Source organism: Musa acuminata, chromosome BXJ1-4, assembly GCF_036884655.1.
Source record: "Musa acuminata AAA Group cultivar baxijiao chromosome BXJ1-4, Cavendish_Baxijiao_AAA, whole genome shotgun sequence".
Taxonomy (NCBI): domain Eukaryota; kingdom Viridiplantae; phylum Streptophyta; class Magnoliopsida; order Zingiberales; family Musaceae; genus Musa; species Musa acuminata.
In genome coordinates, this window is record NC_088330.1 from 8,838,393 (window position 1) to 8,909,705 (window position 71,313).

Genomic DNA, 71,313 nt, shown 5'->3' on the forward strand with positions numbered 1-71,313 from the left:
ATGACATATGTTGCTATGTACATGCATCCATATCACAGGAACACAACAGGGCTATAACATCATATTAGTTTACCAGGGCATCAAACATGGCTAAACCACCTAAGCCATGTTAACATGCACAAATGAGCTAAGCCAAAATCAACCTTAATCAAAAGCAAAACAAACAAAGTAATTCAATAAAACAAATGGTAGATTCTGCATACCAGTTTGGATGATGATTTCTGTAAGATCATGGTACACTAGTTTAATCGGATCCGATATGATTGGATCTGATCACTTGACTGAAAAATAAGAGTCCAAATATAAATGTAAGTAATTGATCAATAAAAAGAATGTATTCAGTGCATTAGAACCCACAAATTTGAGATTTGTGGAGGGTCAATATCACAACGAGATGTTTGTATGACTTAAACCCTAGTCTCCAAGTTATAAAGGAGAAACCTTATTGTTTACATAGGCAAAAATCTCCATCCCAAAATTGTCCCTTCCTTGATCATCTAGCCTCATTGAAAAATCTAGCTCCAGTAATTTCATACAAGTAATTTCCTTTTCTAACTTGAAAATATTGCTAAAGCACATACCAAACAACATTAAATATGCTCTGGTAGATTATTCATATGGGATGAAGAAAATCAATATTGTCGATTTTGTGCGGGTCGAAGATGATATTATATATATATATTAGGTACTGATGGAGTAGGGTTTTGGGGTGATAGAGCATGAATAGTTAGAGATTAAACCTGAACTTTTGATCTCTCTCTAGTTTGAATATCTTTTGTACATACAAACATTATCATGTTTACTTTCTGTAATAGGCTTAAATTAGTTATTCAATTTCTTAGGTGATTTTTATGAAAACTGGCACCTTAGATTAGTCATAAAGCAATCTGTGCTTGATGACAGCAACCTTCAAAAGATGGATGGCAAGCAAAGGATGAAAGTTTCCCTTCTCACAGTATCTCTGTTCTTTTTTCTCTTGTGGTGCCATCTCTATTTGCTTAATGTTAATGTTACTAAGAAATCACATGCCTCATCAACTATAAATCACATGTCAAGCAGAATCCTCTGTCTTCACTGTTGAGCATAGTCTTGACTGATAATAAATTGAACTTTTACTTTCCAACTTAATCTGGTTCTTCTAAACCATTAAGTCTACAATGATGTGTTAAAAGTTACTGTATAGAAGAGATCTCATATCTCTTGATATGATCATCATATATTTTTCTTGATTTCTATCAAATAAGATGAATATCCCTTCATTTCTTAGTTTTTGAGATTCATTAGATTCTCTTTCACCTTATAAATTAAGTTATGATGAGGCATGTGATTTCTTAATATTAACAAAGTTTTTCTTAGTCGATAACCTTCCAAGTGCTGGTTTCATCCATCTTTTATTGGAAGGCTTCTTTTGCTCAGATTGGTCCTCTTGAGTTGATGCCCAGAGATCTCCACAATGCTTTTCCTGTATCAACTTCTATCCTCATGCAAAAAAAAAAGTGATGTCATGATCCAGGTAAAGACAACTTTTGCAGTTGCTGAACATTCTTTGATGGATTAAACTGCATGGCTATAACATGCTGGAACATGAGCTGGATCGAAAACTTTCTTTTATGTTTTGCATGTCATGATGGCATGGAATATTCACGAGTCAATTGAAGAAGAGTTGGTCATTATTTGTGAGAAATGTCTGCATCCGGCAGGAACTTTTTGGGTGTGGTATGAGATGCATACCGGAAGCTTTGCTTGCTGCAGTTTTCTTTTGCGGATTCTAATGGGTTTTTCTGATGTCATTACAGTTTCGGAGACACCACGAGATCATCACTCGTGACTGTGTTTCGGATTTACTGTTCCTGGTGCAGGAAGCTTGCTAGTTCCGGCAACCAGAGCGACGGCGGAAGTCACGGCTGCCCCGGGAACACATTGGCGTCTTCCCAGCGTCGTCGGCGCGGCCGACGTGGGAGTGCTACGCATGAGATTCGAGGCGTGAGTCGTGGCCCAAGTCGCGACACGTGGGAGCAGGATGTGTCAGATTGGATGGATGGATGGATGGACATGCATGCCATGGCGCATCGATGCCGCTGCAGCGTATCCAATGGGGTTGTCCTCCACCTCTGACAACCACCCGTCGCTTGTCGGAATACAGTAGCGCGCGAGCGCGAGCGCGCGCACTGCAGCTGGCCTCCTCCCCACCCACCAACTTCGCTGCTCCATGAAAACCTCTTTCCTCCTCTTTTACCTCGTTCCAACACAAAGTAAACTTGCATTTAAATCTCGCCTTCCGAAACTAATGTAGCATCTTTGAGCGAGAAGGTCAAATCCACTGCCCCCCTCACCTTCCGAAACTGTCGCCTGCATCTTTGTTCAGGAGCGCGGGAGATCCAGAAGCTGCCCAAACCGTGGAATGGCCAAGACGAAGCCCGGGAAGAAGGAACTCGATTCCTACACCATCAAGGGCGCCAACAAGGTCGTTAGAGGTACTAGTACTCGATTTGTGTCGCCAAAAGTTCGTCTTTTCTTTTTCCTTTCTTCTTTCTTTATTCCGATGGTGTGATCGCGGAGGAAGAGATGGTGATGATGTCTTTTGGATGGGATGGGATGGGATGGGACGGGAGGGCGGGTGCAGTGGGCGACTGTGTGCTGATGCGGCCGTCGGACGCGGAGAAGCCACCGTACGTGGCGCGGGTGGAGCGGATCGAGGCGGAACACCGCGGCAGCGCGCGGGTGCGGGTCCGGTGGTACTACCGCCCCGAGGAATCCGCTGGCGGCCGCCGCCAGTTCCACGGGGCCAAGGAGCTCTTCCTCTCGGACCACTACGACGTGCAGAGCGCCCGCACCATCGAGGGTACGTGCGTCGTCCACTCCTTCAAGAGCTACACCAAGCTCGAGGACGTCGGCCCCGAGGACTACTTCTGCCGGTTCGAGTACAAGGCCGCCACCGGCGGCTTCACCCCCGACCGCGTCGCTGTGTACCGCCCCCCTTTCCCCTCTTTTCATGCTTCTTCTTCCTCTTTCTTCCATGGACTTCTACATGATCTTCTTATGCTTTTGGACTGAAGGTATTGCAAGTGCGAGATGCCATACAACCCGGACGATCTCATGGTCCAGTGCGAGGGATGCAAGGACTGGTACATCTCCCTAGAATTCCATTCTTAATGCTCCTCTCCCTCTTTGTCTGTAACTTGCTCAGTACCAAAGTAATAACCTGGTCATCAACGATATCAACTTTGCTCGTTTACCATTATTACCTGCGTCTTTGCTACATTTTCAAGCTTTACCAAAGTTAAACCCTTGTCCTCTTGACTGCGCACAGAGTCTCCTGCCATGTATGACATCGTTCATAAGTATTCGTGCAGCAATTTATTATGTGACTTCTAAAGCTCTTAGAAGTTGCACCAGGCCATCCAAACATGTGAAAATTTTGGATTTTTCCCATATTTGTAGAGTTTGCCCTATTTAGTACATATGTTCAAGTAATTCCAATCTTACTTATTCTACTTCTTGCAAAAAGGCCTTTTCTTTTCTTGGCCTGTGGTTATCTATGATGGCAATACTCTGGGATTCTTATAATAAAACCAATAATTCACACATAAAAAGCCTCACTACGCCATCTATTATTTCTAGGTGATACGCAATCTGCATCTGAGCTTTATGCCTTTATGGTATAGTCCTTGGGTAGGATGGCTGCAAGCTTTCCCTTTTCTTTTAGTAGTTTGAGGTCCTATTTAAGTAATATTTTATGGCCTACATGCCCTACCTACTTTGCTCATCCAAGCAAACCTTGATATCATACGTGTGCATATATTACTGCTAAATTGCATTTCGTGGATTTAAGAGAGCTCTCCTATCTTATTTGATGCGAATTTTAGTTTATTTCTTTCCCATAGTACATGGGATTTATAAGTTCTTTTGTACTGTTATTTTCTTGTTGTATTGTATTACACATCTTGCATAATCTACACCTGCTCAATAATAGACTCCTGATTGATCATGAAGCAAGGGATTTTGTTACTTATCAATTGGGTTAATATATTGGAAAAATATTCATGTACGAGATGAACATTGAGACGTATTAGAGATTAGTCCCATGTTATTAAGGATTGAAAAAGTTGAATAACATCTATTGAGCTTAAAGACTCATTGGTTGATCACAATAGATGTTGGAGACAAATAAAAGTTCAGTGTTTGTGCAGTATTGTTCGCATTGAATGATATGCTGCAACTTCTACGATGTATTTACTTTTGACTTTTTGTTACTCTTTGTGGCATGAGGAAAGATTTATTGTACAGGCCATGACCCTGCTTTATTTAACTTTTTTTGGGTGTTGTGACATTTTGTTTGTTCGGGACAGATTTGTAACATTGCTCACTTAGATTAGTTTCTTTCGCACTCCATATATTCTTTGAAGATAAAACCAGGTGGCTGTTTTGTCATGTTTGTTTCCCAAAGTATATCATGGGATGCTACAAATTTTGGATAGGAAGCATGACTTGTTTAGTTATGTCTTGCCTTACATTTCTCATTTCATTCTTGTATGAGGATCATGTACTTATTTGTGGTTGAGATTAGTAATATTCATGCTTTAAGAAGTCGCTAATTAATTGATATTTATTTGTATGCTCAAAAATTGGGTGGGCAAAAATATTTGAGTGGTTCGCTCTTGTATATAGCCAGTAAATTTTTTGACCAACAAAAAATGGATGCTCAATGAATTTAAGTGCTTATGATTAACCTTGTAATGTGTAAGTATGGTGTACAAGTCATGCTATGTTTTCCAATCCTGTTCAAAGGTAAGTAGAAGAAAGAGTAGTATGAGTGTATGACATTATTTATATGTTTGAAATTTTGATTCTTTTTCTTCTCTGTGTCAACATACTGTATCTTTTGTAAACTGTAGTCCTCTGACCTGGTGATTGGGCCTAGTTAGGAATCTTATGATACTTATCCATCAACAATTAGAATGTCTCTTTTATTGTAACCCTTGGACTGGTGTATCTCTCTTAAACTCTCTCATTAACATTTTTGTCATTTTATGGTGGATATCATGTGCAAAAATTATCTTGGGATTCTTCACTCAAAGTATTAGCAATGCCTAAAAGTGAGTTTTTAGTCAAGTTGGGAGTGATGAGGTCATATTTTTCTTGAAGAGTAATGAAGTCTCTCTTCAGCAGAGTAATAAGTTCAATATGAAGTTTTAGAAGAGATAAAGCTATAAGATAGTTTTGAATTTTGTCTGATAATATAGAAAACCCAATTTGATTAAATAGATGATGCTTTTTTCAGTAATTAGATGTTTCAGTGCATGTAAATCTATTAGGGAAAATTTTTGGTATCTAATTGCTATACTTTTGGGATCTTCTTGTTATGCTCATGGGTTGTCTTCTGCTTCATCAAACTCTGCTTTTGTATGCGGTGTACAATAGCCTCATTGGCCATTTTAGTTGATGATTTTGTTACGGTTGCTCTTGTTTAATTTCTACTTGAGATCCTCATATTTGGTATGAAATTTTGTATTTCTTGCATGCACACCCAAATTCATAAAACATACTTGTTCAAAAATTTTCTATGTATTATTGCGAGAACCCTTTTGAATAGATGTTCTATTCATATAGCGATTTTTCTTTCTTACGGTACAATCTCTGTTTGCTTAAATTAGTCAGCATGTATTGTCTTATGTGCATCCTTACGAAGTGCAGGTTTCATCCAACTTGTATGGGTATGACGATTGAACAAGCAAAAAAGTTGGAACACTTTATCTGCTCTGATTGTTCAGCTGAAGATGCTGCTGAGAAATCTTTGAAACCTTTTCCTGTATCACCAGATTCTGAACTTAAGGTGAGAAAATGGCTTTAGCTCTCATAATGTTTCCTTTAATGTATTATCTTAAGAAAAAGGAAAATATCCAATTTAAGAATCGTTCATTTTATCTTTTGTTGAAAAGTACTTAATTGGAGTTGTTGGTTATGTTATTCTTGATAGAGCTTTGTCGAGGTTGTTCTTGTATTTATTTGATGTCCAGTCATACATCGATCAAAATGAATGTGGATGCATCTAATGTTCTTGTATTTAATTTCATTTGATGCATAGCTATAGTCTGATCTAGATAGATACGAATGCATCTGGACTGAAGTTTCCATTTTCACAAATCAGAGATCAAGAAGATTTGAGTACTGCTCATTCTTTTTCCCCAAAAATCATGAACATGAATTTGCTTTCCTTGGCATGTTGCATTTCATAAATCAGAGATCAAGAAGGAACATGTTATTGATTACACATCATAGTATTGATTGTCAGTGTAAGGAACGTGCTAAGGGCTTACCTTAGCATGTTGCATTTCATAAATCAGAGATCAAGAATTATGTTCATTAGTTCCTTCTTATACAATGTTGCATTCCATTAATCAGAGATCAAGAATTAGCATGTTGCTTTCCTTAGTATGTTGCATTTTCCCTTGAAGTGTATGCTTGGTTTGAGGAAAGCTGTTTGAACATAATTTCCTTCATATCATCTCGATACTTTTCTCAAGATTTTGTGCTAATCTATAATCTTTTCAACTATTTGATGTTAAACACCACGAGAAATTGATTTCTTATACATCTCTCTCTGTCTCTCTAGTGCCCCTGAGAACATCATGGGAGAGAAAGATGTTCAAGTAGTGCTTTACTTTTTAGTTGATTCTCTATGTTTGGCCGGTGTATGCTGTGTAATATGTGAATGACATCCATGTGTGATATATTCAGCAAGACCATGTCCATCAAGCGGAGCCATCATCAAGCATGCTTAGCAATTGTACAACCTTTAAAGCTAGCTACACTTGAAATATTCATAGAAGGTCAAAAGAAAGAAAGGGTATTCAACCAAGCAAAACTGATAACCTTCATGCTTTCTCTTTTCACTGCCTAGTCTGATATCCTAAAGAATGTTTAAGGCCTTTTAGAATCTGGACTGCCTTTGTCACTATTGCCTCGAATTCGCATCAATAATTCCTATATTTAAATTCCTGATGCTTCATGTTTTGATTGGGCAGGTTGAAGCCAAGAGGCGCAAGAAGTAATTGTCGATTACGGAAGTGGCTCATGGAAGGTTTCACTAATATGAAATTGTAGTCCTGGATCTGCTTGCACAGTGGGAGTCAGTTCTCTAACTTGTTCGTCTAGTTTGGTAACACATTGGTTCTTCTTTGGCTAATTGGATGATTTGAGCTCTCTGCCTGTCGTTTGTGCAATCACTTGTTCAATTGCACTATTCTTTTTGGACCCAAAGAAGGGCTGTGTGTGACCACCATCTTGTTTTGCTTGTATGATCCCCACACACTAGTTGGTTCTACCCCTAGTGTTAATTGAATTGCTTCTGCTTGGTTTCTTCTGAGCTAGAATTAGATCTCTGGTATTATGGACTGGATTCTTTTTCTGCACTCTCTAGTTTAGTGTAGTGATTCTTTTGTCTTTTAATTAGCAGAAATCTCCATTACATCAAATGGATTGCTTTTGCTTGGTTTGGTCTGAGCTAGAATTAGTTCTCTTGGATCATGGACTGTTGGATTCTTTCTCTGTGTTCTCTTTAGTGTAGTGTTTTCTTTTTAGTTAGAAGAAAATTCCATTACATCAAATGGATTGCTAATCTTGGCTTCTCAAACATAGCTTTATGCAATAGAATCAGAATCAGATCATACTTAAGATTAGGCATAAGCCCAAAGTACCCAAAGGCATTATTACATCCTGGTTTGTACTAAAAGTTCATTGGCCAAATACAAATTATAGACTGCATGTGAAGAAAGCCGAGCTGCATCGCTTGTTTTCATTATGCTTTACACAAGTTAAGACATCCATGGAGAACAGCAGATGGCTTCATTTAACACCATATTTTACTATATTAAACCTATACACATCAAAATTTTTATGGTCTCCTTGATGTCAAGGACTTCGTAACACAATCCACGATACCTTCACAGCCGGCTTCCTCCGAGACCGTGCATTCAGAAGCATCCTCCATAGGTTTCGGATCCGAGTGAGGGGAGCGCAGATTTCCATGGGTTTGGCAGGTTGCCATCGTTTTGCAATGCTCGGCCTCATCGTCACGAATGTTCATGAAAACATCATAAAGATTTTCTGGATAGAAAACAATGTGTTATAGAGCTGTTTACAGCAAGTAGATTGCAACTAAATAGGAAAGTAATACAATGATCAAGAAAATTAAAGATCACTAGTACATGGAAGCAGTCGAGGAAACATACCTATCCTCGGCCTCCTAGATTTAGGAGTTCTAGCAGTTTGGAATTCGTCTGGAAATTTGAATAGTTAAAAATAAAATTATTTCAGGTCAAATTCTAGAAATAAACATTAATGTTTAACTAACTGTAGGTAATAAGTCTCCAAGAAACTTACCAAACAAGTACAAATCCTCATTCATGTAGTAATTGATAGCTGCCTCTGGGGCAGGGAACTTCTTTAACTCTTCTGCATCAAGAGAATAAATAGAAAAAATTGTAAGGAATCGGAAAAATCATATAGAATTAAAGAAATAATTTGGAATTCTAAAAAACCAACTAATACATATTTTAAAGTCTACATGATATGTGTATACTATGATCCAATGTGATCTTTTTTTTTTTGGTCATCGATTCTTATAAACTAGACAGTTATAAGACTCAGAAATGAGAGGCCAATAATCAACTAGTGCTTCTTTCATCGAGAAACTAGGCTTTTCGAGCCAATAAAATGATCCAGTCCACAGTAATATTTATCCAAAATCTGAACAAAGCATACTCATAAATGTTTCTTTTCAAATTAACCATGCACATTATGGACGACGGCTCAGCATTCTATTGTGTTGCAACAGATAAAAAAGAACCAAAAATGAAAAAGGTCTGAAATAATTTCTGAAACATAATAACTATGTGATGCTACTAATTGCAACATAAAGGTTCTAAGATCACCTGTCATTCTACTAATATGGGACAAATGCAGTTATATCAATGAGATACCTACTCCTAACCATGAGCTAAATTCTGAAGCATGTTGTGATCTTTATCACAGTGTCCATCATGTTGACACATTATCAGCACTTAGCATAGTGTATATTGTTGTCGTGCCATTAAATATAAAACTACTATTTTCATAATCTTATTTTAGAAGAATAAATAAGGAAATTATTTAATGCAAAAATGACCTCTCTGTTTGCAGAGTACAGTCACTTCTCAGATCCTGCATTAGCAGAAACCTTATAAATTGTGTGGCCCTTTTAAAGTCTGTTTGGTGCATGGCTTTCACAAGCATAAATCAACTCGATCCTGTTTCATACTTCTTACTCCTTGATTTGCAAACATGAAAGCATGCACACCCCTCACAAGATATTAGACAGACTGTCATGCGCATTATAAGCTTAATTCTTGATCATGACTACACCATTTGCAACGAGTAAAAGCATCGCGCTCAATCATTCACAAACATGTTACAAAAAGAGACCTACAGAATTAATATTGAAAATAACGAATGAAAAGAGTCCCTATGATCAAGAACAGAATTTGCTAAAACAAAGAAAGAAATTGTTCAGCATGTATAAATTGTTTGCATGTTTGTATTCTTAGCCAATTCTCCATGCTTTCAACTAGTACAAAAATCATCATCAGACTTATGCACCTTCGCTGACATGGAAGTAGAAAAAAATGCTAAATTCTAATCAAGTATTTCACTATCATGTCCTTAATGTATTCTTCATTTGGTGCCAAGGAATTGGAGGATTCATCTTTCCAGTGGCAATGTGATCAAGACCAGTTTGCCTGTGTAGTGATGTTTTGCCTTAAAATTCCTCTCCTGCAAGAGGACTCGTCTTCCAAGTAACATTTAACTTTCACCAACCTTAACATATAAGTCACCAAACTTCTCAATTCTATTGCAGATCATAGAACTTAAAGAACAGAGAAAGTCTCCCATTCATCTCCAAAGCCTCAGATTTCTAGGTTGTCCAAGCAAGCCACCTTACATTTTCTGAACATCTCCAAATCTTTTCACCTGTGACATTAATCCTTAAAGCAATGTATCCTATACGTACAAACAAGGGCCTTTCATAATCAACAAATTGTGATAGAATTAATGGAATGGTGAAAAAATTGTGTAAAATGAGCACTTTGCATCAAATGTGTAATTGATTAATACAAACAAAAACAATAACTTTCTATAATTTCCAATAATTGAAATGATCCTCCAACCATGTACAATAGCAATGAGAAAACTCACTGTTAGAAGGATCATATAGTTAAACTATTTTTAGCTTTGGTTTAACTATACTTTTTTTTTTTCTGTCAGTAACTTTCTGTAAAGAAATGAAATAGGAAGACAAAGCATGCACCTTCATGGAGCTTTATAAACTTGTCATAAGTTGAGTATGCATGTCGCTCAACACATTCTGAAAAATGGTCTGCAGGAAAACAATAATAAAGTTCAAGTATCAGGAATATCTAATTCATTTAACGAGTATTTTGCTTTTTCTTTTTCTTTGTGACGATCTGGAAAACAAAAGAGAAACTGCTAAGAATGTGATTTGGCTAAAAGAAGTTCAAAAACCAACTTCAAAATGTTATGGTGTTGGATTGTCTTTCAAAAATAATGAATAGATTTTAGAAAACAGTAGTCCTGAAAATTGTAGCTTATACTGTTACCAGATCGTGCAGCATCTTACAAAACTGGTCTCTTATGAACATCACAGTTCGAGATTTAAATTATCAAGAAAATCACTAAATGTGACAAAGTATGCAGAAAATAGTATTGATATAAAAAGATAAATATCATAATAGACCATACAGTTACAAAAGAAAACTGTCTTACCATCTTAAGAGAAGTGGTTGTGGAAGTAGAACGCAAGAAATGAAACTTTAGACAATTATAACTCCTTAGTTCCTAGAGGACAAGATTGCTTTATTTTTCTTTTTTGCGAATTTAGGTTTGAGCCAAAAGTTGTCTTCACGGTAAAATGTTCACAACTTATACTATGAGCTGATAGCACTAATATTAAAAAAATGTATTTCCAAATCCAAATATAGCTTACTGTTTTTCCATTGTTTCCTGATAATTAAATTGAATAATTTCACTGAACAGAACAAATTACAAGTGAAACCATCTCCTGGCACAAGGCCAAGTCCTCAAGACAATCTATAAAACCGAAAAATAATCAGGCAATGCTCTAGCAATATTTTCACAAAATGCTGATCGAACAACCTTATATTTTGGTAACAATCGATCCAATAAAATACCAGACAAACATGCAGGTGAAAGGACAAAATAATGTTGTACTCACATGCCATTCTGGGGCTCATGATGTACATTCCAACTGTCATGAAGTAGTAAAAGAATGCAACAAACTGAGCAAGAAGACGATCTAACCAGAAAGCATTACCCCCTAGTTCCTGCAGAAGAAAAAGCAATAATGCCAAAAAAATTCAGCATGTTAAAGGTAACAATTCAATCATAAAGAAGCTCAACTAGCTAGATGAATCTTAAACTATTACAATCTGTATGTGCACAGAAGAAATTCTCAATCAGAAAACATAAAATAAAGAAACTGAGAAGATAAGAATGAGTAATCAAAATAATTCAATATACAGAGTTTCTTGTCACAGAAGGACAAACTTCTTATTAAAATTCTGTGCATCAAAATGATATTACTATATTTATCTCTGATCAACATCACAGAAGAAAGCACGCCATAAATTAGACATTTAGCTCTGATCAGTGATAATAAATAACACAAAGATTATGGCCAATACTACATTCATTGGAGAGTAAAGAAATCAAATAGTGTGGCAAACCCCTTGGACAAAACTCCTAACCAAGTGCTCGTTGTGCAATTCATACATTACGAACTTTGAGTGGCAAACATCAGTTTCGTGGTGTAAAATCTAGCAAGTTTCCAAGGAACAGATTTGCTTCATGAGGTTTTATGAAGAATTAACAGTGATATAATACTGTGATTTGGCCAATCAACATAGATTCTTGAAACTACAGAAGCAACTTTCTATCAAGAGATACCAGTGCTTGTAGCCTAAATATCTTCATGAGATAATGTCTTATTCCCTTTCATTAACATAAATAATGATGAACTAATACCCTAATTTACACCATTTATTACCACAATTTCAAAAATGTAAGCTAAATCCAAACACAATTAGCACAACGCAGCAAAACATGGCAAGATATGATGGCACTTAGATCCAAGGGAGGATGTGGCCCTTGATAATCCATAAATCTGACCTCTCACTGATAATATTCCAATAAGTCCAAGCTTTCTCAAATAAAGTTACAGTAGAATCAAAAGGAGACCAAGAAGACTTAATCAGAAGCTGCAATTGATTCTGTGATGACATTTAACAAAGCACATGGTAGCTCCCATTGAGATATCATCAGAACTTGTGGAAGAAGAGTAAGTATACACAAAGTTGTTTAATTTCCACAAGACTTCTAGAACATCCATAAACAAGGGGAAGAAGGCTAAAATTCATGTAACGCAATATAAATATAACAGGAAAAGTTGTACCTCCATGATAAGTAGATGGTGAAACTCATTCCAGCTTTGAGCAAAATGTACTTTCAGATAATCAGATCTTCTCCACCAACCAAAGCTCTCATACATGTGCAATACAGATATAAAAGCTAACAGATAATTTGAGTTAATAACTGTGAGTGGAATGCAAAACCAATTGATGCTTATAGCTCACAATAAGGCAAAAGGTAGTATGATAGACTGTAAGGTTCAAATCTGCAAAATAAATCAGAAAACTCACCGAAGTAGGGGACTCTAGCTATGGTTTCCAAGACAAAGAATCGTGCATAGTGACGATCATGGTAAAATGTATCAAGTATCCTGATTGTTGTATCCTACAGAAATTAATACATTATGTGTTAGCTAATTAACCCATAGAAAATAATGATATGCATAGCTCTAACCGAAATGTGATAGAACACTAATTAGGCAAGAATACCCATCATATAACATAACTTTTTTTTTATTCTTATTCCAATTTCTGTTAATTATTTAAAAAGAAGAAAAATTAAGCATATCTTCTCCACAAATTACTAAGAAGAGTCGGTCCTGCTGGAAAGAATTTGTGAGGAAACAAACTATCAGAAAAGAATTGCAGTTTGTGATATTACTGACCACTGATACTATCAATCTGGCTGTGATCAGATCTTATAAATAGCGATTTTTGAAAATTATCAGTAACACGAAAATAAAAGGGTTTGACCATTAGAGAATGATCCAACCTAAGAGAACAACAATTACTATCAAATTGATATAACACTGACATCTGTTAGAATGCGAAATTGTTACTGTTCGAGAATCATGAGAAAAATTTTCATCAGAATACTCATATTCTACTACTTGAACTGGATTCCTTGTGCTATATTAAACAATGAAAGAGACTCCAACAAACCAGTGATCAAAAGCACAAGAAAACAAACTGGTACCAGATTATGTGGTAGCAAACTTCATCTAACGATAAGCTATCTGACTAACGGAGCAAATTTCATAAGAAATAAGAAAACTTACTGTTAGAAAAATATTAATGGTCTGCTCAAGCTTAACATTCCATGGTGCCACAACAGAAGCTTCACCGGTTGCGGAACTGGTACCAGCAGCTCCCGTCTTCACAGGGAAAGCCTCCTCCACGGTCACCTTTTCATCTTTCTCTTGCAAAGTCGTGGCCTTTACCTGATGCAACCTCCTATACAGACAACACAAGCGTTCTTCTTCTAAGGCCTTATTGCATGATAGAATCAAAGCTTTCGGCCATGTATGGGTGGAAACAAATACAAAAGTACCAAAAACCAACATCCAAACCAGAAATTAGAATTCAACATGTAACGAATCTTTTTATGTCCCTCGGTAGCACTTGAACGAAATTATTGTGATCATCCATCCTGAACCATATCTTATTACAATAAAAGATCGAAATATTTTGCTAAAAAGATATAGATAAACAATATGTATTATCACGGACCAGAAATTTAAACTTTAAAGAGCAGATTGCAGAAACGAATGAACAAAAGGTGCCAATTTAAAACATCCAAAAGAAGTACAACGAAACCATAGCTTGATTTGGTAGTGATTGGCGGCTACCTTTCAAACCTTACCAAAAAATCGTCTTAATTCAAACAAAATGATTAATTTTCACGGCAAAAGAATCCCAAAGTTTGGGCTTTTCCTCAGAATCAATTAAAACTTCCCCAAAGAAAAGAAAGAGAAAGATACCTAGAAAAATATCCACGACTATAACGAACGGAAGCAGAACCGGACCCGGAGATGGGGTTAGATACGAAAGCTGAGGCGGTGGAGGGCGGGATGCTTCTCGTAATCTTTGGACTGGGAGCAGAGGCGAAGAAGGAAGGAGAGGAGAGCGCCGCGGCGGCCATAGGCTTCCACCTCGACAACCGCCCCAGAAAATCGCTTCCTCACTTCTCCTCCTTTTCCTCCTTGTCGGTATCGAACGGAGAGCACTTCCAAGTCCAATTTGGCTTCCCACGAGCGCTTACCCCATCGTTCGCTCGACTTCGAACACCGTTGGATCACAAGAGACAAAGAAAGAGGAGATAGAACCGAAGAGGGACTTGTCACAAGTAAAATGGCATCTATATCCCTCTGCATTTTAATGCATCACTTATATTTATATATGCCTTCAAATCTTAGAAATATATAAATTAATTTTCATTCATCAAATTATATATATATATATATATATATATATATATATATTTAAAAGACATCCTCGGCCAATAACTTTGAGCTAATTACATGTAATTAGCGAATAATATCTTAATCTCTATATTTTTAAAAATTATATTAGATCTTTGTACTTGAAATATTTAATCTTATTTCTTCTTATATCTTCGATTTTCCTAACGAAAATACCACAAATGTTATCACGAGAAATGATGTTAAAAGAAAATTAAAAGATAATTTTATATGATTAAAATTTAAAAGAGAGAAGTTTTATTGAGAAACGAAATGAGATAATGTTATTCAATTATTTTATTTTTTTTTATCTTCAATATTTTGTTGGGAAATATAGTGAGACACTGGATAGAAAGGATCTCACTCTTGTGATTCTAATTCCTTCTAATTGGAAAGGACGAAGTGGAGAAAGAAAGAGTTTTTATAAAAATTACATAAAGAAAAATTAATATATATATATATGAGAATAGTACTATAAAATTATCATTTTAATTATATTTTAATATTATTTTTTACACGTACAATATTTTCATTAGTAAAATTGACGATAACATGAAGAGATACGAGATTAAATATTTTATTTTTGTAAGTATATGGATCATAATATAATTTTTTAAAATATAAGGATCTAAATACTAAATGTAACTAATTACAATAAATAATATACAATTTAAGTCATATAATTTATTATTATTATTTTATCTCAAACTTTGATTTAAGCTTCTCTAGGCACATTCTCGATAATTCATATACGATCTTGATAGGATGGAACTGTGGGAGCGGAACACTTGAGATTCCAGGCGCTGTGGTACACGGATTCATCATTTTGTATCATCAAATTGGCGAACAGGCATTTGAGCAAACAGGTGGCGTGGGAGCTCGCAGTTTGGAGAAACGAAGCCCTTCATGAAACCAAGTACGTTGACTGATGCAACTCAAAGCTGCATCACATGGAAATTCCACATGAGAACGAGGGTAAAGTCAAAACTCAAGTGCTCAGTCCGCAAGACACTCTTGCCGTTGACAAATGTGCTTCGCTTTCGTGCAGCCATGTCCGCGGAGCTTCTGAGATGATCGCCTCAAAGAGGAGAAAAGAGGCAAGCAAGATGATCGCTTCCATGAAGCATTTGCCGAGCTTCTAACTCCAAATAAACTGGTGCCTATAGCATGGTTAGTGCCCTGTGCACAGATAATACAATGCAGATGGTCAAATATATCAAACGTGAAGAAAACAATCATGCATATGGTTTCAGTCAAAAATCATAACAACTCATATGCACTGATATGGATATAGTACGCGAAAGATTATTATCATTATCATGTATGTGATGCACACCTCATCCCTATATAATCCACACCTCACCTCATAGGGTCAGTTACTTATTATCACTTGACCAATACCTTATTATCGAATTGATGATTCTTTATCACTCTTATATATATGATCACATATTTAGCAGGAGGAAATATATAATTGTTATGGACATGTAATCACGACTTCGAGTATAATGATATGCTCTTGATATAATTTTTTTTGGAGGATCTCTTATCGAACCTGCTCGTTTTTTGGTACCACGTTTATGATAATTTTGGATTCGAGCCAAAGCTGACTCTGAAACCTATCTATATGTTGGGCAATCATATTTTGCTCTAATATAACAGTGCTAGAAGTAGGGCCCAACAAAATAATATTAGGACTGTACTATCAACATGTTTGAGTTACAATTGCATCATACCAACAATACTATTAAATCGCATGAACCAACATTGTCAACTCGCTTAAAAAAGGCAATTCTTGATAACAATGTGATCGAACTACCTAAAAAGATAATTTCAGACACCAATATAGTTGAATTGTCTGAAGAGGTAGCTCCTAAAATCAATACAATTTGTCTATACGAAGAGGTGATTCTTAACACCAACACACGATTGGACTACTTTAAGAGGTGATTTATGATGTTAACATGATCAAATCTCTTGAAGAGATGTCCCTAAACACTAACACGATTGAATCGTCGAAAAGAGATGGCTCTTAATACTAATATGATTGAATTGCTCAAAGAGTATCTCTCAATATTAATACAATTGAACAACTTGAAGAGGTAATTTCTAATACCAACATGACTGAATCATCTAAAGAGGTGGCTTCCGATACTAATACGATTGAATCGTTTGAAGAGATTACTCCTAACACTAATATGGCCAAATTGTCTAAAGTGACAATTCCTGACACTAACATGGTTGAACTGCCTAAAGAAGTGGCTCCTAATACTAACACAATCGAGTCACCTAAAGAGATTGCTATGAGTCATTCACCAATCACATGAGTGATAACACGTGTGACATGACACGCGGTTTTTATTATTATTATTTCTCACTTTATATTGGTTGTTGCATAAATATATTGTGATATTCATAAATATGTATAATGGGAATCGGATTGTGATGAGATCACGATAATGAGACCGATTCACTTTTAAACATAAACCCTAGATAATCCTGGTTATAGGTTACTCGAGAGGGACATCAAGATAATCGGACAGAATAGTGTATTGTATACACATCCATATGATGGAGATGGTTGATCTCATAGCTGCTAGTGTGAGAATATTATGAATACAATACGGGTGCTCATTGGAGAATGAGTTTATTGATTGATCCGCTCACGGAATGCTGGATGGTTAATGATACCTCATTATCAGAGAACGATTTTGTTGTCCCAGTGGTGTACCTGGTCATTAAACTTAGATACCAAGGATGTCATGTATGAGTACTCTATTCTTTGATACCGGACTTATAGATTTGAAAGTTCCAGATTTAGCATAATCAATCATCAGGAGTGGCAGCCAATTTTACGAGGACTATTGAGTATCGATAGAGGATCATCCACTCTCGATATTATGAGAGGAATATCTCATATATTCTTGGTCAAACAAATCCCTAGCTATGGTCATTTGAATTGAGAGAGAAAGAGTTCTCTACTATAATCTGATTAGAGTGAGACTCGAGTAGAAACCATATGGGTCTGACAGCACTATGCCAGTATACTATCTCTGGAATATTAGATGGATGAAGGACTACATGTACATGGTAATTGAGGACAGATAGGTCTAAAGGATTGGATTCTCCTATATCATTTGGGAACTGTATTATAGAAATCTAATATGATTGTAGTCGATGAGTCGAGTGAATTATTATAGAGATAATAATTCATTGAGCTAGAAGGAGTTCTGACATATATGACTCACGATCAGCTCGATATTGGGCATAAAGAGTCACACACATATAGTAGGTATTGCAATAAGTAGAGGTTCAAATATGAGATATCCGTTGGAGCCTCTATCTTATTGGATATCCAATAAACCATAGAATTATTGAATCCTATGGATGAGATCTAATAAGAGTTAATGAGAGATTATTAGATAGAGATCGACTAATCTAAACGGCTTGGGTAGTTGGATGGAGATCCAATACCCAGAAGGATCCATTAGGGTTAAGTTGACAAGAGGCATCTATAAATAGGAGGGAACCAAAAGCCCATATGTTAGAGGTTTCTTGGTTGCCACATCCTATTCTCTTCTTCCCTCCTCCCTCTCAAATAGCAAGCATTGAGATTTGAGGAGCGTCATCGTAGCTCTGTTGTATGGATCAACACTAGAGAGGAGAATACCTGACCTCCTTTATCATCTTCTATAGATCTACAGGGATTTAGAGATGTACGATTTTCCTATGCAAAACATTATATCATACGTGGATTTAAGTTTTACGAGTTTTTGTGTACCAATCTTTGCACGATAACGAATATATTTTTGAAAAATTTAAGATTTATGTTTTCTATTCTTCCATTGTGCATGCGATGTCACCCCTAGATTTCTCTACAGTTGCTCCTAACATCAATATGACCATACTAGCTGAAGAGGTAATTCTCATCACCAACATGGTCGAACCATCCAAAGATGTGGTTCTTAACACTAACACGATCTAATTATCAGGTCATTCCCAAAACCAACATAGTCGAACCAACTGATGAGGTGGCTTCTAACACACATTGATGAATAGCTCAAAGAGGTGACTCAATAACAACATGACTAAAATATCTTAAGAAGCAATTCTACACGAATAAAGTACTTGAAGAGGTAACTCCTAACATTAACGTATAATATAGCTAAACCCGATAATAAAATATCCTTTTATAATAATTTAGTCAAATCAGTAAAAAAATATCATTATATTAGGATGCAATCAAAATCAATCATAAAGCATCATTTGACAACAATAGGGATAAACCTGGCCATGAAGTATCCCTCTACGATGACATGACCAAATCGACCAAGAAGCATTCTTCTACGATAATGTGATTGAATTCAATCATAAAGCATTCTTCGATGATGATACGACCAAATCGATCCAAAAAAAAACATTCCTCGATAGTGAGCATATTGAATCATCCTATGTCTTATGTTAGTATCACATTCTGAATTAGCCTAGAAACGTCTCCCCTAATGATAATGTGGCCAAAATGATATAAAGATATTATTCTGATAAAAATATAGTCGAAATAACCCAATAAACTGTTTTGACAATAGTATTATCAAAACAACCCAAGGTGTTATTACTATGACAGTATAAAAGAAACAACCTATAACACTATTTGGATGATAACATTATCTAAATGGTTCGATATGTCATTTCATTGATAGCATGATCAAATCGACCTAAGATGCTATTTTGATGATAATACGACTAAATTAGCTCAAGGTGCTTTTTCAACGATAGTACAATTAATCAACGATAGTACAATTAATTCGGTCCAAAATGTTATGTTAATGATAATGCTGTCAAATTAAGCCAAGACATTTCTTTGATGATAGTGTAATCAAATTAGCTAAAGATATGTTTTCAACGATAATATGATCAAATCGATCCAAAGTACTTTTCTGATGATAGCATGACTATATCAACTTAAGATATTATTTTGATAATATAAGATCAATAGTGTAATCGAATCTGACCCAATATGCTAATTTGATAACAACACAAGTGAATAAGCCAATCAGCTCTTTTAACAATAGAAAAATAATTAATCTAAAAAACTTTATTCAAACAACCAAATAGTTAAACTATTAGCTCAAAGGAGTAACTTCGGTGTAAATTTCAAAATACTGAGACCCAAATCAATAATATGTCCATCAAAATTCTATGAATAAATTCAAGTCTACACATATATTCAAACTTTAATATAGTACATATCAAGTATAATAGAATGGTGGCTTTTAAGTTGTGATATTTATTAATTATAATTCTATAATAGTTATTTTCTATTTAAAATATTATTTTTTAAAAGAATAAATGATGAAGATGAAATAAAAATATATGAAATGAGACTTTGAACCCTTAATCTTTAGTAAATTAATTCAGTAAATCACCGTTAAACCAATATTTTGGATGTATTAAATTTATCAATTAAGATTTTAAACTTTTAAAGAAAGTATGATACATCATCATCAAATCAATATTTAAGAGATAAAAATATATCAGTTGAGATTTTAAATCCTTAATATTGATCACATTTAAAACTAGTTTGACCATAATACAATTTATAATGATACAATCTGATACGATAAGTTGTTCACTAACATAAATTGTTCGATCTAGTGAACTTATAGGACACTGATTATTTCTGTATGGAGCTTGGGGGCATGTCAGTCTCATAGGTACCATTATTAAGATTTGATCTTAGTACTATCAAAGTTTAGATTAATGATTTATGTTAATTAAATATATATAATTAATTATATCCATAACTAGTATTTATACCATTCATTTTAATCCAAAATCCATCAGTAGGCATTTACGATTAAAAGCAGTCAAACGCCACTTTTTTCGAGACAGGAATGAGTTAAAAATATAATGTAATTGGAAAAGTAGAAAAAAGTTTGATGTGGAATGGATCCATTGCTTCGTGTTCTGCGCAGGAGTGGTCAGAGTCAGGCTGTCAACATCGGACCGTGAACCGGCCGGTCTCTACTCGGCCCCACGAGAAAGGAGCAAGCCGAGCGCGACAAGCTCCACGTGTCGAACCAATGGCCCCATGGTCAGGGCGGGGCCCGCGCGGGAGCCACTCCCTGCCCGCTTCGTCACCCCAATCCCGCCCAAAGTCCTGCACGCGTCAAAGATTGCAATTCCAGTTGACAGTCGACACATGGACACCAAGGTCGGCACGGGAGCTGCTCTCGAGGGGAGGAGCATTTTGACGCCGTCCGCACGTCCTTTGGGGGCCGGGAAAGGCGCCGTGCGTGTGGGCCCCGCAGGATGGCACGGTACTCTGAGAGGATCCGCTGTATGTCGTCAAACAGGGTTCGGTGCATGGCAACGAACAGTTACCCTGAGTGCGAAAGGCTGTACCCTGTCTCCGTGTCGGACAGCCATCCCGTGAAGATGAGCGGGAGCGAAGATGAATCGCATTCTTCGCCGGAATCGTTTCGCGCGCGGGCTCGCCTTGGGCGGTGCGGGCCACGAGGGTGACGTCATGGAGTCCCTACAAAGACGTTTAGTGCGCACCAAGGATCAACCGTCCACCTCATCCAAATTGTGTCACATCGCTCCACGTGGCAAGTCGAGGAAACCGCAAGAAGTATTCATCAGCCATGACGTGTCTCCGCGCGTCTACGAAGCACCCACCTGACGATTGGAGAGAAGCGGGTCATCAGGGTGCGGGCCCTCCTCCGGTGAGAATAGCGTCACCCCAGTCGAATCGATTTCGCTGCGACAAGCCACCCTCTCGGCGGCACACATGTCGATTGGAGACCGGTGGGTCACAGAAAGAGCCCCGCACAGTGGGCTCCACACGTCGAGATGGGCTCCAGCAAACTGAAATCATCGTGTGTGGCCCGGTGGGTCGGAAGCTCGGTGTGTGGGGTTTGATTGAATCCCTTGTTTAGACTATCCTGGCCACACGCTGTCATCGCACCACCCACGGTTTCGTTTCACGCGCTACACCATGTGAATAAATAAATAGAAAATAAATAATAAAAATATATGATGGATAAGATGAAGGGCAGGGATGGTCGCCAAAAAGAAACGTGAAAGGGGAAAGGTAGGGTGGGGAGGGGAAGGTGAGAGGGGGAAGGGGGGGGGGAAGCCGAGGGAAATGGGGGAGGAGGTGACCCGTCATCGCAGAAACAAACAAACCAATCCAAGTCTTCCCTTCGTTGCGTGGCCATCGATCGCAAGCGAGGAAGCAACCCACCCAAGCAATAAAGCCGACGAGTTCCAGATGGTGATTTCGACGCTCCTACTTTGATCGATCTCCTTTTTCCCTCGGCATCCCTCCTGCCTTTGGTGATCCGATCAATATAGAGATGAGGAAAGGCCGATCTCCGGCACCGGAGGCGGCGGCGGCGGTGGAGACGCGTTTCCGCGGCGTTCGCAAGCGGCCGTGGGGGCGGTTCGCGGCCGAGATCCGGGACCCCTGGAAGAAGGCTCGGGTGTGGCTCGGCACCTTTGACTCGGCCGAAGACGCCGCCCGAGCATACGACGCCGCCGCCATCGCCCTCCGCGGCCCCAAGGCCAAGACCAACTTTCCCGTCTCTACCACCACCACCTCCCCCCCTCCCCTGATCCTTCCTATTTTCAACCCATCCGCCGCCGCGCGGTTGACCATTGGCCACCGCCAGCTCCCTTACCCGCCGCCTCAACGGCCGACGTCCAGCAGCCACAGCAGTACCGTGGAGTCCTCCAGCGGGCCCCGTCTGCCCGCGGCGGCTGGGGCCACGCCGATCCACCTCCGGGCGTCGCATCTCGGGAGGCAGGCAAACCCGCCGCCCCCGCGCGTCCTCGCTGGCGAGGGAGACTTTCACAGCGACTGCGGGTCGTCGTCCTCCGTCGTCGACGATGACGGAGACATCGCATCGGCTTACCGGCTGCCGCTGCCGTTCGATCTCAACTTCCTCCCACCGCCAGACGATGACTTCCAACCCACGGTTCTCCGCATCTGATGCCCTCATCCCACGGCCGGAAGGAGAAAACAATCCTATAAAATGGTGGTTGTTTTCTTCTCTTTACTGCTGTCACATGATGTGTTCGTATTATTCCTTGAAATCGTGTTCTTTCTGTTCTATATTTGTGTCGGGGATGACTTCTGATTAATGAGTTACTATCATGGTTAAGCTTTTGCATCTGATGGTGTAAGACAGATCTAAGGTTTGTCTTAGATCTGTTTCTTCTTCTTCTTCTTCTTCTTCTTTTATCAATCTATCTATCTATCTATAGAAGAGTATTACCTAATTTGATGTATGAGAAACTAAACAGAGCTAGAATACCTCTCATATATTGTTGTGATCATAAATTCAAGTGGATCTCATATCTCTTGACATTTGACATATGTTCACCAGCCAAGGGAAAAAAAGTAGAAATTGGAAAAAAAAAAAAAGAAACATGATTTTTATTATACATTTGATGTACAAATAGTTGACACTTGATTGAAATGGTTATGATACATTAGAAGGTGAAGGAATGGATCCATCACCTAGTGGTTCTTGATCCTGGTGCTTTATCTGCTTAATCCCTCTTGGGTTAAGGGAAATGTGCCAAGGATTGTTGCTTGTGGATTTACTACTATCTATTTTATACATATGTTTTAGTTAGGTATACAAGGTTCTTTGTTCTGTTTATACATATATGTTCTGGTATCTATTTTGTACAAATATGTTATCTGATCGCCTAAACTTTTCCTTTTTATCCTGTTCTGTTAATTAAAATTTCTACCTGTGATTGTGTGGCATAGAATAGGTTCCTTCTCTTTCTGACATCACACATATTGGTCTTTAGACCAAGTTTTCCTGGATTTGGAGCTTGAACTAATTTATATAAAGTTCACACTGGGTTATGATCTTCCAAATTCATTGCATTGTACATTTAGCTGATATTTTCTCCTGAGAAGGGCATGCTTTTTTGAAAATCTTGATGTAGACTGATTAAAATTTTAGGATAATATTGTAGCTTCCTTGTTAATTGACTTGGCTGAGATTGTATATTGAGCTTGCAGAATGTCAAGTGCCTACAATTTAATATTTAAAATTCATTGCACTGTACATTTAGCTGATATTTTTTTATGCTGCACCTAATAGGTTTTAGAATATTTTCTGGGCAAGATATTAGTTCACTTCTGAAATGTAATATTTCTATTAACTGGAGCTTTCAACATTTTTAAAACTGCTTCACAACTGCCTTAGTATTTGAGAAACAGATTTTTTATCCTGGGCGAGCTTTTCTTTGGTCAATTGTAGACTATGTAAAATGCAGTTTTTATGTTGTCAGTTGTTTTTTGGATTATCTCCATATTATGCGGCCTTGCCAATGGTGTTGTACACAATAATAGTTACAAAAGTTCACTCTTAGATTTATTGGCATTTAGCCAGGTAGTGACAAAATACTATGATATTTCATTTAAATATGATGATGTTTAACTTAATTGCTATCATCTAAATAACTAATAGTAGTATCATGCAAGGTCAGATCCTATATCAGCGGCAACCTGGTGTGTACTTGCCACTCATGTTTTCTTTTTGTTACTTCAAAAAACTTCACAAATGAAATGAAGATCATTTTTTTATGTTTAATATGGTCAGCTTTTTGTTCTTTCATAGGCCATATTATATTGTTTTCTTATTTGCATTTGTAGGATAATCCAACATTGCAAGACCTGATGTGTTATTTTGCTAATCTGTGTTGTGTTATAGATTTCTCATGAAGATTAGGTTCTCATTGAAACTATTTTTCTCATTTCTAGCTGGGAATTATAGCTTTATACTATGTGGTTAAGAGAGTTGGCCATCAAATAAAAGAGAGCAAGAAGAGTCAAACACCTTTTTCTCTTATGTGAGTTATTATAGTTTTACACTTTAGATTGATAGAGTTGAAGAGGAACCTGAAGAAGAGATGTGAACACATGTTCAATCACAGATATTGGGAGAAACCAATAGTAGCAGAGAGATTTGATTCCTCTCAATCCCATATATTTGATTCTGAGAGTGAATATATTTTGAGCGATGAGAGTTTTGAGACATCTCTTAACCAACAAATATTTGTTCAAATAGATCATTGGTAAAATTTTGCATAATGAATGCGAAATTTGCTTGGAGATATTAGTTTTGCTATATATGTTGAATTTAATTTGTGTTTTAAGACTGAAAAGTGGCCCTGAAGTTTATAAAACATGGTGCCAGGTGCATTGGTGGATTAGAGACTGTTTGAAGCCTCTCTTCCATTGTTAGCCGAGTATATCATCTCACTTGAGCAATAGCATGTATGGCAGCTAAAAGTGATTGTGACTTTATGATTTGTAAGATGGTGTTGCTTTGTAACTCATCTGGCTAGCTGGTGCACTTGTTATGACAAATTTTGTCACTATAAGTTGTCGCAAGTATATAGATTTACGTAGGTAGCTGCCATCTGGAGCAAAAAAGTCCCAAGTGAAGCTATGGTTCTTAGTTGAATATTGGTTATAGGTTGATAAAATATGTCAAGATTTTGGTGGAATTTTGTTGTCTTGGATGTTCTCTTGACAGCATCCAGTTGTTTCTTCGGTAAGTTGTTAATGTTACTTAGCAATGTTTCCTTCTTTTGCCTCCAGACTCACATGAAAGCCTGCTTCTTTCAGGTCCTTGAAGCTGAGATGATGCGGTCCATCATATTGAGAAGCGGTTGAGAGGAATTAAGAGAAATACAGAAGACAAGTGATTCGTGGTTTTGTATGCGATAAAGAAACGGAGAGATACCGATCATGAAAGGTGACAAACGGGAAGAAACAAAAGTTGAGAAGTCAAACATTGTCTTTTGACTTGGACAGAAAGCTGGAAGTGTTAAAGAAATATGGGCAGCTAGAAGAGAGAACCAATGTCATTAGAATCCTCCCAAGTTGTCATTATTCTTGGTACATTTCTTTGTCATCGCCTCGTTCTTTGCTCATCATATCTCTCTTTAATGGCGTCTTTTTTTTTCCTTTCCTTTAATGATCGCTATATTCTGTATTTGTTTGTTTTTCTGTGACTGAAGTGTCTGATATGTTCGGAGTTTGACGAAGGTAAACTTCTTCTAGTCCGCTCTATAATAGTAGTCGACATGAAAGGTTGGAGAGTGTTAAATGTAGTAGTAATTCATGATTTAACATGTCAAGTGTAAGATCCTAAATCTTTCATAATGCCGACTACCTTTTTGCATTGCCTCTAATATGACATTTTGCAAGGCTGTTTAACGATGCATGAATTCATGAGTAACTTCGGAAATGTTGCAAGTAAAACTAGTGATCTAATGTATGCAATTTTTCCGTGATTGTTTCTATCATCCAAAAGATTTATGAAATGAAAAGTAGAAAAAAATCAGTGTGATTTAGAAGAAACCGTGATAGAAATAAAATAGAATATTAATCTGTTCTTGCCAATTTTATTACTTTATCCATTGTGTGGTTAATGAGCAGTAAAATTTGGGAGCAAGAACGAGCCGGACACGTGCTCGAGTTGGAGTTATTCGCGAAAGGTCATCTAATTTGGCAGCCCTATCGATGGGGATTGATTCGTGATGTAAGTCGTCCTTTGTGTCGTCTCGAGTGAAAAAAGCCAAAGTCGCATTATTGTGATATATTGCCTCCTCCAAAAGGTGAGATGGAGAGGACGGTCCCGTTTAATGCGTTTCCCACAAGCAATCGTGGAGGAGGAAGCGGCGAGGAATCGACCGGGGGAGGAGCTATGAAGAGGCGTTCGATCGACGGATCTGATGGCGGCGGGGATCCCCGGGTTGCCGCTGAGGAGGAGAAGAACAAGAAACCGAGATCCGACGGAGGAAAGGCGGAAGTGACTGCTGAGGAGGAGGAGGAGGAGGAGGTGAACGTGGCGGAGCTCGGAGAGGACCTGGTTCTCGAGGTGCTGAAGCGGGCGGACGCCCGGACGCTGGGGCGTGCGGCGTGCGTGAGCCGGCGGTGGCGAAGGCTGGCGGAGGACGAGCGACTCTGGGAGGCGGTGTGCACCCGGGACTGGGTCAGAGTGCCCTACGGCGAGCGGCAGCTTAGGTCGGTGGTGCTCGCCCTCGGGGGATTCCGTCGCCTCCACTCCCTCTACATCCTCCCATTCCTCGGCACCTCCGGCCCCCGCACCGCGGCCTCTTCCCCGGCTCTCGCCCTTCCTTCGGCCGCCGCCACGTCGCCGTCTCCGATAACGAGGCGGGCTCATCTCCAGCCCCGATGGGGCAAGGACGAGGTCCAACTCTCGCTCGCTCTCCTCTCCATCGGCTTCTTCGAGAAAATGAATCCTAACAACAACCACCGTGGCGGCGGCGACGGCGGTTGTGGATAAAACCACCAGGTCCGATCTCCACCTCCTCTATCTCCTTCAAAAATCTAATTTTTATATGGTGCCTCTATAAATTTCTTCCGTGAGAAATCCAGTTCTCGCTCACTCCTCTCCTCTCCATCGAGAAGATGAATCCTAACAACAGCCGCCGCAGCGGTGGCTATGAATGAGACCAGCAGATCTGGTCGCCGCCTTCTATTATCCCATAAAAGTCCAATTTTTATCCTTATTAGCTGTTGTTTGTGGCTTTATATATTTCATGTGTGTACATTTATGAACCAATGAGTCTCTCTTCTTCTTCTTCTTCTTCTTTGTTGGTATTGTTGTTTCTGTTCTTGCCAACAGTGATGCCACTGATAAGAGTTGCAGGAATTGGGAATTATTGGAGGAAGGGGGAGGCTGACGACAGAAGAAAAGTTAGGATAGTGGATGGCGAGAGAGAGGGCCCTACCACTGCTTTCTTCTGTGAATTGTTGTTGAGGGATGTGATGGGGTCTTGCACCACAGTGTTGGATTCTAGTGCTTTATGAGAACAAAGGGGGAGAGGGTGGCCAGTAAGGGATGGATGTTGACAATGGAGCGTTTGCCAACTACTAATCCAATGTTTTTGGTTATTTGGGATAAGTTTTTACCATATGAAATCGTGGACACATATCTTTCCCCATAAATTTTCTTTCTTTTTTTTTTATATTATTTATTTAATTCTTTATTATGTGTTATATATATATATATATATATATATGCTACTTAATTGTGAACACATATAAATGAACTATAAACTAATATTGATGGTCACAAATACACTATCTAAAAAAAGGAGGAATGAAGAAGGTTGATTTTCTTGAAAAAATCTCTCTTTTTGGACCTTTTCTAGGGGATGTTCAGTTTTTATTTTTTTTCAAATTGTTTGCCATAGTTGGTGTAATCTTTTAAATGTTCTTCATCGTCGCTCGTTGTGTGGTGTCATTGTCTCTTTGTCGCCCGTGGAGGCTTTGGTGTGGTTCCGGTTGCCATCGCACCACTCACAGAGGTCTCATCATTATAGGCCTCTCATGAGGCCCCCCATGTTGTTGTTCCCATTGCCATCGCACCACTCATAGAGGTCTCATCATCATAGGCCTCGCGAGGCCCTTTGTCACTGTCCTCTTCACCTTTGCCTCGAAGGCGTCATATTCATCCTCGAAGCCTTGTAGGCCTCGTGAGGCCGCCCCTCGCTCTCCACCACTTTCGTCCCTTGTGTTTTTTCCGTCGCACGATGTTTTCCCTCTCTCTCTTGCATCGCCCGTTGAGTCGAGCATTGCTCATGCCTTCTTCCCGAGTTGCTCTACTCCCTTGATCAAGCAGCGAAAGTGATCGAGGGTCGAAAGGTAACGAGGCCTCACGGCAGGCATGCGGCAAGGGGTATTTACAAAATTATATAACATAGGTTGCACCATCTTGAAAAAATAAAAACAATAGCACCTTACAGGAAAAACTCAAAATGGGTTTTTTCAGAAAAATCACCCAGAAAAGAATAAGATTATTTGTAACAATTTGGAGTAACCATGATCACTCATTGTCTTGATAGTATTAACAATTAAAAACCAAGCTTTTATATAACAAGAAATTTTTTGCACACTGCACTTCTTGGCAGTCTTACCATTTGCAGTTGCATGATGTCAAACTTAAGTTGAGCATCAAAATAGTCAACAGCAGCAACTCAAAAGCAAATTATTGGAGACAAAAATCTGATAGAAAAACATATAGTTCATCAGAGAATTTACGTAAAGACTTCGATATGCATTAGAGTTTGAGAAAAACGAACTCTTCAATGGCAGGAATGTCCCCGATTTTCTTGAGAGCTTCTTTGGTAGGTTCGTCGTCGACGCCAATAGCCATGACTGCGTGCTTCCTTGGAGCAATCCTGCCGACGCTCATGAAGCTCACATTCACGTTCTGCTCGCCCAAAATGCTTCCCACGGTGCCGATCATCCCGGGCTGATCGACCTGCCTGCACAGTATCAGGCTTCCTTCCATGCTAGCATCCACCTGGAATGATCCAACCTTAGTCAAATGGGGGATGCCATCCTTCACTCTGCCTTCTACTGTAATTTCTCCCGTCTCTGAGGCTGCTGTAGGAAATTTAGACTCCACATTGGCAATGTGGACCTGGATGGAATCTATAGGGTCCTCCGGTGAACCATCCAAGAGAATCCTCTCCTCCGCAATACGAATGCCTCGCTGCTTAGCGGTGAAATCAGCATTGACGATATTAACGTGAACATCTGATACGGGCTCAATGAGACCCTTGGTGATCATGGCTCGGAGCAATCTGGTGTCGAGATCTCCACGAGTTATTGCGATTGTGTAGGTCACTTTCACTGATTTCACGCCACTGCCTCCGGCCACAAGTTGTACAGCTAGCCTACCAAGCTTCTCAGCTAAGACCACAAATGGTGTAAGCTCAGAAAGAACCTGGAAAGCGAGTGAAAATAATTACCATGTCAACTACCATAAACGGAGTGATAACAAGCGGTAGTTTCCTGTATCAGCATATACATTTGTTAAAAAGATTGTGTTACTGAGATCTTGATTTGCAACATATGTATTCAAGGTTTGAATTTTGGCATGCTGAACCTCACTATAGTTTGAGCAGCTAATGTCAAATGGTTTGACCCTTGCAAATTTAGATATGTTTCTGCTCTTTCCTTGGAGATATAAGGTGCACAATGAATTAGATGAAGATAGAGAGGTGATCATACCTCAGCAGGAACCATTGGTGCATTTACTGAAGTAGATGCGAGCTCCCCCTTCAAAGCTCCAAGAACAGCTTCAGCTATTTCGATTGCCACTTCTTCCTGAATATTGATTCAGACATGAGAACCAAGAAAAGGAAAGCCTCTATGTCTCATTTACCTAAAGAATTCTAATTTTTTTAGAGTGAGAACATGAGCATATTAAACTCCATACCTGTGCTTCAACAGTGCTGGCACCAAGATGTGGTGTAGCTGTAACTTTTTCATGCAGAACCAGTTTATTGTCTGCAGATGGAGGTTCTTTTGTGAACACATCTAGAGCAGCCTGAATGAACCAGGGCAAATTTAGATATCAGCTTTCTACTACGTCCAGCACAAGAGTCAAATGGACAAAAGAATATAAAGGATCCTAGAGAAGAAGTATACCTGTGCGACCACTCCGGAATCCAATGCCTTTACTAAAGCTTCTTCATCTATCACACCACCACGTGCAACATTTATAATTCTAACTCCGTTTTTCATCTTTGCAAAAGCTTCATCATTAAGAATTTTAGAAGTGGAAGGAGTCAGAGGCATATGCAATGAGATAAAATCTGCCCTTGCGACAGCTTCATCAAACGTCACCAAATCCACCCCTACAGCATGAGCACGATCAGCAGCAGCATATGGATCATGTGCGATGACATGCAGCCCCAGTCCTTTGGCACGACGAGCAACTTCTGATCCAACTTTTCCAAACCCCAAAATTGCAAGCGTCTTACCAACAAGTGATACACCAACATATTTGTTACGTTCCCATTTTCCTGAAAGTAATAGAGCCGCAAATCCCATAAGCGAGTGGCTTTAAGGGGTGCTATCTCTTAATTCGAATCTAGTACAGCTGGGGCATTCAGGAATGATTCATATCCATGCGGGTTCAGCATCTATGAAATTATTGCAGGCTGGCAGCTACAAAAGTTGATTGACTAAGAATTTTTCATGCAACATAGAATAAGTTCAAAAATGTGAAATAAACAGTTACAAATATTCATGGTGCCTCTATAACACTATTCATGTTGTTTATTGGAAATAACCTAGGTCAAGTTGGTGCTTGATAAATTTGCAAAACCTAAGGGGAAAATTCTTTTCCAATATGATGAAAACCTAGTGACTAATAAGAAAGATAAGTAATATTTTCAGCGACAGAATTACCCCAAAGAAATCCAGTGATACAACAGATAACTGTGGTGGTGAGTCCTTTATTTTCCTTTCATCTCAACTAATATCTTCTTTTTGCTACCCCCGAATATTCAAAACATAGATAAAAATATTTTGCTTGCTCATCTATGCTTTCATCCTACACTACAATGAGCCCCTCAAATTAAGTAATAGGAAGTTACCACATGTCACTATTTGCCTCAGTTTGGCATCATGAATCTATCTCGATGGCTCACCATTAGTGAGAGAGGAATTTGGGGCAGCAGACAAGGAGAAATTGCTAAAAAAAAGACAAAACAAAAGCAAAGGCTAGCGTTGCCCTATAGAGGGTTGGGGATGGTAACTGTGGACCATCATCCGGTTCCTCATTTGAAATTGTGTCTGCGTACCCCTTGTCTAACAAATTGTGCAGAAAATCAAGACACTTTCCCCTTGTGCAGATTCAGTCAAGCTGACTCCTTTTGTGCAGCTGTGTGACAAAGAAGTGACACGGATTAGCAATATAAGACTAACCCCATGATAAGTAAAAAGATCTGTGATCCTATTAACTACCAATCAAGCCTTCCATCATTTGGAGACTTACTTGACTTGAGCACAGGAGGACCATGTTAGACCCATTTTCAACGACCCCTTCTTTCTTATAGGACAAGTTCTAGTACTCTTGGGTTGGAAGCTCCAACGCAAGAGCAGAGCCTTGGACCGTCGAATGCCAAGGATAAAGTGAACCTGACATGGAACTTGATCATAGCAGAAGAAGGGCCATGCTAGCTACTACCTCCACATCAACAAAACAATAAAATTCGACACCATCGGGCATGTTATCTATGTCACTAATGAGATGATTACTATGCAAAGAAACAAATTCGAGACAGCATATAGTGGATCATTCATTGCTTCTTCTTTAATAACAATGGGTAATCAAGGAGTAATAGAATCAAAGATTTAATAACAAAAGAGCTAATATTTGACACATGAATAACTTGACTTTTCTCACGATCTTGATTGCATAGTTAGGAAGAAAGAAGTACATTTACTGAATATAATGCATTGATGAGCTTTGAGAATATTTAGAAATAGATGAAAATGTTTATATACATTCGATATAATTTACTATTTTGACATGGACTTGATATGATGATTAATGTTGCCATGAACAAAATTATAATAAATCGACAAAAGACTTTCATCTGCAGGGACATAACTAGATGGTGCCAATAAGAAAAAAACTCCAATCACATGAAGATGACGACTGCAAGAAACAATTATGTAAACAACATGAATAATGCAATATGGTTTATGTGGAAGCCTTTTGGAAGAAAACCAATGTATCTCAGTAGCAGCCCAATAACATGATCAACATGTTCATAATACTAATGATGGATTTGGCTTCCATTTCTTGATGTTATATCTTGGTTTATTTTATCAATCCATAGTAGCATTTATTGGTAAAACTGTTTTTGAGACTTTTACATGGTATGCTATAGTACTAAACAAATTTTCGTGAGGAATGCATCATCATTTAGTTCCAACAAGAAAGATGAGTGACTCTTGATATCGCGACCATACGGTTCCGCGTCTTCCCCATCTGTCATGAAGTAAACTATCAAAGAGCGAGAAATAAGAATAGGTCTCATTTTGTAAGAGAAAGGATCAGACCAGATTTCATGGAGGCGTCCGATCGCGCGATGTTTCGGGCCATGGCGGTGAGCAGAGCGATCCCATGCTCGGCAGCGGCCACCGTGTTCGCGGTGGGCGCGTTGACAACGAGGCAGCCATGCTCAGTGGCGGCGGCGAGGTCCACATTGTCGATCCCGACCCCGGCGCGCCCGACGACCCTAAGCCTGCCGCCGGAGGCCTCGAAGACGTCGCGGCCGACCTTGGTGCCGCTCCGCACGATGAGAGCGTCGCAGAGCGCGATCTTGGCACGGAGCTCCTCGGGGGAGAGGTTGTACGCGCAGTCGACGTCCGCGAAGCCCTTGAGGAGGTCCAGCCCGCCTCGGCCGAGTTTCTCGGCGACCAGGACACGGGGCTTCGAGTTCGCCTCGCCGGGCTCCTCCGCCATCGCGACGAACCGCGGGCGGCGGTGGCGGAGGAAGGGGGTGGCGGGGAGGCGGGAGTGGAGGAGGGGGCGGCGGGAGTGGAGGAGGGGGCGGCGGGAGAGGGAGAGGGGATCAGCAGGGGCGAAGATGGCTGCCATTTCAGGTAGGCCGAGAGAGACTTGGGACGATGGGGCTCGAAAGATGGAGTCGATGGAGCGTAACGGCTTCGAGTGCAACGCTGAGGGTTTTATACGGACATCGCATCGTCCATTTCGTGCTCAACTAATTTCTTAAAATGCTTTTAATTTCTTAAAATGATAAAAATACACTTTCATTTTTTCGGTCAAAATTACAATTTTTTGAATAAATTATAGTAATTATTGCTTCAATAGCATAAGTTATAATGCTTAAATTCTCATAAATCATAATTATTAATCTTATTATATTTATATATTATAGTTTTATAAAACAATTTATTTGAATTTTTTTAGTATTTTTTTTTCAAATGAAGATTAATAATATTTTGATATATTTTAAAATAAAGGATGACATGTCTTTATGTTTTATATAACCTTAAATTTAGATATATAATTTTTAAATAATACTATAATATTTATTTTGTTTATAAAAAAGAATGATAATAAAGAAATAGGCACTCTTAGTTATGATTTTTTGAATGGACTTACGGCACTATAACTTTAATAAAAATATTATGATTGAGTTTTGATTAATTGAAATTCTCACTAACTACAAGTATCAAACTTGCTATAGGTCTTGAGGTATTATAGAATAATTTATATGATATTTTGAATGAAAATAATGAAGGTTTTGATATATTCTAAATAAAGCATGATAAAAATATTAAGTTTTTCCACAATATCTTAAATTTAGGTCCAAGTATCTTAGAAAATCTTATAATATATATGATAATGTAATGTGTCCTAATGACAATAAAACAAAATGAGACATTAGTATTTACAGTATTGTTGAATGAATTTATAGTATTTACTCAATCAATAGTAACTCTATTATAAAAACACTATAACTCTATTAAAAAATATAAAATTAGATGAATTTAGCTTAAATTAGTTTTTAATAAATTTTTTTTTTTAAGGTATTTTGATGATATGTTTGACACAGTCATTTCGATACTTAAGTTATAGGATATGTTTGACACGGTCATTCCGATACTTATTATAGGATATGTTTGACACTGTCATTCCGATACTCAAGTTATTTTGAAGTCTTACATGCGTTAAAAATAAAACTTCGAATCTCAAATTATACATTAAGTAGAGAATATTCTTGGAATGAATAATAATATTCTCTCTTTTATCTCCTATTTTACTAACTTGTCATCGTATCAAACTCAAATGTTATATATAGAAGTGAAATTTTTGTTAGGAAGGAGAGAAAAGACCCAAGTAAGTCAGCCAAGATGAAGACATATTCTAAGTTGTTATTTTTCCTCAATTAGAAGGAGTGATTCGCTCCTACATCCATTTAATGTCATGGTTGCATTGCATATCCAAATATTTGAGGATATAAGGAAGCTTGCATTCCTTGCATTTCATCAGTGTCTTATCTTTTAATTCATGTCAAAAATCTATATTTCATTAGTTTATTTAGTAAAGATTTTGTTAATAACTCTCACTTCATCCCATTGACATCGAATTGGATATATATATATATATATATATATATATATATATATATATATATATATATATATATATATATATATATATATATATAAAGATTAAACCAAGTTCGTAGCATCATTATTTTATAATTAAAAAATCAATTCGATCAAAATATATAGAAACTTGTCCCCTCTAATTTTCATGTATGCAATACTATGTAAGTCACTTATAACATCGATTGAATTAGATTTTAATGATAAAATTAATTAATGAGTTTATCGGACTAAATATATTTTTGAGATAGAATATTAAAAATACAACAATCACGGACTTGGATCATCGAATGGGACAACTATCAAGCTGGAGAGTTGGACATTACGTTGAAAAATTATAATGTCAAAAATTGGATATTAAGCTGAAAAATTGGTTGACGTATTGGAGATCGGACTTCATGCTATAGGGTCGGGCATCATGCTAGAATGATCAAATATTATGCTGAAAGGTTGAACATCGTGGAAAAACTGATATGCTGGTGAAATGAGTGATATACCGAAGGAAAAGATGATATACCGGAGGTTCAGATGAAATAACAAAAGATTGAATGACATATCAAAAAAGTGTACAATGTGCCAAAACCAACGTAAATATGTCGAATATATGGTTAATTTATTAAAGTCTTAATTGAGGTCATTTTGGGTCAATTTGAGTTGGTAATGAGTTGAAACAATACTAACTTATCAAGAAAGCTAATGGGCCTAAAGCTAGACTGAACATATTAGAAGACTTAACAAGTGGCCTAAAGTAAGCCTAGGCGGTAATACCACCGAGCGCTAGAAGTAGTATTACTTGTACTATTTTGTGCTTGTCAAGCTTTCCAATGCTAGTACGGCATAGGGCGATGATAATATCATCACATAGGCCGATAGTAGTATAGTTAGAGTCAATATTCATAGGCCCGTTATGATGGTAGTACCACCCAGTGCCGATGGTAGTACCACTCATATCTTGAAATTTTGAGGATTTGAATTTTTGGCTCAATTCTTAAAGTTTTTTTAACCTATAAATACCCTACTTAGGCTTGATTAATGGAGCATTTATTCTTGAGAAAAAAGTATTATAAACTCTCATTTTGAGAATAGTTTGAATTTTCTCTTCCAGGAGTTTGGTTATAATTTTAAGTTGTAGGATGTGAGAGATTTTACGTAAAGAGATAGTACAAAGGTTATATCCTCATCTTGAAACAGGAAAAAATTAAAACAAGAGTAGTTGATCTTCCCCAAATGAAAAGAGAATCGATAGTAAAAGTTAGTTACCTCAAGGGAAGAGGAATCGAGAATAGACGTAGGTCGAAAAGCCCGAACCACTATAAATCGATTTATCTCTTTTTACTTATCCTTTAATTATGACTTAGCTTTAGTATTATGATTTTAACTTGATTAATTAAGATTTTGAAACATATTGATTTGTCGATCGAGTTTTAAAATCAATTAAAAATATTATTATACAAATTCACACCCCTCCGCCCTCATTAAGATCCTAATAACTATTTGTGTCATTAAGATCCTAACAGCACTCTCGCGTATTGGGTTTTTCTAACTACTCCATAAGTAAATACTATAAAGTAGTACTCAATTTTTTCTCATGTTAATAACATCCCCTGAGGAGTTAGTTAGCTAAAGCCTATGAGCTCCACTCTATAAGCAACCATTATTCAAAGTAGTCGACACTCTTGTTAACAGTTTGACAAAGCGAAAATGAATCCTAAATTACCACCAACCCTTAGCCCTTTGTACTCATATATGCCTTGGAACTTATTATCTATGATGATGTTTTTTGACCAACTTTAAATGCATTAACTACCACGTAGTGAGCTGAAGCCTCCATCATCTTACGAAGCTAAGTCATGACTTGACAATGGGAGCGCAAAAGCGTGCCCAAGGATGAATCATTCTCTTAATATGATCATTCCTCTAAGGTACGGATTCTGACTTCGCATGTGGAGGTACTCCCCTTGCTAACCCGGTATCGCTTTGGATTCTGACTTAGCATGTGGGGGTGACATCGGTTGTGACGTATCTTGGACCTAAAGTATACCTTATCACCTTAAGATGACTATCTTCTCAAGATGGATGCATGGGCAAGTTGTTGATAATTTCACATCGGATCGACTGATGGTCAATTTAATTGAATATGAGGTGAAGGTTGGAACTTTATTATCAAAGAAAAATGATATTATATTTTGAAATAACAAAATATTGAGACTTAGTTTCTCCCAAAATAAAAAACCCTCAGCCATCAAAACCGAGATCGTAATAGGGAAGCGTGAGGTCATGCAATCTCTTGGCGAAGCCCACATTAATTTTTATTTCTTTACAAAAAAGATAAATGATAAATAAAAATAAAAATCGAAATCAAGCCTTTATAATTAATATACTATCAAGATTTTTACTGACTAAACTAGTTGACATTTTTCGTGTTAGACTTCTAAAACCCGACCATAAGTCAGACACTCCAACTTATTTGAAAAAAAAAAGAGTATTTATTCAATCACTCCAAGATTTAAAACTTGACTCAAGAAAGTCTTAACAACCAAGTCAAGAGTGACTTTATTGCTATTAAAAATAACACTTTTTTTTTTGCATATATATATATATATATATATGTGTGTGTGTGTGTGTGTGTGTGTGTGTGTGTGTGTGTGTGTGAGATATTTGGATTTTGCTAAAAAATAATGTATTGCATATTAGTGAAAATTTTATGATGATCAAATTTTTAGGAGGTGTTTGGAACCTAACTAGAAAGTTAGATGTCAAAAACCATTGAATGAGTGCATGATATTTTTGAAAAAAATAAAAAAAATATTGAAAATTAGAAAATGACATACTATGTCGGACTTGAATAATTTTAAAAATAAATAAAATTTCTAGAATAAAAAAACATTAACACATGTTTATCTAGATTCAATTCTGAGATATCCTAAAACTTTTAGAACATTTTAAGATATCCTGTCATGCAATTGGAGAAATTTTTTTATGACCAAATTTTTATCAAGTGTTAGAAACTTAATAGAAGGTCAAGTGTCAAAAAAAAAAAATTACATAAGTGCATGAATTTTTATATAAAAATAAAAAAATATAAAAAATAACACATTATGTAGGAGGTGAATAATTCAAAAAATCTTAAAAATATATAAAATAAATAAATAATGGAATATGTTCATGTGGATCCATATCCTTAAAATTTTAAAATATTTTGACAAATTATCTTATGTGATGCTGTTAGTAATAAATTTGCTCGACTATACTTACCATGTGTCATAAGAAAGTGACAAAAAATTATCACTAAGCTTTATCCTGAAATTATCCAACTAAAATAGCTTTTCGATCCCTCTTCATCATCACAATGACCTGATCAATAATAAAAATAAAAATATCAAAAAATAAAAATAAAAGTAAAACTATAAAAATAAAATTTAAAAATTATCAATAATAATTAACAAGTGGCCTAAAGTAAGCCTAGGCGGTAGTACCACCGAGCGCTAGAAGTAGTATTACTTGTACTATTTTGTGCTTGTCAAGCTTTCCAATGCTAGTACGGCATAGGGCGATGATAATATCATCACATAGGCCGATAGTAGTACAGTTAGAGTCAATATTCATAGGTCCGTTATGATGGTAGTACCACCCAGTGCCGATGGTAGTACCACTCATATCTTGAAATTTTGAGGATTTGAATTTTTGGCTCAATTCTTAAAGTTTTTTTAACCTATAAATACCCTACTTAGGCTTGATTAATGGAGCATTTATTCTTGAGAAAAAAGTATTATAAACTCTCATTTTGAGAATAGTTTGAATTTTCTCTTCCAGGAGTTTGGTTATAATTTTAAGTTGTAGGATGTGAGAGATTTTACGTAAAGAGATAGTACAAAGGTTATATCCTCATCTTGAAACAGGAAAAAATTAAAACAAGAGTAGTTGATCTTCCCCAAATGAAAAGAGAATCGATAGTAAAAGTTAGTTACCTCAAGGGAAGAGGAATCGAGAATAGACGTAGGTCGAAAAGCCCGAACCACTATAAATCGATTTATCTCTTTTTACTTATCCTTTAATTATGACTTAGCTTTAGTATTATGATTTTAACTTGATTAATTAAGATTTTGAAACATATTGATTTGTCGATCGAGTTTTAAAATCAATTAAAAATATTATTATACAAATTCACACCCCTCCGCCCTCATTAAGATCCTAATAACTATTTGTGTCATTAAGATCCTAACAGCACTCTCGCGTATTGGGTTTTTCTAACTACTCCATAAGTAAATACTATAAAGTAGTACTCAATTTTTTCTCATGTTAATAACATCCCCTGAGGAGTTAGTTAGCTAAAGCCTATGAGCTCCACTCTATAAGCAACCATTATTCAAAGTAGTCGACACTCTTGTTAACAGTTTGACAAAGCGAAAATGAATCCTAAATTACCACCAACCCTTAGCCCTTTGTACTCATATATGCCTTGGAACTTATTATCTATGATGATGTTTTTTGACCAACTTTAAATGCATTAACTACCACGTAGTGAGCTGAAGCCTCCATCATCTTACGAAGCTAAGTCATGACTTGACAATGGGAGCGCAAAAGCGTGCCCAAGGATGAATCATTCTCTTAATATGATCATTCCTCTAAGGTACGGATTCTGACTTCGCATGCGGAGGTACTCCCCTTGCTAACCCGGTATCGCTTTGGATTCTGACTTAGCATGTGGGGGTGACATCGGTTGTGACGTATCTTGGACCTAAAGTATACCTTATCACCTTAAGATGACTATCTTCTCAAGATGGATGCATGGGCAAGTTGTTGATAATTTCACATCGGATCGGCTGATGGTCAATTTAATTGAATATGAGGTGAAGGTTGGAACTTTATTATCAAAGAAAAATGATATTATATTTTGAAATAACAAAATATTGAGACTTAGTTTCTCCCAAAATAAAAAACCCTCAGCCATCAAAACCGAGATCGTAATAGGGAAGCTTGAGGTCATGCAATCTCTTGGCGAAGCCCACATTAATTTTTATTTCTTTACAAAAAAGATAAATGATAAATAAAAATAAAAATCGAAATCAAGCCTTTATAATTAATATACTATCAAGATTTTTACTGACTAAACTAGTTGACATTTTTCGTGTTAGACTTCTAAAACCCGACCATAAGTCAGACACTCCAACTTATTTGAAAAAAAAAAGAGTATTTATTCAATCACTCCAAGATTTAAAACTTGACTCAAGAAAGTCTTAACAACCAAGTCAAGAGTGACTTTATTGCTATTAAAAATAACACTTTTTTTTTTGCATATATATATATATATATATATATATATATATATATATATATATATATGTGTGTGTGTGTGTGTGTGTGTGTGTGTGTGTGTGTGTGTGTGTGTGTGTGTGTGTGTGTGAGATATTTGGATTTTGCTAAAAAATAATGTATTGCATATTAGTGAAAATTTTATGATGATCAAATTTTTAGGAGGTGTTTGGAACCTAACTAGAAAGTTAGATGTCAAAAACCATTGAATGAGTGCATGATATTTTTGAAAAAAATAAAAAAAATATTGAAAATTAGAAAATGACATACTATGTCGGACTTGAATAATTTTAAAAATAAATAAAATTTCTAGAATAAAAAAACATTGACACATGTTTATCTAGATTCAATTCTGAGATATCCTAAAACTTTTAGAACATTTTAAGATATCCTGTCATGCAATTGGAGAAATTTTTTTATGACCAAATTTTTATCAAGTGTTAGAAACTTAATAGAAGGTCAAATGTCAAAAAAAAAAAAATTACATAAGTGCATGAATTTTTATATAAAAATAAAAAAATATAAAAAATAACACATTATGTAGGAGGTGAATAATTCAAAAAATCTTAAAAATATATAAAATAAATAAATAATGGAATATGTTCATGTGGATCCATATCCTTAAAATTTTAAAATATTTTGACAAATTATCTTATGTGATGCTGTTAGTAATAAATTTGCTCGACTATACTTACCATGTGTCATAAGAAAGTGACAAAAAATTATCACTAAGCTTTATCCTGAAATTATCCAACTAAAATAGCTTTTCGATCCCTCTTCATCATCACAATGACCTGATCAATAATAAAAATAAAAATATCAAAAAATAAAAATAAAAGTAAAACTATAAAAATAAAATTTAAAAATTATCAATAATAATTAAAAAAATATTTTAAAAAATACCTATGTTTAAATCAATATTCTTATAGTTGGCTTTGAATATTCAGTGTATAAAAAGTGTTAAATGACATGATTATTTTCTGTTTAAAGTTAAAAAAGATTAGAGTTAATAATTCAATAAAAAAATATCTAAATACAAAAAACAATGAGAAAATAAAAAAAAATGATACACTGTTCAGATACTTAAAAATTCATAAAATATAAAAAAATCTCTAAAATAAAAAATCATGACATATGTCTATAAGTTTCTTATTCAACATTTTTCTAAAGATTTCAGATCATCTTGAACAATGCATCACCTATTAGAAATTTTTTTTCTAGACTAATTTTTTTTTACTTATATTATTAATCTATTTAGAAGCTCAAATGTGAAACAACATTGCATGGATGCATTATAATGTGTTAGAAATATATAAAAAATAAAAAATTATACATTGTTAAAATGCTAAAAAAATCCATAAAAAACCAAAAAAAACTCTAAAATAAAAAAAATAATGACATATGTCTATATAAGTGTCATATTCAAAAATTTTCAAAAAAATTTCAGCTTATTTTGAACAGTGCATCTATGTGACGTACTATTTTTATTTTTTCATCAAAAAGAGTGCATTACCTATTAGGAATTTTTTTTAGACCAAATTTTCTATATATATTGTTGATCTACTTAGAAGCTCAAATATGATAAAAAAAAAAAAACATTACATGGATGCATTATAATTTGTTAAAAGTAAATAAAATTAAAAAAATGACACACTGTTTAGATGGTCAAAAATCCATAAAGATACCAAAAGTTCTCTAAAATGAAAAACCAGTAACATATGTCCATAAGTGTCATATTCAAAGCTTTCCTAAAAATTAAAAATCATTTTGAGATGTATTGTTTTTAAATTTTCCTCGATAGCAATGCATCACCTATTAGAATTTTTTATTTCTAGACCAAATTTTTTACATATATTGTTGACCTATTTAGAAGCTCAAACTTGAAAAAATATTATATCGATGCCTTATATTTTTTATAAATTAAAAATAGAAAAAAGGAAAAATAGTACATTGGTCAGATGCTTAAAATTTTATAAAAATACCAAAAAAATCTCTAAAATAGAAAATCAATGGCATGTGTCCATAAGTGTCTTATTCAAAACTTTTCTAAAAATTTGATATCATTTTGAACAATAATCATATACGAGATATATTATTTTTAAAATTTTCTCAATAACAATGCATCGCCTATTAGGAAAAATTTTCTCTTGACAAAATTTTCTATATATATTGTGGCCATTTTTAGAAGCTCAAATATGAAAAATATTACATGGATGAATTATAATTTATTAAAAATAAAAATAAACAAGATGAAATAGCATATTATTCTGGACAAAGATTTTATTTTATAAAGAATGCTCAAAATATTGGTAGTAAAATAATAAGTTTTCAAAATACTATTCAGAATAATAAACATTAATAAAACCTTTTAACCCTAGCTACACAATAAATCAAAAGTTTATATTTTCTAATAAATATTTTTATGGATATGAAAACATATTTTAAGGCTTTATCGTAAATAATACAACAACGATAGAATAGAAGCTCGAAGGAGTCTGTGTCATTAACAACGGAACTCGAACAAAGTCACTCGAACAAAGTCGACGATATATAAAGACTTAGAATACACAAAAGATAAAAGATCGTAAAGCATAAATCACAAATCACGTCAGTTGGTAAATGTGAAACAAGAAAATATAATTAAATTAATTTTAATCTAATTTAATCCTATGTAAACCCAAAGTGGTTTTTCAAGATTATTATTATCTTTTTGAAAAATTAAAATAGCGTTTGGATAATTTTTTAAATAAGGCTGATCTGTAAAAAAAAAAAAAGTTCAAAGTTAAAAACTTTTTTTAAGAGAATTCTTCCTCATGTTATTTTACTTAATATGTGGTTCATTTTATTTAAAGACCTGTTCGTTATAATGATACCTCCCCACGCTCCCACGTCAGTGAAAGCACAACCACCACTCACAACCTAAAATTCTCTGGTTTTTTCTATTTATTTATCAAATCCCCAAATTACCCTTAACAGCTCCCTTGACGCGGAGAGACCGCGTTTGTCCTCACTCGTCTTTTTGCCCCCAAAACCTATTCTATATAAACGACGCCACGCCCCGTTTCCCTCGGATCCCCTCGCGCTCTTCGATAGTTCAATTCCCTGTTCCAAGGCCCTAATCTTAGAGTTAACATGGGATTCGACCACCAGTTCTCAGATTCCTCGCCCCCCTCCGCCCCTCTGTCCTTTAGCCAGAGGCTGTGCTCCTCGATCCGCTCCTCCTGCTGTTGGATCGGCGGCGGCGGCGGCGGCTCTGGCGGCGACGGGGAGGACGAGCGATCTGCGTCACTGATGTGCTCATCGGCGACCTGGTTCCGGTGGCAGAACCTGGTGGATTGGGTTACCGCGCCGCGCCATCACCATTACCACTCCCGCCGCGCCTCCGTCGACTTTAGGTACGACCCCTTCAGCTACGCGCTCAACTTCGACGATGGGCACTACGACGACGACAACGACCTCACCGGCGGCGGAGACGGCTTCCGGTACCGCAGCTTCTCGTCCCGCCTCCCGCCCTCCCTGCCGCCCCCCGCCGCGGTCGGAGACAACAGCTAGGGCTTGGCCGATCCAAGCGCCGCCTCTTCTTCCTCATTCGAAGTATGATGCGTACATGTACATATGAATGCTGTTGTAGCGCTCTGTTATGCGATATGAGATAGATTTGTGCGGATCGCATCAAATAAAACATATACATCATGGATCATGTATTCTGATGATGTCAATACAAATCTCAAAGCATTTGATGTCTCTTTTGGTCATTTATTTTAGGACCACATGCATAATAATTAATAATAATATATGTTAATTGATTTGACTTTGACAAGACATCACAACATCGAATATAATTTACGTTTGTAAGCTGTCTTTATGTTGGAGAGGAGGGTGGGGTCCGTGCGGAATGGATTGGGTCTGTGGTTCTTATCCCGTGGACGCTGACATGGGACTGCCATTATTAAAGCCTCATCCTAATCCCTCCACTTGCATGGATCTTTTTATATACAGATAGAGAGACAAGTGCAGTGCAGTTTCCACTCGATGCGTCACTATTGACTCGGTCACTACTGTCATCTCTTCGGGGCAGATCTTTCTATGGAGTGGATTGAAGTCAAAGAATGCGTTCCAAAACCATTGTTATCAAAACTGTTGAATCGTAGAAAACTGTGGATCAAACTCTTCCAAGGAACAGATTAAATAACTGTAGCAACCGATGTGAAAGGGAACTAACTCCACAGCAACAAAAGGGAGAGTGAGAGGAAGACAAATAAGAGAGGAGGAGACGAAGAAAGAGACGCATAGGACGGAGAAGGGAGAAGAGAATGAGTAACTATTTGAAGTAGTAGTAAGAGGAATAAGCATAAAAACAACTCATCATATGGAAAGAGCAAATATCCAAATCCAATTTTAATTGACGATATATATATATATATATATATATATATATATATATATATATATATATATATATATAGCTTTCGAACTTGCAGCATGAAATGATTTAGTTACATGTGCACACAACATGCTTCAAGCAATTTGCTGGTAAGCAACCAAATGGTCTCTGTATTTGGTTCTGTATAATCCAATGAAGCACTCACCCACTTAGGCTCATCAAAAAATGGTCACCCTTAAGGTAAAACATTTATGTAAAGAAACTAAATTATCTGTTGGCTTCACCATTAACCTGCAAATCACAAAGGATGTAGTTTGCAAAAGAAAAATGCCACTTGATACTTCATGTTTGTAGAAGAAACTACACAAAGGAAGCAGTAAAATCTTAAATGGTCAAAAGAATAGTTTAAATGTCGATCCAGTATCAGTTTCGGTAGCCAATCGAACAAATGCAACAGCAGTATAAAAATACATCCTTTCCGATCCGACATATAGTATCGCAAAATCCATCCAGGGCTATTAAGTACCCCCCTAGTTATAAAAATACAGATTAAAAGAAATTTAAAGTAATTGATGGCATAAAAGTTGGCTGAGCGCGCTCGCTAATTAGCTCCATAAGCTATAATACATTTAGGAATTTGAAGGACAAAAAATTTCTAGCAAATCTAATGCTAACTCAAGATTACCTCTAAAACCATAAACCACATCAGTTCTCTATTGAAAATGTGTTTTGCAATTTTTCTTTTCCCTCACTAAATTTTGCATCATAGCATTTATTTCAAATAAAGCTGTGAAGAAACATTTATACATCTAGATTCCTCTATGCAGATCGATTTTGCAAATGAGAACAATCTCAAAGTTTCAACAAGAAGTAATTAATAAACCACCAGTGATAGGGATGAAAGTGGCGGTCAACCTCAGGACAATGTCAGCTGCTGCTCCAGATGACGTCACGCACCTTGGAATTGATCAGAACACTGACCGAGGCATATTAGAAAGCCAAGTCCAACACGCCACGCCATGGCTACTGTCAGCCTGCCCCTGCAAACGGGCAGCTCAGGGAGCAGAATGCTCCCCTACTAATACCCTCTCGTTCATTAGAAGGGGGGGACACACTGAACACAGGGGGGCTTTCCCTCCTCCTTCACCCCCTCCACATCTTTCATTGACTTGATCGTCGGAGGGGTCGGGTCGAGCACCCCGACCCGACCTTTGTGCAGGTGCGACGCCTTTGGAGATCACCGCCTCTGGAGATCCAGCAGACTCGAGGGGCTCCCCCACCCGTTGACCACCGCCTTCCGGACCCGGACCAAGCCGTGACGGCCCCAAGGCCACGGCTGAACAGTTACTCACCGTAACATTTTCCAGAAATGCATCAAAGAATCTAAAAGACTATTATAGCTTTACCCGGTGCTACAACAAGCTCAAAGAAAGTATCAGATTAAGTATGATGGCTTCATCAAAATAGGTAATATCTAAAACTATGAACCCAAAGAGAGAACGTTGGAATAGAAGTTATTAACAACTAACAAGAAGCTCATCATTTCATAACGATAGTTATTGTGAATGTAAATAAATTGGTTCCACCCTAACTCGCACTTTTGTTTAATATCTATTCCGATTAAGTATCTTTTTGTTTGACATGATCATGTTGAACCCACCTGGACAAAGGGAAAAGACACACAAGAAACAGTAACATTTAGATATGAAAGTGGAATTGACTTAGCTTTAGCCTTTGAAATATGCAGAGATCCCGTGTAGCCACCCTCTTGTTTTCTCATCTAAACCTCTGCACTGCTAAGGGGAAATTGCTGCATCAAAATTATCCAAAGAGATGGGTCTTCCAAGCTATCCTGCTGCCACAGTACCACTATTAGTATCCACTGTAATAAGAGATCGGCATCACTAATTGACAGAAAGGCAAGGATGCGGTCCATGTAAGAAGGAAAAATAATATCAGTTCTAGTTGAGCCAAGAAATAAACAAAACTAAAGACATGTATCAACTTACCCATCTACTCTAGCATTTTCCTCAATTACATCCAAGAATTCAGTGAGATGATAAATAGAATCCTTAACCATTAAAACGCGTAGAACAGTCTAGGAGGCATTTGCATCCAACTGTTCCATACTACTAAAGAAACAAATCAAAAGGTCGATTAAAGCTAAGAAAGAAAAGTAGAGATGACAGTTAAAATGGGACAAACAACATACTTCGATACAAAGATACTGCTGAATAGAAGTTGGACATAGAATCCTTAACAATTGAAACACACAGAAGAACAACCAGGTTACAATGGGTCATGAAATTCCATACTAACATCGAGGCAAAGTAAAAGGACGAGAACAAAAGGCTATGCGGAAAAAGCATAGACGAAAAACAAACAATGACTCCAGTTAAAATTGGATAGATAATGTGCAAAGACACTCCCGAATGGTTGTAATATCATCATTAGCAGCATTTTCCACCAAAGAACCATCTATATTTGTTCCAGTTCCAATTGAAGCAGAAAAACTCTAGTTCATCTGAAATAACCACAGGTGGCAGAAATTCCTCGGAAAAAGTCAACTACCTGTTAGAAAATAGAAAAAGTATGCAGTGGTGACTTCTACAATTCAAGTTCTTATTACAACCACCATCCATTCAATTAAATGCACAATGCAGAAGTTACCAGTGAAGAGCTTGACAGAAAACTACAAATGAGTGCCAATACTAAAACAAATGAAAGAAGAAATCAACAAAAACATGGAAAATGAAGACAATATACATGAAAGGTATCCCATCTGACATAGCAAAAATTTACTTGTCTAAACGAGATACAATAGCAACAAGCAAACTCGCAAAGAATTACCCCAAATCACATATTTCATCTAACAGTATGTAGAACTCGAAGCGAGACCAGAATCTCAGCAATGCAAAGAAGCAATAGAAGTTGACATGAGTAAAAGGACAGGGAAGAAAATATGAACACATTGAGAGGGGGCAAGAAAACATGAACAAATAGACATGTACTCATCAAACCAAGTTTCTTTCTCGTTTTTTTTACTAATTCGAATATAAAAGTCTTGTATCTAACATCACTGACCACTCAAACCTCATTCAATATCGAGACCATACATAACCCCAGCATATCTCTCAATTGACCCATCAAAGTACTTGTCCGTCAACTTCCTAAATGTCTGTGCAGTAAGCAAACTATCTGAGCCAGCCTGATGGCAGATTCCAACCCTGTCAACCTCCAACTGCTCGGCAACCTTGTTAAGCCCCCCATGAAGGCTGTTTGAAAACCTCATCAGGTGCTTAATGTCATACACAACCGGGAAGAAAGTCCTGGCGAGCTCAAAGAACCCCTCCCGGTTGTCAGGTAGCCTTCTGCAAGTCAGGATCTTTAGGAGGTACCCGAAGTCGTAAGCACAATGGAAGGTCACCCAGCGGACGGAATCATTGAGAACGACGCCCGACGACATTAAGAGCTCGGCAAACTGGTTTGCATCGACCCCGTGCTCCCGATTCCTGGCGAAATCAATGCCGGACTTCTGAAGGAGGTCGATGGAGTCAGGGTTGCTGATGTCGCCGTCAACGTCGAACTCCCTGAAGTTGAACTGCCACACGATGGGGCGCGCGCTATCGGGCGAGGCTGGGAAGTTCCCATCGGCGTCCGAGAAGGTGAGCCCGAGCTGGATGAGGTGGAGGAGGTCGACGTTGGCACGGAGGATGTGGTAGTTGCTGTCGGCTACGGTCTTGAAGTCGCCGAGGGGACGGATGGCGACGCCGGGGAACTCTGTGTCCATGGCGACGAAGGGGAAGTCGTCGACGACTTCCCGGATCACGGCAAACTCGGCCTCGAGGTTTTCGGCCCAGACGTCGCGGATCTCGACGGCAGTGGCTTCGGCGGTCTTCGCCATAAGACAGGACGCAGATCGAAACCTAGAATCGAAGAATTGGCCAAGGGAAACCAGATCTGATCGTAGATCGACCGAATCGGAATCGGTATCGGAAAATAGGGGGATGGGGGAGAATTAGGGTTCGTGGGCCCGATCGAGAGCGGAGAAGGGGAAAGACGGAAAAGGAACGACCTTTTTGTCCCTTCAGCATTAAAGAGAGAGAAACGCTTCAGGGTCAGAGGGCGATGAGGCCACCACCCTCTGCACTTCTCACTGATCTTGGAAACACCATGGTTTGACTTTATAGAGGAGGAAGGCGAAGGAGGAATGAGCGTGCCGTGTTCCGCTGGAACAGGTTAAATGATGGGAGCCGACATTATTACTTTTCCACCGAACATTGTTTACCCAGTGGCAGCCCAGCCTGTGACTGGAACAAACCCCGGGCCCCGGTGGGTCGGACGTGGAGAAAGACGGAGGTCAGTAGATGAAAGCATCGTCGTTCGTGACCGATGCTTTCCCTAATTGTTTGTCGTCTACCCGTCGGACCCCAGCTGTGAGCCTCAGCCGCGGCATATGACGAGAGCCGCGGGGCCCACTAGGAAAACAACAGGGGTGCGTGAAAGACGCGTGCGATTTGTGCGTGGCGGAGGGGGTTGAAGGCACCCTTTGGGCCCGACCTGCACGTGGATTTAAAGCTGAGATCCACAGGCCAATAATATTAGGCAAGCCTTAAGAGTGAGATCTAAGGATTAAACCCACAACTCATCTCTGCCTTTGGTATGAGACAATTGATGTGGTGCAAATATTGACATCATAGAAATCTCTCTCTCTCTCTCTCTCTCTTTCTCTCTGCCTTAAGAATGAGATCTAAGGATTAAACCCACAACTCATCTCTGCCTTTGGTATGAGACAATTGATGTGGTGCAAACATTGACATCATAGAAATCTCTCTCTCTCTCTCTCTCTCTCTCTCTCTCTCTCTCTCTCTCTCTCTCTGCCTTAAGAATAAGATCTAAGGATTAAACCCACAACTCATCTCTGCTTTTGGTATGAGACAATTGATGTGGTGCAAATATTGACATCACAGAAATCTCTCTCTCTCTCTCTCTCTCTCTCTCTCTCTTTTGAATAGTTAGATATGGTACACATTTTTATAACTTGATGTGGAACACATCTCATTCATCATTATTTATTTCATGTTCTTAAAAACCCTGATAAGTGTTGAATATATTTAGTTATTATTAAAGATAAAACTAATATAAATATACTTTCTCTTGATAATTAAGATTCTTTCTCATCTCTTATATAAACTTGGACAGACATTTTCTCTCTTTTTCATCTTGTATAAACTCAAAACTACGAGAGAATACCACAAAGGAGAAATAGATAAATGTTATCACCTTCGATGATATTCCAAATACGGATGAAAAGTTATTAAGTTTTATTTTCACCCCTATTTATGATTATGCTATGGAGTTTTCCTTCAAATTTTTGATGTTTCTTCGTAAGTGATTTCATCCTAAAGGAAGAAAAGGTTTATATTGAGTCATTCAAATTATTTAAAGACAAAAAGAGTTATCATTTGTTCAGAAAAGGAAAGAATTTTTTTAGCACAAATAGAATGTTTGATGATGCAAAGGTTTTTACAACTCATACTACCAATCACTTTAGGTTTAGAGAATATTTCAGCCAACAAGCTTCATCTTATTTTCATTACGGTCTATAATCCAAAAAAAATGGCTAAAAAATAGAATCATATGCTAGAGAACCTTATCAAAGATTTAGTTATCCACTAAAATATAAGTGAGAATAGAATTGATAATCTGAGAATTAAATATGTATATCACTTTGAATCTTAAAAAGGGTTATCATAACTCAAAAATTTTTAAAAACTCTCAGGTAATCTGCTTATAAATAGAAAAAGTTACTAAAGTATTTTATAAGTCAAAGTTCCCTCTCTAATGCTTAATGAGTGATAAATAAATTATCTTTGTTGCGATATTTAGATTAGTCTGTGTAGTATTGCATAATTAATAAATCTCATATTTTATTTTTTTTTCTGTTATACAACTAATGATGTTAAGAAAAATGAGACTATTTGTTTCATTTTCAGAATTATATAGGGTTCAAGTATAAGAGATAATAAGTAATTAACGCCGATAAATATAAAAATTAATATAGGATTTATTATTGACTCATAATGCAGAGATAATAAAACAAATAAGAGATATCAGAATAAAATAATTCAATGAAATTAAGAGAAAAATCCATATGAGTTAACATATTTGTCGTGAATATTTTTATCATTAATGAAAGCCGATTGCTATATACTAATAAGATAATTCAAAATGAATTTGATATCATTACCAAAGACTTAATGGTTTATAAATCACTTAATGAGTTATAAATCATACTATAATAACTATAGGCGGAGAGAAAAATGATAAGTAATTTTGTAGGCTAATTACATAAACCTCTGTAGTTAAGATTAACCCTTGTAGTTAAACCCCTTGGCATTTCGATTCTTAAACTTAAAAAATTTATATTGGAATCTTTATAACTATGAAAGTGAAACTGTTAACTCCATTTATCTTAACACCGTAGGTTTTAGGATTATACTGCATATGCAGAAATGACACGAAAACGATGGACAAAAGATAATTTCAATATCCCAAATACATTTTCGATAGTGGCAAATGACGACACCACTAAAAGCCTCAGATGCCTATTATGGATAAGGAGGAAAAACAATGACGAGAGGTGAGACAAAGAAAGAGGAAGAAGATGACGACGCTTAGCATCTATGTCGGTGCGACTCAATAATTACATCGACATTGACAACGATGTAGTGTAACAAAAGGGCTGCTATACCTCTTTACATTGATGCTGACATAGATGCAGAATGTCGTCGCTCTACGTTTGTGTTGGTGCTGACAACGATGCGAGGAAGGCGATGATACAGATATCGATGCTCTACATATGCATCGGAGCTGCTCGACGTCAACACAAATGCAGAGTAATGAAAGAGTCGCTCGACATTTGCATTGATGGCAACGTAGATGCATATGCAAAGCAACGTTGCTTTGTATTTGCATCAATTGTTGTTGCTCTACATTTGCGTTGACGTCGATAATGATGCGGGGAAGGACAATGCTCATCCTTCTTTCCCCTTTCACTACTCAACAAGTGTAAGGGGAGAAAAAGGATAAGCAATGCTCAACATCTCCCTATCGTTTTGCATCACTCATTCTTCACCCCTTATGTATGCCAAGCAACGAAAAGAGAAAGGGGAACGAGGGATAAGGAAGAATAATGAGCACCACCCTTCATTGTAGCACCACCCTTCATTGTATCGTTGTCGATACCGATATAGTTGCCGAACGACACCAATGTAAATGCAAAACATCGACATCTATATCATCCTCTTTCTTCTTCAACCTTCACATCAACCAATATATCATTCTTACCAATCATATCCACAACAATCATCCACACCTAATAACACCGTAGGTTAAAATTATTTTTTTATCCATCATTTTTATACCAAAAATGATATAAAAATAAATAAAATTAAATATTTCACTTTTAGAAATCTCAATATTAATTTTTAAATCTAAAAACTAATTTACTAAAATATGTAACTACACAAAATAATATATAATTAACACTAATTTGGTGCTTACACCCTTTATCACAAATCGCATATTGGACAATTAAGACCATAACTGGATCAAATGAATGTAGATCCACAGGATCTGATTGTCCAATAAATAACAGCAGATAAACAATTCTGAAGCAAAGCCCCTAAGGTTATGATCAGGTCGGATCCAATAGTTTTAGGATCCGACAAGCAGGGGTTGTTCATTTATAGGCCAACATAGAAGACTTGCTAGTGATGACCACAAACAAGAGAAGTAGGCTAACAAGCTCATGATTTATCCTCATATTTGTCAAAACATACAACTAGGATTTCATAATATTGGATTAGAATACTAGTTAGATAAATCAAACAAAAAACATTAAGAATTCTAATAAAACATAACAACATCCTGCTCATCAACGTAACGGTATCAGTTTTAGAGTACCTCAATATTAATAACAGTACACAAAACCCTTACCACGAAGAACTCTAGCAAACATCAGCTAGTTAGTGACCAACTCAGACTAACAACGATACAGAATTTTCATGGAACAAATACAACACAGTCCAAAACATTTGCATAGATCTCAAGAACCAAGACATTACACAATAGCATTTGCTGCACTAGCAATCCTTGGCCACAGGTCTGCACACTCCTTTCCGATAGGTCCTGTGATAGCAGATCCTGCAACAATTTGTTACAGACAAGTAGTAAGATTTTATGATGTCCCAGTCCAAGAAACAAACAACAAATAAGATAGACCCTGAAGCGTCTACAGGTTTGAGGCAATATTAAAGGTTTGCACAAGATTTCTCATGCTTTACACTTTACGATATATGTTCTATGGCTTTACACTTCTTTGAAGCTAAGTGCATGAGATTTCTCATGCTTTTAAGTGAAAAGATACTTAGTCCTTCGTACCTTTCATTTCTCCTTTTGGGTTGACAATAACTCCAGCATTATCTGTATGTTTTGAAAGGCTAAAGCATTAGATGCATGAAAGTTACACTAACATAAAAAGTAGACATGTATCAACAGGCATCTAAGGAATCCACTAAGTGTTAATGCAGAAACAGAAAATTCTAATTATGGCATAAATAGGTTAAAATTTTATAAAATAAAATAATAAATTTAACAAAACAAGAACCCAAGGCACCCGAAAACTATCCTAAGCATATTCCTCACCACCATACAGGCATTCATCTAAGAAACCGGCCAAGATGCAACCAGTCTACAACTCTCCTAGGAACCAAATCTTGGATAATCGAGAAAATGTCCCAATAGCGTGGAAAGAAATCAGGATAACCAAAAATGTCAGAAAGGTTAAAGTCAATAGAAAATCAAATGAATTAGAAATTTTGATCAAGCTGCAAACAGCTTGAAAGAATTAAAAGTTTAGTGTTTTTTGAATTATAAATAACAAACTCCAAAAGGGGCTATTTATAGCTTTTTTCCATCAATCGAATGTTGCTGCATAGCAACATGCAAATGCACTGGTGGCACGTCAACATGAGCTATGCATGTGCATTGAAACAAACACTCCTTGAAATGCATGGCACAGCATGATGAGATGAAAACATGCCACATGAGAGATGTGCACATGTCACATGAGACATGACCAGAGGGTGATGAGAGAGAAAAAGTAAAAACATAAAGGAGTCATTTTGGTTTTCTTTACCAACTCTAATAATCCCCTATAAAATGTATTTTTTTTAATAAATAAGCAACAATAAAAAATAAACAAGTGAATTAGCATAAACAAGAAACCAAATAGGCGTGGAAACCAAAATTATTATAGTTGTTTATTTTTTTGAATAAAAAATCCATGTTTAATGGGGGTTTTGTTAGAGCTCTTAAAGAAAATCCAAAATTACCCTTTTGCTCGTTTACCCTTTATCTACTCATAATTGTGCATCAATCTCTCACGTTATATGCATACATCACAACTGATTGCTCTTACTTTGCATTGCATTGCATGCATGACCCAAGACAGGACACCCAACACTCATAGCACTCAAGACGTGGTTCACTATTGTGCGTCCATTCACGAATCACTTGATTGTAGCAACCTCTATTGATAAAAAAAAGCTATAAATAACCTCTTCCACAATCTATTATTTTCAATTTAAAGAAAAACCAACTTCCATTCTTACAAGTTGAATTAACTTTCAATCAAAGCTTTATATTCCTATGAATTTTCAGCAACTTCCATCTTTTCAACAACTTCCATTTTTCCAATAATCTCTCCACTGTTTTCACTAGTGTCCTTGATTCTCCATGATCATATACACTGGAGAGTCCAAGACTGGTTGTATCTCAGGTGGCTTTCTCGACCAACACTTGCACATGATCAAAGGATATGCCTAGGACAATGTTCAGTCACCTCCAAGGTTTTCTATTAATTCCCAAATTTCAATTTACAATACTTGAATAATTTTCCTTTAATTGAGGGTTAAATTTTTTCTTCCTATATCAACAATAAGTACTTGCCTTGCCACAACTATAAATATATATAACCACAACATCATGCTGTGTAAACACAGATTATTGTACGTGCAAATACATCATACAAATTGTAGAAAATGATTTGGCAACACCATATAAGCAAAATACTAAATAGCTTATCACTTAAAGCAACTGATCTACATAAATAATGTTAGCAACTAACACAACAATGATCAAAATATTCAAAATACTTAGAAGTTACAAATAATCATCCAAGGAATGGAAGGACAAAGTTTCAGCACAAAAATCAAACTGCATAGAATTACAATCAACACTAGGAACCGAAAAGAAAAAGTGGACACCAACAACAACTACCTAAATTTTAGCACCAGAAATGGATCAGACACCTGCTGTCGAAGACCAGTAAAGTTGTTCAACACAAGGATGTCCAAATCACCCTAAACAGACAGCTCTTGTATGCTCATCAAGTTAAAATCTTTTAAGTTGGGCAAATCCTCAATATTCTGAAGCACTAAGATTTTCAGCTTGATAACTTGTTTCAGATCCAGAATCAAAGAGCAATATAGCAAGGTTCTTGCACTTTTTGTTTTAAACCATATTAAGTGTCACAAAAAAAAAACACATACAATTAATGGAGGCAGTTTCATCGCAAGATATTACCAACTCTCTTTCTCCAGAGATAAGAAGATCACTAAATATTTGCTTATTTAGGTTGGTTAGGTTTTGGAAACGGACATAATTTACCAATGATCTCAAATTTACAGCATTGTTCATGTACAAAATAAACTTTAGGCGGTACACCAACTCGTTCCATGTTATCAAACATCTACATCAACCCATTGCAAGAGAATAGTTTCAATGGAAATAAAAAGAGCAATTCAACGGAAACAGCTCAAAGTAATCCAGCCTACTAGACGTAATCATAAGACACTCTCATTATATTCACTACATTAGCAGCAAAGATAAAGGTAATTTAAAGAGTAAACATTAAAAGACTTGCAAACAAAACAATCTGCAAGCCGTAACGAAGAACGTTAGAGGGAAAGAAGCTTGCAAACGGGAAGCAACCAACGCACCTTCAAAGTACATGTAGACGCCATCCTTGCGGCGCCAGGGCTTGCGCTGGCGAACAATGACGGCGGGCATGACCTTCTTCCGGAGATCGGGCTTCCCCTTCTTAACGGTGGCCATGACCATGTCCCCGACGCAGGCCGAGGGCAGGCGGTTGAGGCGGCCCTTGATCCCTTTGACGGAGATGATGTATAGGTTCTTCGCGCCCGTGTTGTCCGCGCAGTTCACCGTCGCTGCCACCGGCAGACCAAGTGACATCCGGAACTTGTTCCCCGCCGTCCCTCCGCGCCCTGCCAACCTCGTTTCAACAAATCCCACTCAAACAACGCACACGAAGACCCCAACTCTCCGATCTCGAAGGGATTAATGATAGATCTAGCGATAGAGATGGAGCGTTTACCTCGCTTCGACATCTTGGAGGAGCTCGATCTGCCCCTAGACGCGACCACGGATGAGAGGCGATTGCCTCGAATGCTTTCGGCTTTTATACCTGCGGGAAAGCATTCGGTTTAGGGTTTTGGTGATCCGATTTGACGAGAATGCCCTTCTAGGTGAAGTTAGCGGCCGGTGGGCTTTGAATTTACATGAGATTTCAATTCATATATATATATATATATATATATATATATATATATATATATATATATATATATATATATATATATATATATATCATAAAAGATCATTTTACTATCGCTGGTTAGAAACGTCTTAGTCGTCCTTATGCAATACGCAACAATGGTGATCATTTAGCCCCTCTCTTACACACGAGGTCTACAAATAAAAATAGTAAAAATAATATCAAACCCTCTCTTATACGTGAGGGTCATTGCCTCCTTCATAAATCTTATTGGACCCTCCCCTACGTGAGAGGGTTGCTCGTCATTATCGTCACCCCCCTCCCCTTGTCCTCAAGCAATGCGAGGTGAATCTAATAAGATTCGTAAAGGTAAGCCCGATAGAAATAAAGGTAAATTAATTTTTTTCATATAACAAAAGTGTTCTGTTAAAATTTTTATAAGTTTAAACGCTCTACAAAAATTTTTCAAAGATATAAAACTTTTTCAAGAATTCATCATATATATATAATATTTATAAATTAACTTATATTATAACATTATAAACCTCTTTTAAAATATAATAATTGATAATATATCTTATATATATAATATTTGGATAAAAATATTATATTAATTCATCTCAAGAATATTATGAGGATTATAAAAAATTGAGGGCACCATTTCAAAATTTTAAGAAGCAATGTTGAGAAATCTATGGCGACATCACACGTGCAGTCGAAGAATAGAAAAATAAAATCTTAGATTTTCATATAAAAATTATTCTCTTGTCGTCGTGTAAAGATTGATACGTAATGACCCACAAAACCGAAAAATTATACATATAAGAATATTGTGTTACTTTAGAAGATCGTATATCCTTGAATTCCTACAGATCTGTGGGTGCGAATGTAGGAGGTCAACTTCCTCCTCTCTAGTGGTGATCGACACGACAAGGACTACGAAGACACTCCTTAAATCAGTACACAATCCTCCTCGCTACGTGTACCACACAATCAAGATGGGATGATCCTTCTTATTATCCACACACCCCAAGGAGAATAGGAGGTGACATTCAAAAGGATCTAGTATATAATCATTTGGTTCCCTTCTATTTATAGAGGTCCTCTGCAAACTTAACCCTAATGAATCATGTCCTATTGGGTATTGGATCTCGATCAAGCTACTCAAGTCTCTTAGATTAGTGAGTCTCTATCCAATAATCTCTAATTGGCTCTTATTGGATCTCATATATAAGATCCAATAATTTATGGGCTTATTGGACATCCAATAAAATAGGGGCTCAAATGGATATCTCATATATGAACCTCTACTCATTGCAACACCTACCATATGTATGTAACCCTCTAGGCCCAATGTCAAGCTGGTCGTAAGTCATACCGATCAAAAATTATTTTAACTCAATTAATATCTTATACGTTGAGGAGGAGAGTAATTGAGTATACGAGGAATTGTGTGCATTAAATGCTTCTTCACGAGTTTTTGCGCACAAATCTATGCACGACATTTTCTATGAAAATATGATATTTTATTTTTTTATTCTTCCGCTACGCATGTGATGTCATCCTAGATTTTCCAATAATGGTATCAAAGCCAGGTTGTTCATGCAAAAGATTAGTTTTTAAACTATGTGTTAACACGGACTTAGTTGGTTTTGCCTAAGTCGTGCGGTACCCTCGCGCATCCGTCCGCAAAGGTCAGCCTCCCCGAAGCCTCCCATTATCGCTTAGGACCAACAAAAGAGAGAACAGGTTAAAGAGAATGCCTCAATCGGGATCCACAAGCAAACATATCCGAAAAACACGTCATAGACAATGCAAATTACAAACAGACTTTACAAGCTCTGAACAGTTGCACAACAAAGGGTAAAATGGTCCATTACAGACCGAAAAGCTCTCGCGCGTGTCCACATGACACAACCTTTATTTACAAGCCTAAAGAGGCCACTAACCTAACTCAAATGGGACTTTGAAGCCTTCGGCCACCCCTTTACATTTTGTACAAGGCATGAACATGCCAAAAGAAACGGACACACATAAGCATTACATCCAACATCTTGTTTAGAAGTTTGTCCATGACATTCTCCCCCACTTATCCCTTCGACGTCCTCGTCGAAGCCTTTGTGAACACTGCAACTCTTCGCCTTTGCTGAGTCTTCAATCTTCCGCTCCAGCTGCAATGCGCCTCCTGGCTCCCAGCTGCTCTCCACTGTTGTTTTTTAGTAGTCGACCCTTTAATCCGCCATGCTGCTACAACTCACCAATGACTCTGACTCTGTTGGGGGGTTGGCTGAGTTGTGTTGATCCTTGTTGATTCCTGCGGATCCGCTAGATGAAGGAAAAGACCATCTTTACTGCGCTAGTTTTTCAAAAATTCCACATGCTGCTTGAACTGGATGGATGCTTGTTGGAGCTTTAACGAGCATCGCCTCGCAAACTTCTGAAGTTTTAGGTCCTTCCTTCACAAAATCTGCTCATTGACTCTTCTTTCAGTTAGTTGTCACATCTAAGTAGGTTCGCATCACTTCCGCTTTCGATTGGCATTTCGTTGGGAAATGAAGCGGACAATCTACTCTCAGTAGCACTGATCACCGCTGGTGAGGATTTGACAACTATTGTCTTCCGTTATCTTCGAAGGGTCTTTGAACTTGTGCAGAGCTCCTCTGCTGGATAGATAAGAGAACTGGGGTACTCGGTTTCGCCCATTCTCTTAAGAGTTGAGAAGGCAAAGGTTACTTGACTTCGCCCGCCTCCTCGAGGTTGTACTTTATGCATCGAGTTGGTTACTGGCCTTCGCCTGCTCTTTGCTCACACTTCTGAAGCACTTGAAGTGTTTGCACTCCTTGCGTTGAGTTAGCTACTGTGATTCACCTTCTCAATGCCATTGAACTTCTGGAATGCAGGAAGTTTTCACCCCAACTTGGAGTAATTCTCTGGTAGATGAGGTCGCCTCTGGGATTGTACCGTCTTCTCCATCAACCCTACCGCCTACTCCGCTGAGTAGCAAAGGTACAGCATCGCGTACTGCCTGCTTCGTTCCTTGGTCGTGCACTCTTGCATGACCCGAAGTCCTTCACTTACGGCAATCATGATGAGAAACTTGTTGACACCGGTCTTACGAAGTTTCTTGGCCTCTGCTCTTCAGCCTTGTCTCGACACTTGGAGATTGCCACTGCATGCTCCACCTCCTCGGCCCCTTTCACGACCAAGCGCTCTCCCTCCGTGAGAGCAAGGGATCAATGACTTGCACGGAAGTTCCGCCTCTGCGGTACCATGGCGCTGCCATGCCCATGGCCCTACTATCCGTCGCCTCGCATCTGCATCCCTTTTCTTCACAATCAGTAGAGATGTCTCCATGGCACTCCTTTGAGTCCACCTCTATTCTAACTGATACTTGATTTTGGGTAGCTAAGTCCCTCTGGACTCGTCGTCGCTTCCTCGCCCCTTTCGACCCCCTGCTTCAACACCTTTGTGTTTTCCAAGCAGTCCGTTTTGTCGATGGAAAGACAGACTACAACTCTCATGCATGGCCTCTGTCATCACGTTGTAGAGTTTGCACCGATTCCGTTCTCCTTAGCTTCCTCGGTAGCAACGTTCGCTTACTCGACCTTGTCCTCTGACTTGTCGGGCTCCCTTAAGCGAATATGAGCTCTGGAGCAGTCCAACTCTCAAGTTGCTTCGATCATACCTCTGCATGATCAAGTCCCTCCCGTGGGACTCACTAGTACTTACATTCGAACTTTTCCCTTGGTGGAACACAGCCCCCATATGCTGATGACCAAGACTTTCATCTGATGCAAAATTCGATGCACGCCCGGAAGACCCGCCTCTGCGGTACCATGGCCTTCACTCCTTGAATCCATAGCCCTTCTTGCCGTCGTGTTGTTCACCAAAGTGGAGTTCCCAGTAGCCCCCGATCATACCTCCATATGATCTCATCCCTCACGGGACTAGGTTGAGTGTATCGCATCGCCACGAACTGTTCCACCACGATCCGCTGCACCATGTTGCCTCCTGGTGACATCTCCATTCTATTCTGATCCTTATGGAATAAACTCGAATTGTGAACCCTCTATGTGTGACCTCTGCCAATACATCACAGGGTCTCTTCCACCTTCGATTTTGTTCGCTCCTTTGGCAATCGACCTTCATCCACCCACTCCTGGGTCACACCTAGATGAAGCACTGCTCTAGGACAGTCCGTCGCCTAGTAGCTCCCGAAGTCCTCCGACTTCGCTGTAATTTGTGCACCATTGCCTGGATCCTGGGCCTCTGCCCCTACCAGCTCAATCTCCGCTGCGCACTGCTTCCTTCATAGCAACTTGAATGACAACACTGTGGCATATTCTTCAAGAGTACCCGCCTCTGCGTCCTCTTGCCCCGTGCTAAGGTATTCTGAACCCAATTTTGCCTCCGCAAATTGAGTCGCCTTAGTTCCTCCAACAAATGCTCCTCCGAGATAAGGTGTATGTGCCCAGAAGCTCCCTTCGTCTTTGGCACCATGCAAGATGAGTCCGCTCCGTCAGAATGAAGGACCCATGGAACAACATGATCCTACTCTTGCCTCTGCAAGAGTTCATGTCCTTGACCTCTGTCTAAGGAAAGCATTGTGCCTCTGCTCTATGTTCCAACTTCTCTGCTGGCTCCCTTCATGCGGCTTAGGTACTTCGCCAAGTTACACCCAAGTTGCTTCGCTCCTCGTTTTAGCATTGAGTCAATGGTGGCCCTCGCGCTCACCATTCCACGGGTCAGCCCTCCCTTGAGTCCGATCTCCATATCGACTCCAATTGTGCCTTCATTTAAGTTGCTTCGGGTCGCTCCCCCACTTGATCTCGCAATGCATCCACCAATGCATTCTCTCGAGCGAGATCATGCAACGACTTCTCGCCGCTTGCTCAGTCCATCGAGCTTCATGGAGTTGTTGTTTGTTGAGGCACTCCTCCTCAACATGTGAGGTCCATCTCCCATGATTCTCCCTCTGGAGAGCCGAGACTTATCCCTCCTGGATAACTGTCCCGTGGGAGCAACATCTTTCTTCGTTTCGGAGAGCACCATCCCCTTGGACTACTCCAAACTGCTGAACAAACTATGTACTGTTCTGCCTCCTGCAAATGCACTTGCTAGATTGCGACTCCATGTCAATACAGCCCCCGCTGCACCCCTCGAGGCCTAGCAACATGCTGAACTCGTTGCACACTTCAGCCTCCGACGGACGTATCCTTCACATGCCGAAGAGAAAGTTTCAATACTCCATGGCGTCGAGTTTCGGTCACCTTGAGATGGCCACGAACATTCCATCATCCGCATATAAGCCCATGCATGAGTACCAAATTCTTCGAGTTAGCAATTCCCCTCACCTCTGTGAGCTTTGCATAACTCTTTTGGTCGTTGAGCAACTCATTCCACCTTGCATGGTCTCATTCTTGCCAAGCGCCTCGCTTGCCTAGAGCACCATCAAGTATAGTTGTCAACGTTGAGGCGTAGCTCAAACTCAGCCATCCCAACCTTTGTGTGCTCCGCATTCTTCCAAGCTTGCATGTTCTCGTGGTGCCTCTTGCGCGAAGGGTTGGCCATTCCTCTGAATGCCAATGTTAGATGCCCGCTCTTATGAGCAACTCTTTTCCCTACATCTCCATGCCCGTTTTCCCTTAAACGGTCGCGCGTTGCTGACTGCCCTCAACGTAGCCCCGCTAGGTCCCCCACGTTTGCATGTCAAGTGTTTCTATGAGTGCTTGTCCCGCTCTGATACACGGACTTAGCTGGTTTTGCCTAAGTCGTGCGGCACCCTCGCGCATCCGTCCGCAAAGGTCAGCCTCCCCGAAGCCTCTCATTATCCCTTAGGACCAACAAAAGAGAGAATGGGTTAAAGAGAACGCCTCAATCGGGATCCACAAGCAAACATGTCCGGAAAACACTTCATAGACAATGCAAATTACAAACAGACTTTACAAGCTCTGAATAGTTGCACAACAAAGGGTAAAATGGTCCATTACAGACCGAAAAGCTCTCGCGCGTGTCCACATGACACAACTTTTATTTACAAGCCTAAAGAGGCCACTAACCTAACTCAAATGGGACTTTGAAGCCTTCGGTTGCCCCTTTACATTTTGTACAAGGCATGAACATGCCAAAAGACATGGACACACATAAGCATTACATCCAGCATCTTGTTTAGAAGTTTGTCCGTGACAGTGTGTTATGTTCAATTGCGTAGAATTATTTTTACGTGATTGCTATGATTTTTATCATAGTTTTAAGATCTGAACTACACATCTTCTCCTTGCTAAAATGTATTTTAGATCAATGTTTTGTCGCCAAAATTAGTATCACGAAATAGGGGAGAAAGGGTAGCAACTATTACCGCTATATAATTTGGCCGAAGGCTGCTTGTAGCCTTGGCTGAGAGCATAGCTAGCTTGCTACTCTCAGCTTGGCCAAAAGCAGTAAGGGTGCTCTCGACCTACAAGATTGGTAGCCTCTATAGCCTGGTTTCCTGGCTGCAAGGGGTACCCTTGGTAATTAGGGTTTTCTAGTTGCCAAGGAGACCATAACGGCAAGGATTCTTGGCCGCATAGTGCTAATCATAGGTGTCCTGCAAGCCAATCACATGAGTGATGATACGTAGTCTTTTTGCTTATTATTATTATTTGATATTTTATTATTTTATATTGATTATTGCATATACACCTATATATATTGTGATGTCCTTGGATTTATACAATGAGAATCGGATTGTGATGAGATCACGATAATGAGACCGATTCACCTTTAAATATAAATCCTAAATAATCCCGATCATCGGTTACTCGAGAGGGACATCGAGATAACCGGATAGACTAGTGTGCTATATACTCATCCATATGATGGATGCAGCTGGTCTCATAGCTACTCATATGGGGACACTAGGGATATAGTATATGTACTAATTAAAGAATAGGTTCACTAATTGATCTGTTCACGAAATATTGGATGGTTAATGAGATCTCATTATCAGACAATAATTTCGTTGTCCTAGTGGTGTACCTAGTCCTTAGACTTGAGACACCAAGAATATCATATATGAGTGCTCTACTTTTTGATAGTGGACTTATATGTTTGGATGTTTCAAATCTAATTCTAGTCATATGTGCCCTATAAGTCAATCATGTGAATGATGATACGTGTGACTTGACATACAGTCTCTATGCTTATTATATTTTTTATATTTATCACTTTGTATTGCTTGTTACATATATGCATTGTGATGTCTTTTGATCTGTGCAATAAGAATCGGATCGTGATGAGATCACGATAATAAGACCGATTCACCTTTAAACACATATTATAAATAATTTCAATCATATGTTACTCAAGAGCGACATCGAGATAACAGGATAGACTGGTGTGTTGTATACCCATCCATATAATTGATGTAACTAGTCTCATAGCTGCTCGTATGCGGACACTAGGGATAAAATACATATGCTCATTGGGAAACGAGTTCACTTATTGATCCGCTTATGTAATGATGAATTATTGATAATACCTTATTGTCAGACAACGATTCTATAGTCCTAGTGGTGTATCTGATCCTTAGACTTAAGACACCAAGGATATCATGTATAAGTGCTCCATTCTTTGATATCAGATTTATAGGTTTGAATGTCCTAGATCTAGCATAATCGGTCATTAGGAGTGGCGGCCAACCTTATGAAAGCTATTGAATGTCGATAGAGGATCATCCACTCTCGGTGTCATGAGAGAAATATCTCATATATTCTTACTAAGACAAATCTCTAACCAGGATTATTCATATTGAGATTGAAAGAGTTCTCCGAGAAAATTCGATCAGAGCGAGACTCAAGTAGAAATCCTATGGGTCAGACAACACCATGTCTGGTATACGGTCTTTGGGATATTAGATTGATGAGGAACTATATACACAGTAACTGAGGACAGATAAGTTTAATAGATTTGATTCTCTTGTATCATCTAGGGACTACGACGTAGTGGGCTGGTACGTCCGTAGTCGATGAGTCGAGTAAATTATTATGAAGATAATAATTCACTAAGCCAAAAGAAGTTCTTACAGGTATGACTCATGGCCAACTCGATATGGGGCTAGAGGGTCACACATATATAATAAGCATTGCAATAAGTAAAGGTTTAAATATGATATATCCGTTGGAGCCCATATTTTATTGTATATCCAATAAGTCATTGAATTATTAGATCCTATGGATGAGATCTAATAAGAGTCCATAAGAGATTATTGGATAGAGATCCACTAATCTAATAGGTTTGGGTAGTTTGATGGAGATTCAATATCTAATAGGGGAGAATCCATTAGGGTTAAGTTGATAGGGGACCTCTATAAATATGAGAGAATCAATGGTTTATAAGCTAGAGCATTTTGCTTGCCTATTCTATTCTCCTCCCCCTCTCCACTTCAGAGTAGGCCTGGAGTTTTGAGGTGCATTGTCGCAACCCTACTATGTGGATCACCGTTAGAGAGGAGGACGCTTGATCTCCTTCACCATCTCCTAGAGATCTATAGGGATTCAACGATATACGATCTTCTTAAGTAACACAATCTATCTCACACGTGGTTTTCTGTTTCACGAATTTTATATATAAATCTTCACACGATTACGAACATATCTTTTGGAATTAGAGATTTTGTTTTCTGTTCTTCCGCTACGCATGTGATGTCGCCCCCCCAAGATTTTTCAACATCTGGCACAGGGGATAATAGGGATATAGTATATGTGCTCATTAAATAATGAGTTTACCGAATGATCTACTTATAAAATGCTAGATGATTAATGATATCTCATCATTAGATAGCGATTTCATAGTCTTAATTGTGTATATGTCCCTTAGACTTGAGATACCAAGGATGTCTTGTTTGAGTATTCTGTTCTTTAATACCAAACTTATAGGTCTGAAAGTTTTAAATCTAGTATAAACAATAATTGAGAATGACAACCAACCTTACAAAGATAATTAAGTGTAAATAAAGGATCAACTACTCTTGATATCATGAGAGGAATATCCTGTGTATTCTTAGTCATGTAAATCCTTAATCGAGTTTACTCGGATTAAAAGAGAAAGAGTTCTCTAGAAGAATCCGATAAGAGTAAGGCTCGCATGGATTCTATATGGGCATGATAGCATCATGCCCAATATATGGTTTCTAGGATATTAGATGGATAAGGATCTATCGATATACGGTAATTGAGGGTAGATATATCAAATGAATTAGTTCCGTACCATCTCGGGACTATGGGTTAGTTGCCTAATACGTTCATAGTCAATGAGTTGAGTGAATTATTATGAGAATAATAATTTATAGAGTTCAAATAAGTTCTGGGTCAAAAGGGGTTCTAACAAGTGCAACTCATAGTAAACTCGGCATTGGACCTAGAAGGTCATACATATGGTGGATGACACAACAAATATAGGATTAGATATAAAATATCCAATAAATCTTTTTAATAAATCCATTGGGTGAGACCTAATAGAGAGCTTAGATTGTTATTGGATGGAGATTCATTATCCATTAAGCTAGTACTTATTGAATGAGAATCCAATATCCACTGAGAATGATCCATTAGGGTTAGCAAGAAGAGCTCTCTATAAATAAGAGTGGGGTTCAAAGGATCATAGGTTAGACCTTTATAGTTGCCGGCTTCGTTTCTCCTCGTTCCCCCATCTCTCCCTATCATGAGCTATGAGAGGACAACAAGAGAGCTGGTCCCTCTCTTAATTGTTGTTGTATAGTGGTGTATGATCACAAAACGAGAACCCGTTGATCAAGAAGGTGCATCATCGCTGTGTCCGCTTTATGGATTACCGCTAGAGAGGAGTTCACGAGAGTTCCTTCATCCCATGGACTAGGATCTACGATTTGGGGATATACGATCTCTCCTAAATCGTTTTACCCTCTTGATACGATTTTATCGTTCCGTGTTTTTCACGTACAATCATCGTTTGACAATCCGATAATATCTGTTTTAAAAAATTAATTTTTATTTTTATTTTTTGTTGGCCATATGATGCTCCCTCGTGTTTGTGAACACTTATTACTAGCAGAATTGATCTTAACAAAAATCCTAATGGTTAGACTTTGCCTCTTTGTTGTTTACACAGCTATTAACTATAGTTATTCCATAGATATTTCACCATTTTGATCCAAGGTTTTAAAGCTCTGGTACCGATCTTGTCATCTTGTTTACCTACCACTCCATTAAATCACCCTCGTATCTGTCATTACACTGACTCTCACTATCCGGTATCAACTTTTATATATATATATATATATATATATATATATATAATTGAAGATACATTGTACATGATTATATCTTGATATAACAAATGAATCATTGTATTCACAGAGCTCCATGCCACTGTTTCTTGTGCAGGCTTATCTATGCATTGGAGGCGAATCAACTTGCCGATCCAACATCGAGGGTGGTTCCGTCCGTCCTTCACCTTGTGGTTGCTACGAGGGGTGGCAAACATCAACTCACGGATTCTGTCTCCTGAGCTAAAGAAACTTTGCTGGTGTGCTATGCTTCTGCAATTATCAGCTCCGCTTAATCCATTTCGTCTATCCTTCGTACTCTTCTTTTAGATTAGATGCTTTAAATGTTAGCGCGTTAGAACACTCGTAGGTTTGCTTGAAGATTTAGTTCTGCATGCGATCGTGCTTTTGCTTTACCTGAATAGTTCGTTCTGCCAAATTCGGAGTCGGATCCTGTATGGATTTGATCCGAATGTCCTGTTGCTAACATCAGCATATAGGAAAAGAAAAAACTTATTTTCCATCAAATGCAACTTTTACATTTCGGAGTATATATTTAGATTCGAGCTTTCATCTGCAAGCTTATCACTTAAACAAACATTTGTAGAAGATACGGTGCGAATCGAATGTTAGAAGACAAACCATCATGTGTAAATCATGCGACTCGCAATAAGCCACGTAATCGAGGGGCCCGCACCTTACAAGTGAACGTTGAAGTCGGCCGAGACGGGCTATGTTTTTGCCTGAAGAATACTCTCGTCCACCAGTCTGCTACGTACCCAAAGTTCTACCTTCGAATTAACTGGAAGCCTCTGTGGAGCCGGGCAAATCGCCCACCGGGACTGGGCCCTACCTGTAACGACTGATGGGTTACGTGTGAACAAAAGGTTCGGAGAAGTATTACTGGGTTTTAAGCAGACACGGAGGGGGTCGAGGGTTCTCCGACACGTTAGAGGAAGCACGAGACGAGAAAAGGCTTCGGAGCGGCGTTGCATGTTCCTCGAGGTCCTACCTCAATCATCCTCCCCTCCACTACTACTGCTGCAGTGTATTGATTCCGATCCCAGCCTCGCCCCTTTGTTCTTTTTCGTCCGTCCGACGTTGATTTCCTCCTCCTCTTCCTCTCCATTTTTTTGTTGGTTTGATCCAAAGCCGGAATTTTGCATCTGCTTCCAGCTGACGGAAGCCCTACCGGAGGGAGGGCTTACTGCGAGCCCCTTGCCTAAGTTTTACGGTTAGGTCCACATTCTTCTCTTTCCATATCAAAGATCGTTTCCTTTTGTTACATTCTGCAACTTGTTGATGGCCATCGGCCATTATTTGTTGTTCTTACTCCCTAGATAGTAACGCACACCACATTGTCCTCTCTTTTTGCTGCAGATATCAATCACCAGCATCCTGTCTCCCTATAAATCTACCAACTTTATGATGGTCGATTGAATGTTCGTCTTCTGTGAGAGAATCGATCATGGAGAACTAATCTAACATATTTGACATGTTGCGGCATAAGGATTCCCATCTTTTGCTTATTTTATAGACATAAGATGGCTGATTTTATTGCTTATTGATAAGAGAATCAAATATGTAAACGAAGGAAGTCCGTTATGTCTCTCTTATCGTTAGATGTGCTTTTTAGAGCTTACATGTTTTGAAAGGAACAAAATCGTGTGGGTACACCCATCGCCCAAAGCAAATAATTCCTTGTGAGCTTACAAGCCGTATCAATGGTCGACTAACCAAATTGTTCCTTATCAGATTGGCGCTAGAAGGAGAGCACGAGGCTTGCATCTCGGTCGAACAAACTATGGACAAAATCGTGCGGGTACGCCCATCGCTCAAAACGGATAATTCCTTACGAGCCTACGAGCCACACAATGATTGGCCAACCAAATTATCCCTTATCACTTATTTTATTTTGGTTGATTCTAGTTGGCATATCGAAAGGAGGGTTAATGCCACTGGTCATAAAACTTGTAAAGCAAAAATTAATGAACATAAATCTACTTTTCAATTAATTCTTTGCTCCTCACAAATTTAATGATTCATTGTTTTATTTTGCTTGTCACTTTTTTTTTATGATTTTTGCAAATATTTGCTCTCTTGTGATCAGTTATAAAGATCATATCTGTTTTAGATATTGCATCTAATTTAGCATATATGAGGGATCCTACAGCCATAATCATAGCTAACATATTTGCATCTGTTCATGATTAATGATTTAGATACTGCTGGGAAATAATAATTTATATGCCTCCTTGAATCTCAGCAAACGTTTCAGCTTCTAACATAGCTTACACAGAGAACAACATGTATAAAATATTTCATCAGAACCAATATCATCAACTACATTTTCCAGCTACATCGATGGCACTTCATTCTATCATCAATATATGATAACCTGATGCATGACTAGATTGCTACTCTATACATTAATAGAGGAGGGATACAAATTCTTAATGAGAACTCTGGATTATTTTTGTGAACCGATATCTTCACCATCTTCTGCGATATCGAACAAGAACTGAGGCAGTGATGCGATGCGAGGAAGATGCATCAGTAGCTCCCCAAAGGAGTCCTTTCTTGAGATGTTTGCCGCTGTCCTACGACCCGAAGCCTTGTTGGACTCTTCTTCAGGATCGAAGCCATTACCGGTTGTCGAAGTTCCACCCCAGTTCATCTGCTGGCTTTGTACCATGCCAGCGTCCTGGAGCAGACAGCAAAAGGAATTCACCTTCGACATGATCGATCTTTCATCGGAAGCAGGCATCTGGGAATCAGTAAAAAGAGATTCAACCAACTCCAATATTTCTTGGTCACGAATAACCGTGCTGGAAGACTGTGGATTCCTTGATGCGAACTGATCAGATATGCAATATCCTAGTTGATTGATAAAGTCATTGATCGATATTGAAGGCTTGAGTCCAGGAACTGTCAGATGATCCCAGCAGCTCTGATTGTTAGTCTCTTCGGTTCCAACAGCACCGTTTCCTTTTGATACTGGAGGTTCAAGAACTGGAACACAAAATAGAAGGTTTTAAAACAATGTGGAATTGCAAAGAGTAACTATGTCGTCAAAGGTTAACTGATCAATAGATTAGCAACCCAAAAGCTCCATTTTAGACGAAGAAAAGAATAAGCAAACAGAAAGCACCTGCCCTATCCATCTCCAGGCAAGAAAGTCTAGCACCTTAGTTCCAAAGAAGACATGCATGCCCACTAGATTTTAGATATACAAATCTAGAGATAATCAATATCCGATTATAGATATCGAAAACATGAGTTAGATGATGAGTTCAGCATTTTTTACGAGTGATATGTCCTGATTTCTTCTTTGAGGTTCAAACAAAAGGAGGAAGAAAATTTCTGCCTTATACAAAATGAGAAGACAATCAATTGTCCTATCAGAGCAATGATGAACTTCAATTAAGATCTCATTGGTAAAAAACAATGCAAGCCTTCCATAGTAGAAAGTGCAGAATATTTATTTTCCTGAACCTTTAAAACACAGGTACATTCTCGCACAAAACTGAGTTCCAAAACTACCTGAGCTTGGTGGGTGGATTTCCGCTACAGAAACATCAACCGATGTGCCGCCCTTAGTAGAAGTTGATCTTCCGGCACAAGCCGATGCAGAATCTTGAAACTCTTGAACTGAAGATCCATATGAATCTTTGAGATTATCAAATGGATGACACCTTGGTTCAAAGAATCGGCTTTCCTGAATTTCTGGTTCTTGACTTAGCGCATATAGCCGTGGATCGTATTGGATAAGCTTCTCTAAATGCTTGCTTAGCAAACCTTGCGGGCATTGTAGAAAATGCTTCCTGAAATCGAGTATATCGAAATATACTATCAGCACAGTACATTAAAATAATACCGAAGAGAACACCAAATTGCAAGTTCTTCTTATTCCCCATTAACTAATTAAACGACAATTATGGAGAGTGGCACACAATTAATGTGTAATATGTGCTGATCAACCGTTTAACAGAGCCACTATTTCAAGTATGATTCTGAATTATCTTCAACAAACAACGAAGTACATGACAGTTTTAGCTCATGGTACAAAACACTAAATATCTCATAGGTAAATCATTCCTAGTATTGATTATTATAATATTCCTTGAACTAGATCAGCTAAATCTATTTCCATGCCTAAACAAGGGCATGTCTAATCCTTTTAGTACATCTTCATAAGCAACAAAAGTTCATCCCACCAACCCATGGAACTATACTTTGAGGTCCCAACCCATGGAACTATGCTTTGACGTCACTTAGGCTATCCACAGAGTTCATGTATCTCAATCCATGTAAAAGAATTAAAAAAGTCTATGACAATTATAACAGACAAGAAAAGTCATGATATGTTAAAGCAACGATAAAGTGTCTAAGAAAGGACTATAACAAGTAATGTGATAGTCGCAACATATTACATGCAAAACAAATTTGACGACTGCGACAAATATACATCACGATGAGAAAGGCAGTTCCAATCACTTTGCCCAAAATCATATGTGCTCATGCAAGAAATAGGTAGTGTTGATTCCTAAATGCTGGTATAATGGTAAAGTAAGATAATAAATCAACAGCACAATCCTCACTCCATCAATTAACCAATGCAGGAAATAAGTTTACCTGTGAATGCTTGCTTGCCCATCAGTGAAATCTGAAGTCGCTTGCCACAATGTGTGCTTCCTAGGCTGTGGATTGGTCTCTCTAAAGAAAAGAGGCTGCCTAGCCGACTGCATATAAGATATAAATGTTATATTACAAATCAAGAAGTCTTGACAAAACTCTCGAATGACCACTGGATCTCAATTTTATTACAAATAAAATTTACCACTACATCCAAAGTCCCAGGTCCATCTTCTGGGCAATTTGCTTTGAGAGCTGTGATATCTGACCACTGGATCTCAATCTTGCTCTTAAGACCTCCTTCGAGAATCTCCCATACAAG

The 71,313-nt window shown here is 38.0% G+C and overlaps 8 protein-coding genes across 13 annotated transcripts in view; 3 read left to right on the plus strand and 5 right to left on the minus strand.

The window, feature by feature from the left end:
- The first annotated feature begins 1,977 nt into the window (after positions 1-1,977).
- Positions 1,978-7,302, plus strand: LOC135672405 (chromatin remodeling protein EBS-like). The gene is made up of 5 exons (XM_065180885.1): positions 1,978-2,474; positions 2,624-2,966; positions 3,057-3,125; positions 5,695-5,833; positions 7,026-7,302. Exons 1-5 carry the CDS (start codon positions 2,402-2,404, stop codon positions 7,050-7,052), a joined length of 651 nt encoding a protein of 216 aa, XP_065036957.1. The 5' UTR covers positions 1,978-2,401; the 3' UTR covers positions 7,053-7,302.
- A 346-nt stretch (positions 7,303-7,648) lies between these two features.
- Positions 7,649-14,541, minus strand: LOC135645859 (ubiquinol oxidase 4, chloroplastic/chromoplastic-like). Its single transcript, XM_065164697.1, has 9 exons — positions 14,243-14,541; positions 13,541-13,715; positions 12,774-12,867; positions 12,527-12,642; positions 11,291-11,399; positions 10,346-10,414; positions 8,383-8,454; positions 8,232-8,279; positions 7,649-8,106 (listed from the first exon to the last, which is right to left on the minus strand). The coding sequence occupies exons 1-9, from the start codon at positions 14,401-14,403 to the stop codon at positions 7,895-7,897; spliced, it is 1,056 nt and encodes a 351-aa protein (XP_065020769.1). The 5' UTR covers positions 14,404-14,541; the 3' UTR covers positions 7,649-7,894.
- A 7,288-nt stretch (positions 14,542-21,829) lies between these two features.
- LOC135645865 (ethylene-responsive transcription factor 3-like) lies at positions 21,830-28,899 on the plus strand. 5 transcript variants are annotated; one of them, XM_065164727.1, is made up of 5 exons: positions 22,724-25,308; positions 25,383-25,655; positions 26,199-26,301; positions 26,378-27,078; positions 28,884-28,899. In XM_065164727.1, exon 4 carries the CDS (start codon positions 26,383-26,385, stop codon positions 27,067-27,069), a length of 687 nt encoding a protein of 228 aa, XP_065020799.1. In that variant the 5' UTR covers positions 22,724-25,308; positions 25,383-25,655; positions 26,199-26,301; positions 26,378-26,382; the 3' UTR covers positions 27,070-27,078; positions 28,884-28,899. The 5 variants fall into 5 exon arrangements, with proteins under 5 accessions (XP_065020819.1, XP_065020807.1, XP_065020799.1 ...); XM_065164717.1 differs by lacking the exon at positions 28,884-28,899 and adding an exon at positions 27,436-27,716; XM_065164712.1 differs by lacking the exon at positions 28,884-28,899 and having other exon boundaries at positions 22,725-25,308; positions 26,378-27,366.
- LOC135645863 (D-3-phosphoglycerate dehydrogenase 1, chloroplastic-like) lies at positions 28,552-33,210 on the minus strand. The gene is made up of 5 exons (XM_065164706.1): positions 32,655-33,210; positions 30,228-30,604; positions 30,016-30,126; positions 29,808-29,903; positions 28,552-29,520 (listed from the first exon to the last, which is right to left on the minus strand). Exons 1-5 carry the CDS (start codon positions 33,193-33,195, stop codon positions 28,849-28,851), a joined length of 1,797 nt encoding a protein of 598 aa, XP_065020778.1. The 5' UTR covers positions 33,196-33,210; the 3' UTR covers positions 28,552-28,848.
- A 9,890-nt stretch (positions 33,211-43,100) lies between these two features.
- Positions 43,101-43,790, plus strand: LOC103981192 (uncharacterized). The gene has a single exon (XM_009397826.3). The coding sequence runs from the start codon at positions 43,179-43,181 to the stop codon at positions 43,596-43,598; it is 420 nt and encodes a 139-aa protein (XP_009396101.2). The 5' UTR covers positions 43,101-43,178; the 3' UTR covers positions 43,599-43,790.
- Positions 43,791-47,438: 3,648 nt separating this feature from the next.
- Positions 47,439-48,592, minus strand: LOC135645880 (probable CCR4-associated factor 1 homolog 7). The gene has a single exon (XM_065164757.1). It carries the CDS (start codon positions 48,332-48,334, stop codon positions 47,525-47,527), a length of 810 nt encoding a protein of 269 aa, XP_065020829.1. The 5' UTR covers positions 48,335-48,592; the 3' UTR covers positions 47,439-47,524.
- Positions 48,593-52,314: 3,722 nt separating this feature from the next.
- On the minus strand, positions 52,315-56,036 carry LOC135645888 (large ribosomal subunit protein uL14x/uL14z/uL14y). Its single transcript, XM_065164770.1, has 4 exons — positions 55,892-56,036; positions 55,497-55,781; positions 52,876-52,917; positions 52,315-52,638 (listed from the first exon to the last, which is right to left on the minus strand). The coding sequence occupies exons 1-4, from the start codon at positions 55,902-55,904 to the stop codon at positions 52,556-52,558; spliced, it is 423 nt and encodes a 140-aa protein (XP_065020842.1). The 5' UTR covers positions 55,905-56,036; the 3' UTR covers positions 52,315-52,555.
- Positions 56,037-68,654: 12,618 nt separating this feature from the next.
- Positions 68,655-71,313, minus strand: part of LOC135645892 (uncharacterized) — a 4,611-nt gene continuing 1,952 nt past the window's right edge. For both annotated transcript variants that reach the window (XM_065164788.1, XM_065164779.1), the window contains exons 3-6: positions 71,197-71,313; positions 70,992-71,098; positions 69,900-70,180; positions 68,655-69,368 (exon numbers count right to left, since the gene is read on the minus strand). The exon at positions 71,197-71,313 is cut by the window's right edge and continues 57 nt beyond it. In XM_065164788.1, coding sequence (XP_065020860.1) covers positions 68,827-69,368; positions 69,900-70,180; positions 70,992-71,098; positions 71,197-71,313 — 1,047 coding nt within the window. In that variant the 3' untranslated portion in view covers positions 68,655-68,826. The remainder of the gene's footprint in view (positions 69,369-69,899; positions 70,181-70,991; positions 71,099-71,196) is intronic.

Excerpts from the sequence above, each read along its gene's own strand:
- LOC135672405 (XM_065180885.1), top strand. The coding sequence starts at position 2,402 with ATGGCCAAGACGAAGCCCGGGAAGAAGGAACTCGATTCCTACACCATC. Across the intron at positions 2,475-2,623 it reads CGCCAACAAGGTCGTTAGAG|TGGGCGACTGTGTGCTGATG; the intron begins GTACTAGTACTC and ends GGGCGGGTGCAG. Across the intron at positions 2,967-3,056 it reads ACCCCCGACCGCGTCGCTGT|GTATTGCAAGTGCGAGATGC; the intron begins GTACCGCCCCCC and ends TTTGGACTGAAG.
- LOC135645859 (XM_065164697.1), bottom strand. The coding sequence starts at position 14,403 with ATGGCCGCCGCGGCGCTCTCCTCTCCTTCCTTCTTCGCCTCTGCTCCC. Across the intron at positions 12,643-12,773 it reads AGCTAGAGTCCCCTACTTCG|CTTTTATATCTGTATTGCAC; the intron begins GTGAGTTTTCTG and ends ATTATCTGTTAG. Across the intron at positions 11,400-12,526 it reads ACCATCTACTTATCATGGAG|GAACTAGGGGGTAATGCTTT; the intron begins GTACAACTTTTC and ends TTTCTTCTGCAG.
- LOC135645865 (XM_065164727.1), top strand. The coding sequence starts at position 26,383 with ATGGAGAGGACGGTCCCGTTTAATGCGTTTCCCACAAGCAATCGTGGA.
- LOC135645863 (XM_065164706.1), bottom strand. The coding sequence starts at position 33,195 with ATGGCAGCCATCTTCGCCCCTGCTGATCCCCTCTCCCTCTCCCGCCGC. Across the intron at positions 30,605-32,654 it reads GGACGCCTCCATGAAATCTG|GAAAATGGGAACGTAACAAA; the intron begins GTCTGATCCTTT and ends TATTACTTTCAG. Across the intron at positions 30,127-30,227 it reads ATTCCGGAGTGGTCGCACAG|GCTGCTCTAGATGTGTTCAC; the intron begins GTATACTTCTTC and ends TGGTTCATTCAG.
- LOC103981192 (XM_009397826.3), top strand. The coding sequence starts at position 43,179 with ATGGGATTCGACCACCAGTTCTCAGATTCCTCGCCCCCCTCCGCCCCT.
- LOC135645880 (XM_065164757.1), bottom strand. The coding sequence starts at position 48,334 with ATGGCGAAGACCGCCGAAGCCACTGCCGTCGAGATCCGCGACGTCTGG.
- LOC135645888 (XM_065164770.1), bottom strand. Across the intron at positions 52,918-55,496 it reads CGTCTACATGTACTTTGAAG|ATAATGCTGGAGTTATTGTC; the intron begins GTGCGTTGGTTG and ends CAAAACATACAG. Across the intron at positions 52,639-52,875 it reads CCCAAAAGGAGAAATGAAAG|GATCTGCTATCACAGGACCT; the intron begins GTACGAAGGACT and ends AAATTGTTGCAG.